At 34.3% G+C, this 72089-nt stretch overlaps 2 protein-coding genes across 4 annotated transcripts; both read left to right on the top strand.

The window, feature by feature from the left end:
• Positions 1-36159: 36159 nt before the first annotated feature.
• Positions 36160-68574, top strand: LOC143598649 (protein DETOXIFICATION 24-like). 3 transcript variants are annotated; one of them, XM_077076812.1, is made up of 9 exons: positions 61595-61689; positions 65752-65998; positions 66087-66628; positions 66693-66779; positions 66868-66924; positions 67038-67276; positions 68014-68132; positions 68218-68304; positions 68394-68574. In XM_077076812.1, exons 2-9 carry the CDS (start codon positions 65753-65755, stop codon positions 68466-68468), a joined length of 1452 nt encoding a protein of 483 aa, XP_076932927.1. In that variant the 5' UTR covers positions 61595-61689; position 65752; the 3' UTR covers positions 68469-68574. The 3 variants fall into 3 exon arrangements, with proteins under 3 accessions (XP_076932929.1, XP_076932927.1, XP_076932928.1); XM_077076813.1 differs by having other exon boundaries at positions 61600-61689; positions 65737-65998; XM_077076814.1 differs by lacking the exons at positions 61595-61689; positions 65752-65998 and adding an exon at positions 36160-36443.
• On the top strand, positions 44177-57251 carry LOC143598647 (protein DETOXIFICATION 24-like). The gene is made up of 7 exons (XM_077076811.1): positions 44177-44911; positions 45377-45463; positions 45540-45596; positions 45717-45955; positions 56771-56889; positions 56980-57066; positions 57168-57251. Exons 1-7 carry the CDS (start codon positions 44370-44372, stop codon positions 57249-57251), a joined length of 1215 nt encoding a protein of 404 aa, XP_076932926.1. The 5' UTR covers positions 44177-44369.
• Positions 68575-72089: the final 3515 nt, after the last annotated feature.

Here is a 72089-nt window from a genome sequence, read left to right as displayed (position 1 = left end):
GGGCAGAGCCCCTGGCTCGGGTCGAGCATGAAAAAATTTATTTTCATTAACAGTCCTTTACTAAAAGTTTATCGGAAAATTTTAAGCCTGGTCTATTCTAATCGAATCCTCAGTATATTCGAATGGCAGGTTCTATTCGAATGGACCTTCTAATCGAATTAAGCCTCTATTCGAATGGATCCTTCATTCGAATCAACCATCTATATGAGTCAAACTTCTATTCAAATGGACCCTCCATTCGAATCAACATTCCATTCGATTCAACTTCTATTCGAATGTATACACCATTCGAATCAACATATATTCGAATCAACCTCTATTCGAATGGACACACCATTCGAATCATCCTTCCATTCGAATCAACTTTCTTGTTGGCTTCAAACATTCTATTCGAATGGTCCCCCTCATTCGAATCAAAGGTTTCTGCCTCTATTCCTTCTTTCTTGCCTTTCTTTCTTTTCCTTCTTTCTTTTCCATTCGAATGCCATTCATTTGAACACTTGTATTCGAATGCCAGTTTTTCATTCGAATACACCCACTGTTGGGTATTTATACCTTTATTATCATTATCACTACATATTTTAACATCCATTCTCATATTTTAGTGTTCTTCTATCTTTTAAACATGCTCCTTTCTATTCTAGACCAAGATCTAGCTTACTTATCAATAAAGTTTACACCTTTATTGATTTCAAACCCGTTTAAGCTAGATCTAGGGTTTCTACATGAACCGTTCTTACTCACGAGTTCATTAAGTCCACTTTTAACATCAAGTTTATATTTTTATGGTATAAAAATACCCGATTTTCCTTAGTACCAAGTCTTAGGGCAAACCATTCAAAAATAGAACCTTTATACGTAAAGCGTACCTCTTTGACGTATGTTAAGCTATGGGTTATCTTTTCGTATAACTTATGGACTTGTTCCCGCTTGCTAAGCTAGAGATCTATTAATATCTAAGCTTGGTTCTTGGATAATAGATCTCGGCCGTAAGGTTGAGAGTGTTTGTGTGTGTTTTGAGTGTGTAAGGAGGCTTATGGATAAGAATGAGAGATTTTAGGGTTTTAGGGAGGTTAAATGAGTATTTATACTCTCTTAAGCCCATGGACCTAAGGCCCATCTTCATCCCTTATTCCATCTTTCATTAATCAATACCACACTCTATTATTTTATTTGACTTAATTAAATATTAACACGCTTTTAAACAAACACATTTCCTATTATTTATTATCAAAAGTAGGATGTTACAATATACTTATACGCCTTATATGTGTAGACGAGCTTTCTATTTCGCGTTTTAAGGTTTTTCTTCAATTCCGACACCGTCAGCCACCATTAACCACCATGGTTGCCCGACGTCTGATCGTTTATGACCCAGGTAGCTTTGGGGTTTCCAGATCTGAGCTAAGGTGGCCATTAAGCTCGTTTTTTGTTGATTAAACACTCGAATAAAGCTAGATCTAAATTTAAACGACTCATTCGGCATCCCGGGGCTACGGTGTCAGGTTCTAAAATGTTGGTCAGCTGAGATAAATAATTTCTACCAAGTTTCATACAAAACCGACTTCGTTTACCCGTCCTTTTCACGAACCGAACACTACTCGTTTTACCCGAAATGAACCAACTAACCCATTTACTATCAAGTTCATTACTTTATCAATAATCATTGCCCGTTCTATCATCTTACCAATTTTCATGCAAATCCGTACACGAAAAGTAAACCTTTTTAACAAAAACGTACATTTGAAGTTTTTGTTCGAAATCACTCAAATAGACCGAAACAATATCAAAAGAACTCGAAATTGACTGATTCAAGCGGCCACTGATTCGTCTCGCCTCTATCTACAAACCCATCAGCTCGCCTTCGCCATAAAATGTCGTTACAATCACCGAAAAAGCTGAACGATGGCCAGAAAATTCCATTTTTAGCTGTTATGGGTTTCCTGATAAAAACCGGACTTCCCTTCCTCTGATCAAGGATTTGATCGGTGGAAATCTTCATTATATTCCATGAACACGCAGTTAAAATTTGAGACCGATCCGACGGTTAGATATCCGGGAATCGTCGTGTTCTTGTGGATTATTTTCTCAAAACGGGAATTTGGTAAAGAATGTGTTTGGAGGCTAGGATGGGTATCAATGGGATAGTGGCTACATTTATAGAAAGAGTGTAGGGTTTCATGTTTAACTTTTCATCTAGTGACACTCATTTCCCTCCTACTTTAGATAATTACATTTATCTTCTATAATTTAATTAAACCTAATTCCTTTAAAATATTAAACGAAATTTGGGATGTTAAAGAAACTCACCTGAGTCATTTTCTTCTTCGAGTTAATAGTAATACCCTTCCTTAGCTATGCACGGCTAATTGTGTAATAATTATAAGTATTAATTAACTACCTATAACTATATCATTTGATTTAATCATCATTCTAATCGAATCACCACTCTAATCGAATCACAATTCTAATCGAATCACAATTCTAACGAAATCACAATTATAACTGAATGACAATTCTAATTGAATGACAGTTCTAATCGAATGACCATTCTAATCGAATGACAGATTCTAATCGAATGACAGATTCTAAAAGAATATAATTCGATTCGATTACTTTGTTCATTCGATTCAGTTACTTTACCCACTCGATTCGATTACTTTTCGTTTGAATCTTATTTTATTCCCATCATTCTTTTCGACTCAGTTTTCCCATCTTGCATAATAAATGAGCCTTGAACTTTAACCATATTGTTTCCTTCCACGAACTTGGTTCAAATGTTACCCGTTTATCCCGTTTCATTCCAAACAACTTGTTTATGTTCAAGTTTACACTTTTCTCACATAATAAGGTCCAATATACTATCCTACCAAGTTTCATGCAAAATCGATTTTGACCCGTCCTTTTCACGAACCGAACACTACTCGTTTTACCCGAAACGAACTAACTAACCCATTTACTCACAAGTTCATTACTTTATCAATAATCGTGACCCGTTCTATCATCTTACCGATTTATGCAAATTCGTACACAAAAATTAAACCTTTTAAACAAAAACGTACCTTTGAGGTTTATGTTCGAAATCACTCGAATAGACCAAAAGAATATCAAACGAACTCGGAATTGAATGATTCAAACGGCCACGGAACCGTATCGCCCCGGTCTACAAACCCATCATCTCTTCGTCACCAGAAACCACTGGTGCAGTCGCCAGAAAACCCAAACAGTTGCCGGAAAACTCCACTTTTGATGTTACGGTTTACTTGATAAAAACCAAACATCCCAACCTCTGATCATGGATCCTACCGGTGGAAATATTCATTTATATGCTCGGAACACTCTTTAAAATTTGAGACCGATTCGACGGTTGGATCTCCGAGAATCATCGAATCTTCGTGAGTTGTTCTCTAAAAAATGGGAATTTTGGTAAGGAAGGAGTTTGGAGGCTAGGATGGTTATAATGAGATGGTGGCTACATTTATAGGAAGAGGGTAGGGTTTCATGTTTAACTTTTCATCTAATGATATTTATTCCCCTCCTACTTTATATAATTAAATTTATCTTCTATAATTAATTAAACCTAATTCCTTTAAATACCGACGAAACTTGGGACGATTTTCTACCATTCCAAAGTTTCCGGTTTGCCAGTTCATCACATGTTGCTATCCTTCATCAGATAAGATAATCCTTCGTGATGCCGATGTTAGGCTAAGCCATTGTATTCACTTTAAGCTAGCGTTTTGTGTAAACTAACTTTGATCAGATTCTATGTTTTGCATGAATATGAACTTGATTGAATGTCTTTAATCTTGTTTTACATTAGCATTGATTGTTTAAACAGTTTATGATTTTGATTATCAAACTTTGTATCACTTTTCTGGTTGTGTTCATCACATGTAGGGTTAGCTCTTCTGTCAATGAACTAGTAATAATTAGTTATTGGTTACAGTTGATTTTCATACATTAAACTGGTAATTGGGTAAACCGGGGTTAAGTTGTGTCAAAAATTCGGTTAGGGTATTGTTTTCCTCACAACCCAACTATTAGGTTTTGTAATTACTGCACAATTAATCTTTATGAATCTGTGATTAGTTGGTATCGCTTTACCTGAACCCGAAGTGAATCATTCTCTCATAATTGTTTAGAGTCTACTTAAAGTAATCGTGTTTTATTAAATCGTCTTTTATAAACCGATTGACATCGTTTGTCGGCTTAATATAATAATTAATAATTATGAACTTTACTTGCATTTTCCACTGATTCCATGTGGAGACGACCTTACTAACCCGTACTAGTTATAGGTATTTAAGTGTTATAAATACTTGTTTTTTATTAGAGCACGACATCTACATCAGATATATTAAAACTTATATCTGATTTTTTTTATAAAGATATTATTATAATTAAGAAACAATTTTATGTTAAAAAAACAAACGGGTCTTGGGTCTCACCAAACCCATATAGCTTTTAAACCGGGTTATAACATCTCATTTATTTGTGAAACCTTTTATCATTAAACCATAAGTATACTATTAACTTTCATACGATAAATAAAATTAAAATTCAAAAAATATAAAATAATCCCCTTAATACGGGGATAAAAACTAGTGTATATATATACATATGGTTGAGTTCATGTGAGAAGTCATATTAGTGTGAGAAATGTGAAAACTAATTACCAATAAGATTTTTTCCTTTCCTTTTCTCATTTAATTAAATGTAGGGGCACACTTGTAAACTTTATATATTTTTTATATGGCAAGTATTAATGGTTCTTTTAAGTTTCAAGTTATTGTTTTTTATATGGTAAGTACTAATTCCTTCACTGGCCTACACAAGACTATAAACACATTATAACAAAATTGCAACGTAGTATAACCCTACAGTGACTTCCACAATACATAAGCCACAACAATAATCATATCCGTTTAAGTATAATACACAACCCACTACACATTCAACATTTCGACATAAAAAAAAGAAAAAATAAATAAAATTAATAGTTGTTAACAAGCAAAAGAAGAAAAAAAACACATAAATACATATTTAATTGCATAAGTGCATTTAAGTTTGTGACTTCACAACTAACCTACCTACAATACATACACAAAGTGTTGACACCAACACCTACAAATGCTAATTTTTTTCATAAAACTTAAATCCACATGCTACAATTACCAAATTTATTTTTACCATGTAAGTCTCCATATAGCAAAGTGTTGGTATCAAACACCAACACCTACACATTTACCTACGCTTACCTACAATCCCTAAAATTTTCCCAACACTTAGATATTCATACAACGAATATACTTCATTTAACTTATCATATTTGGTTATTTACTAATAATAGCCTACACATCATTTAAATAATAATTTCTTAAACAACGAATAGATATATCGATTAACACATCATTTAAATTATATTTTACACATTCCATTTGTGAATATTGTTCTTGATGTTGATTTCAGATCCAATAGAAGTTTGTTTTTGGGATTATTTTTTGGGAATTGAGAGGATAGAGCATAAAAAAAGAATTCAGGTTGACAAACACTTTGTTTCTTTATTTAACATGTTAGAAAAATTACCTCAAGTCCTTTGTAATTAAAAGCCACTAATATATGTTACAAATAATTACAAAACTGCCATAACAAATGTAGGACATGGATCAACACAATAAACCGTTATGATTAACTTCTCACATTTCTCACATTAATATTATTTCTCCACTGAACCATCCTATATATATATATATAGGCTTAAGTTAATATTATTTCTCCACTGAACCATCCATCCATGTATATATATATATATATATATATATATGTATATATATATATATATGCTTAAATTCAGGAGAAAAATGATATTAGTGCGAGAAATGCATGAAACAAATACGAGCCGCTAGTTTTATTTTAGGTTTTAAATGTTTAAAAATAAAGGAATAAAATGTAAATACAACAATAAATGCACATTCTTTCTCTCTCTCTCTTCAATTATTATAATTAATATAATCATTATAAATCTCTATAATTAATGTATCTAACTAATTTAACAATAATAATTAAAAAAAATAAAAAACATTAATTTAGTTTTTATAATTTATTTACAGCCTCTTCATTTTATCCAACAAAAATACAATTTATTTATATAAAATTATTTCTTTATATTAAAAAAAGTCTTTCCACTCAATTTATTAGCATATATCAACGTGTAATTTTTAACAATAAATATCAAAACATAATATATTTTTTTAATTTATATACCTAGAAAAATATTTTCATAAATAATAATAAAAAATATCATACAAATGTGTCCATTAAATATTAACAATAAATATACAACCAACACAAAATTGTATAACGTACACTTGTTTTGGGCAATAAAAATGTACATCAAACAAAAAAGCATACAATTTACATATGTAATTCGACATCAACAATTATATAAACTACATAAAGTTACACATATCATATACGTGTGTATGTTATATGTTTTTTGTGTGTAGGTTATATGGTTTCTAATTCTTAGAACAATTGTAGGTTATATGTTTCTGTGTATGTTGTATATTTCTTATTGATATGTAATGCAAACATGTGTAAGATAGTTTTTTGTATTATTTATCATAATGTAACAAGGTATTGATGGATACTGATATGTTGAGTTGGAAGAAATTGGTTTTGAATAAAAAGAAATTTTAATATTTGAATAAATTGTATTTGTGTAGAATAAAATTTTCGTGTGTATGTTGTATTTTTTTAGTGTGTAGGTTATATGTTTTTCGTGTGTAAGTTATATGTTTGCGTGTACGTGTGTATTTATTGATGATGAATTTTGTGTGTAAGTTATATGTTTTTAGTGTGTAGGTTATATGTTTTCTTATTCTTTGTATGTTATATGTTTTTGTATTGTGACATCCCACATCGGTTGGGAAGGAGAACTAAGCCTTATTTATAAGGAGGTGAATACCTTCCCATCATAACACATTTTGGGCGCTTAATGGTAGTGGATGAGAGGAGAATTCCACAGTTAAGCGTGTTCAGGTGGGTGTAGTATGAGGATGGGTGACCACCTGGCAACCAAAAGCAAATCCTTGATGCGATGGTGGTACGTCTCGGCCAAAGCGGACAATATTATGGTGCGATGGTAGCTGAGCTGCTACATGTATGAGTTGTATCTTTTTTTGTTGATATTTAATGCAAACACGTGTAAAATAGTTTTTTGTATTATTCATTACAATGTAACTACGTGTTGATGTATAATAATATATTGAGTTGGAAGAAATTAATTTTGGATAGAAAAAAATTTAATGTAAGAATAAATTATCTTGTGCAGGATAAACATCCAATTGACAATAAATAAGTTATAAAATAAATAAATTTCTAATATTTTCTAATTATAATAAGTTGATTACTTATATTAATTGAAAAGATAACTATTATGGTTTACTAGTTATATTAATTGAAGAGAGATTATGCATTTATACATTTTTTATTTATCTTTAACCATTTAAAACCAAAAATCAAACTAGTGGTCCATATTCATTTCTCATATTTTTCGCCTGAACCATCCCTGATATATATATATATATATATATATATATATATATATATATATAGGGGATGAAATTTGCGAGAAGTGATATTACAGCGAGAAGTGCGATAAGTGAATGTGTAACTTCATTAATCCCTAATTTTTCACTCCCTTGCTTATGATGTTACCTGCATGTATGTAGGTTGGTTGTATTTATGTCTTAATACACATTCAAACCTACCTGTACACATATAAATGTATCGAGTCATAGTGAAACCTACGTATCTACACACATACAAACATACATACACATATACAAACATACGTACCTACAAATGTACATATGCACCTACACACGTATATACGCACCTACACAACACGCCTACACATAAGAAATGGAGTGAAATTAAGGATTAATGGAGTTACACATGCACTTCTCGCTGTAAAAAAAACTTCTAAAATGATCCAATACCTATATATATATATATATATATATATGTATTGGATCATTTCATTAGTTTTTTTACAGCGAGAAGTGAAAGTGTAACTCCATTAATCCCTTATTTCACTCATTGTCTTATTGTGTAGGTGTGTATGTACGTGTGTAGGTATGTATTTTTGTATATGTGTATGCATGTTTGTATGTGTGTAGGTATGTAGGTTTGAATGTGGCTAGGTACGTTTGTATGTGTATAGATAGGTTTGGATGTGTGTAGGTACGCATGTATATGTGTGTAGGTAGGTTTGAATGTGTGTAGCTAAGACATAAATACAACCAACCGGTGTAACATCCCGGAATTTCCAAAAATAATATTTTATATATTATTATTATTAATTATGACGGAAAAGTTTACTTGAAGTAGCAGATAAATAATAAAATATTAAGGATATATGGAATAGGCTAATTAGATGGAATTGATTATGGACCAAAAAGGAAAGATGGGCCTATGGTCCATGGGCTTAATAGAGTATAAATACCCCTTAAACCCTAATCCTTTCCATTATTATCCATCTCTACACCATAGCCTACACCTTGAAAAACACACACAAACACCCTCTATAAATCGGCCAAGGTTCAAGACCAAGAACCAAGCTTGGATCTTGATAGATCTTGTCTATACAAGCAAGATACAATCCTATTGTTGCATACAAAAGCTAACCGTAGACTAAAAGCGTATAAAAGTATGTTCTTTACATGTAAAGATTATGTATTTAAGAACGGTTTGCCCTAAGACTTGGTCATAAGGAAAATCGAGTATTGTTAAAACATAGAAATGTAAACTTGATGTTAAAAATGGATTTAGTGGACTCGTTAGTAGGTACGGCTCCTGTAAAAACCCTAGATCTAGCCTAAACGGGTTTGAGATCGATAATGGTTCAAGCTTTATGGACACCCGGACTAGATCTTAGACTAAGGAAGATATGGTAATACTTAAAGAGTGATATGGTGCTATGATGAGAGTCTGGATGATATAAATAATGATATATTAGAATAATAATAAAAGTATGAACACAAACCCATCAGTGGGTGTATTCAAATGGGACAAGTGCCCTATTCGAATACCTGAAAGAGAAAAAGACAGAAGGAAAATACAAGGCCTATTACATGCCATTAGAATACAAATGGATGCTAACACAGATGTATTCTAATCACATGCCATTAGAATACAAATATATGCTAACACAAATTTATTCTAATCATATGCCATTAGAATACAAATGTATTCTAATCACATGCCATTAGAATACAAATGTATGCTACACAAACGTATTATAATCATATGCCATTCGAATAAAAATGTATTATAATCACATGTCATTAGAATACAAATTTATTCTAATCACATGCCATTAGAATACATATGTATGCTAACACAAATGTATTCTAATCATATGCCATTCGAATACAAATGTATTCTAATCACATGCCATAAGAATAAAAATGTATGCTAATACAAATGTATTCTAATCACATGCCATTAGAATACAAATGTATTATAATCATATGCCATTTGAATACTAATGTATGCTAACACAAATGTACTCTAATCATATGTCATTCGAATACAAATCTATTCTAATCACATGCCATTCGAATACAAGCTGTGTGCTATAATGCTAACACAAATGTATTCTAATCACATGTCATTCGAATACAAAGGTATTCTAGTATGAGTTGAATGCTAACACAAATGTATTCTAATCACATGCCGTTAGAATACAAATGTATTCTAATTACATGCCATTCGAATACAAAAGTATTCTAATACAAGTTGAATGCTAACACAAAGGTATTCAAATCACATGCCATTCAAGTATAAAGGTATTCTAATACAAGTTGAATTCTAACACAAATGTATTTTAATCACACGCCATTAGAATACAAATGCATTCTAATTACATGCCATTCGAATACAAAGGTATTCTAATACAAGTTGAATGTTAACACAAATGTATTTTAATCACATGCCATTAGAATACAAATTTATTCTAATCACATGCCATTAGAATACAAATGTATTCAAATTACATGCCATACGAATACAAAGGTATTCTAATACAAGTTGAATGCTAACACAAATGTATTCTAATATCATTCGAATACAAGTTATTCGAATACAAGGCTATTATAATAGACCAGACTAAAACATTTCCGGTGCAACCTAAAGGAAGAGTATAGGATTAGGAAATTGATACGTGTAATTTATATACAGTTAGCTATGCTCAAATGAAGAAAGGAATCACTATTAACTCAGAAAGAAACCGGATACACGTTAGTTTCTAGCCCCACTTCCTTGTTATGTTTTCGGGCTGTGTGAATACTCAATGTGAATGTTCGTACACTTAGATTAAGTGGTAAGTGTATGCTATATATGATATATGCAATAGAATGTATGAATGGACGAAGTCCTATCGGCACGTGAACGATCTTCAGATATTGCACGTATCATCCAGGAGTATGATTGTTAGATGAATGATGTGAAGAACACTTAGAGTGTTCGTATATGTGAGGTATGTGTAAGCAGGTACACGAAAGGTATGTGACATCTACGTCCAGCATAGTAATTAGGATGACAAATCCCTCTAAACTACTATTAGACCTAGACTCGATATGTGATAGCGTAAATAAGGACTGTGAACCTTATTAGCGTTCCTTATAGGGATATTATATAATTGTGTATGCGTTCCTTCTATGGAGTACCTTCTATGGACAATATATATGGTTCCTTATATGGATCAGGTATAGGGTTCCTTCTATGGAGTACCTTCTATGGACAATATAAATGGCTCCTTTTATGGGTCAGGTATAGGGCTCCTTCTATGGATAATATGTAGTGGTCCTTCTATGGAAAGTATATAGGGTCCCTTCTATGGGTGATGTTTAAGGATCCTTCTATGGATAATATCTAGGGATCCTATTATGGATAGTTTATATAGATCCTTCTATGGATGATACAAGTTGTTATTTCTATGGAATATAGTAATTTTTCTTAGATATTATGCAATGGTCCTCCTACGGATAATTATAAAGTGTTAAGAATGAAGTTCAGTATAAGTACAAATATGTATCTTTGGATATGTATACGTGAATGTATGAGAATGTATTGCATGTTGCTTGATTAACTAGAACTCACTCAACGTAGCTGACTTTTAGTATGCACGCAGGTAAATATGTTTATTGATTTAGCATGAGGATGACACATGGCATGGATTGAACGGTTGGCATTCGAAGATGTAAGAAATGATGCATAAAATAAGATGTTTATGGTATGTGTAAAAGGCAAGTTTGAATGTTTTTGTAATGAATGATTGAAGTTAACAATTCCGCAAAAAGCTTTAATTAACTCTGATTTGTAAAACTGTGTTCATGAGTAAATCCGATGTCCAATGTAGGGCATCGGGATCGAGACCTTACAAGTTGGTATCACAGCATAAGTTCAAGAGAATTAAGTATCCTACATGCTTAGACTCGAACAGAAAATGGGATATAAGTAAGAAAAGAAAGAAGATGCCAGTTCAAGAAAACCATGTGCCACTCAAGCAAGCTAAGTAAAGGTAAAGTAGATGATTAAATTCATGTGTAATGTAAGAAAGTGTAAGAAATTAGCTTAATTGATAGAGATAGGAGTAATTGATTTTGTGAAATGTTTGATTGTCTAACTACTAAAAGTAGAATCCAGCACAAATAGAATCACAAAGGGAAGTGTATAGGACACAGAGAGTAACGTGATCAGCTAATCATAGATGAACAATGTTATTACCTGTTAGCCTTACTATCCTTGTACAAATAGTTCCTTGAGTGATGATGTTTGTGTTTTCTTTATAGAATACGAATGGCGGGAGCAAGAGGGAGTGTTGGCCTTGGAGGTCGTACCAAACGTCGTGGTAGCCACGTATTAACCCGATACCGTCTGAGGAACCAGTTACTAACATGGGAGAGGAAGGGAGTGCAGCTGGACAAAATCTGAGCAACAATGAAGGATATCAACTTGACCCTGCTGTTCAAGCTGCCATTGCTCAAGATGTAGCTGCTGCAGTGAAGAACCTGCAACCTGAAAAGTCTGCTGGAAGCCATGTGAGGACCGCTGAGAGGGCAGGGGATGATGGTAACAAAGCTTATGATGAGGAAGGTCATTCAAGTGAATTCCGATCTGTGAAGGCTGATGAGAGAAAGCGAGGACATGGTGGATGTAACTATAAGTCATTCAAAGGTTGTGACCCACCGAAGTTATCTGGCTTAGAGACGTGACAGCTACTCTTCAGTGGATAACCACAATGGACAAGGTTATTCGAATTAGTGAGTGCCAACCCGATCAAACGGTGAGTTATACCACCTAGTCGTTTGGCGATGAGGCTATGTTCTGGTGGGAAACTGTGGAACAGAGAACGACTCGAGCAGAGATCAAGGCCACGAAGTGGGATGACTTGAAAGAGATGGTCATGAAACGTTTTTGTGCCGATGTTGAAGTTGAGAGGGCTGAGATGAGGTTTTTTGAATCTGAAGGCGGGAAAAATGACACATCGTGAATACACCACTGAATTCAACCGCATGTATAGACTGGTTCCCGACATGGTTAATACTGAAACGAAGAGGATCAAGTGCTACATCAGAAGACTACCACAAAGTGTCCGAACACTGGTTAGGGCTAATAAACCCGCAACATTTGATTCAGCTGTGGAATTGGCCGAAATGGTTTATGATGACCTTACCATCAGTGAAGAGGAGAAGATAGAAACGAAGAGAAAGAACCCGGCCCCAAAACCAGATGAAGTTAATGAAGAAGATTCCCTTAAGAAAAAGGCAATGAAGGATGAGTTCCTGGTCTGTGGAAAATGTGGGAAGAAACACTCGGGAGAATGCAGAATGGGTTTAGGCGTGTGTTTCAGGTGTGGAAAAGCAGGACATTCCTCTTGGGAATGTAAGGATTACCATAGGTGTCACAACTATGGAGGACGTGGACACCTAGCAAGGGACCGCAGGAAGCCGAACGAAGGACGTGAAGCAAAGAAGAATTTTTGAAGTTTAACAAGTTTCCTCCGTATGATTAGAAAAGACCGTTCAAGAAGGCTAGTTACTAGCCATAAGTTTTATTCTAATGACTTGACACGTGTTTTTTATATTAAAGTTTAGACTGGTGACTGTTCAAATTAATTATGATATGAATTGTCTTGAATGCATGTTGGTTATGATGAATTTATGTATTGTGATAAAGTGGTGTCTTAGGCGTTAACGTTAATATAATATAAAAAAAGTCCCTTGGGAAGACGAGATGAGACTTGGTACATCGAGGGCCCCATGGACAAGCTACCTTAATAGCTAAAACACATGAACACCACTCGGTAACTACAAGATCAGGAGTAAGAAGAATGACCTAGAAAGCAAAGACGATTCAATAAGGTGCGTGAATATAGGAAGTGTATCTTTTACAAGGAATAAACTAGGTTTCGGGGACGAAACCTATTTCAAGGGGGGTAGACTTGTAACATCCTGGAATTTCCAAGAATAATATTTTATATATATTATTATTATTTATGACAGATTAGTTTACTTGAAGTAGTAGAGAAATAATAAGATATTAAGGATAGGTGGAATAGGCTAATTAGATGGAATTAATTATGGGCCAAAAATGAACGATGGGCCTAAGGTTCATGGGATTAAGGGAGTATATATACCCCTTAAACCCTAATCCATTCCATTATTATCCATCTCTACACCATAGCCTACACCTTGAAAAACACACACAAACACCCTCTATCAATCGGCCAAGGTTCAAGACCAAGAACCAAGCTTGGATCTTGATAGATCTTGACTATACAAACAATATACAAGCCTATTGTTTCATACCAAGATAAACGTAGCATAAAAGCATATAAAGGAATGTTCTTTACACGTAAAGATTATGTTTTTAAGAACAATTTGCCCTAAGACTTGGTCATAAGGCAAATCGGGGTATTGTTATAACATAAAAATGTAAACTTGATGTTAAAAATGGAATTAGTGGACTCGTTGGTAGGTACAGTTCATGTAAAAACCTTAGATCTAGCCTAAACGAGTTTGGGATCGATAAAGTTTCAAACTTTATGGACACCCTGACTAGATCTTAGGCTAAGGAAGATATGGTAACGCTTAAGGAGTTATATGGTGTATAATGAGAGTCTGGATGATATAAATAATTATACAATAATAATAAAAGTATGAACACTAAACCGTCAGTGGGTGTATTCAGATGGGACAAGTGCCCTATTCGAATACCTGAAAGAGAGAAAGACAGAAGGAAAATACAAGGCCTATTACATGCCATTTGAATACAAATATATGCTAACACAAATATATTCTAATCACATGCCCTTAACATAAAATGTATGCTAAGACAAATGTATTCTAATCATATGCCATTCGAATACAAATGTATACTTATCACAAGCCATTAGAATACAAATGTTTGCTAACACAAATGTATTCTAATCATATGCCATTAGAATACAAATGTATTCTAATCACATGCCATTCGAATACAAAGGTATTCTAATACAAGTTGAATGCTAACACAAATGTATTCTAATCACATGCCATTAGAATACAAATGTATTCTAATTACATGCCATTCGAATACAAAGGTATTCTAATACAAGTTTAATGCTAACACAATCTAACCACATGTCATTAGAATACAAATGTATTCTAATCACATGCCATTAGAATACAAATATATTATAATTATATGCCATTAGAATACAAAGGTATTCTAATACAAGTTGAATGCTAACACAAATGTATTCTAATACCATTCGAATACAAGGCTATTAAAATAGACCAGACTTAACCATTTCTGGTGTAACCTAAAGGAAGAGTATAGAATTAGGAAACTGATACGTGTAATTGATATAAAGTTATCCGTGCTCAATTGAAGAAAGGAATCACTATTAACTCAGAAAGAAACCGGAGACAGGTGAGTTTCTAGCCCCACTTCCTTGTTATGTTTTCGGGGCTGTGTGCATACTCAATGTGAATGTTAGTACACTTAGCTTAAGTGGTAAGTGTATGCCATGATATATGCAATATAATGTATGAATGGACGAATGTCTGTCGATACGTGAACGATCTTCTGATATTGCATATATCGTCCAGGAGTATAATTTTTAGATGAATAAGGTGAAGAACACCTAGAGTGTTCGTATATATGAGGTATGTGTAAGCAGGTACACGAAAGGTATGTGAGATCTACGTCCAACATAGTGAGTTAGGATGGCAAATCCCTCTAAGCTACTATTTGACCTAGACTCGATATGTGATAGCGTAAATAAGGATTGTGAACCTTATTAGCGTGCCTTATACGGATATTATATAATTGAGTATGCGTTCCTTCTATGGAGTACCTTTTATGGACAATATATATGGTTCCTTATATGGATCAGGTATAGGGTTCCTTCTATGGAAAATATATATGGTTCCTTTTATGGATCATGTATAGGGATCCTTCTATGGATAATATGTAGTGGTCCTTCTATGGAAAGTATATAGGGTCCCTTCTATGGGTGATGTTTAAGGATCCTTTTATGGATAATATCTAGGAATCCTTCTATGGATAGTTTATATAGATCTTTCTATGGATGATACAAGTTGTTACTTATATGGATAATAGTAATTGTTCTTCTAATAGATATTATGTAATGGTCCTCATATGGATAATTATAAATTGTCAGGAATGAAGTTCAGTATAAGTACGAATATGTATCTTCGGATACGTATACGTGAATGTATGAGAATGTATTGTACATTGCCTGATTAACTAGAACTCACTCAATGTAGCTGACTTTTAATAAGCACGCAGGTAAATATGTTTAATGAGTTAACATGAGGATGACACATGGCATTGATTGAACGGCTGGCATCCGAAGATGGAATAAATGATGTTTAAAATATGATGTTTATGATATGTTTAAAAGGCAAGTTTGAATGTTTATGGAACGAGTGATTGAAGTTAACATTTCCGCGAAAAGTTTTAATTAACTCTGATTTGTAAAACTGTGTTTATGAGTAAATCTGACGTCCAATGTAGGGCACCGGGATCGGGGCCCTACAGTAGGTAACATCATAAGAAAGGGAGTGAAATTAGGGATTAATGAAGTTACACATTCACTTCTCTCACTTCTCATTGTAATATCACTTCTCGCAAGATCCATCCCCTATATATATATATATATATATATATATATATATATATAAGATCAGGATCATGTGAGAACTATTTAAAAATTGAGAACTATTAAAACCATTTTGGACCACAAAAAACCCAAAAATAAAAAAAAATCATAAAACAAAAGAAAAACGCAAAAATGAAAAAAGAAAAAAAACTAAAATTTTTATTGATCATTCCGGTTTCATAAAAAAACAAAAAAAAGTCTTGGTTTAGCTAAATTATACATATTGTTTTATATGTATATATATGTACATACATGTGTTTTTTATACACATATGTACAATTGAATGTAAATGATAATGTACATATGTGTACATTACGTAACTAGATATTAAATGAAATTAAACACATGTGTATAATAAGAATTTTGGTTTTTTTACTTTTTTAAAAATTTTGTTTTTTTTTTTGTTTTATAATTTTTTAAAATACTTGTTTAGAGGTTTTTTTAGTGGTCCAAAATGGTTCTTAAAGTTCTCAATTTCAAATGGTTATCTTAGGATCCTTACCCTATAAATATATATATATATATATATATATATATATATATATATATATGTATATATATATATATATATTGGGGTGGGTTATAATAAAAATAATTAGTTTCCTAGGAAGAGTAAGAATAAATCTAAGCCCTTGGATCTATGATCTAGTGGTTGAGATTGGTAGTTTTTAAACTACTAAATAGTTTCCTAAGATCTAGGATTTAGGCTACATAGTTTTCTAACTCTAAATTTTATGTCATTCCTACTCTTCCTATAAAACTATGTCTTTTTATTTTAACCCATATATATATATATATATATATATATATATATATATATATATATATATATATATGGTGGGGGTTATAATAAGAAGTGGAGCGTGTCTAAGAAGTGTAAGAAGTAATCTGGTGCGTTAGATATGTTGATCTGACAGTTGACATGGAATCGTGTTGATTGTGCGGTGTGTTTATTGTACGGTGTGGTTTATTATATCAAATGGTGAAAAGCACACTTTCTACACTTCTTAGAAAAATCTACTTCTTATTATTACCTTGCTATATATATATAAGGTGAGGATCATAAGAGAACTTTTTGAAATTGAGAAGTTTGAAACCATTTTGGGCCAGAACACAAAAATCTCTTAAAAATATTTAAAAAAAATAAATAACGAAAGTTTTAAAAAAGTAAAAAAAAACAAAATTTTTGTTTTTTATCCCGGTTTCATAAAAAAACTAATTATAAAAATATGTATATATTTTTTTAATATCGATTTACATAATGAAGACATATGCACATTATCATTTATCTTAATTATACATATGTGTATAAAGAATAACATGTATAAAATTTAAAAAAAAAATATTATACGTATATGTATAATTTTGCTAAACCGATATTTTTTCAAATTTTTTTATGAAACCGGGATGACAAATAAAATTTTTTGGTTTTTTTTACTTTTTTTTATTTTATATATTTTTTTATTTTTCTTAAAAAATGTTTTTTTGATACAAAATGGTATTTAAAGTTCTTAATTTTAAAATGGTTCTCACATAATCCCAAATATATATATATATATATATATATATGTGTGTGTGGGGGGGGGGGGGTTGTAATAAAAACGTTGAGTTGTGAAAACCCTGAAAACCCGTTATGTAATTCTAAAGCATGCTACATCTATATTTATATTATATATTATAACAACGTAAGAAGGACATTTTGGTCTTTGGAAATTATTCATGTGACAAACTTCTAGCCACACATATTGCTTTTGTATTTTTGTACTTTTTGAAGTATATTATTTTTATTATAATGCTTCTTAATAACATATACGTTTTAATTACATATGTTTTTCTTCCTAATCTACCTTAACGTTTTGTTTACATATGTATTTTTTTTTTTAAATTTTGAAGTACAAGTTTTTTTTATTATAATACTTCTTATTAGATTCTCAACATACGTTTCATTTATTTTAAGTTTTATATGTAAAAGATTAGGTAAATGAAATCGGTTTTACATGAAATTTAGTATGCTACTTGATAGGGACGGGAACTTTGCTAAAGTGTCAAACTTTATAATACTATTTAGACTAGACTAGTTCATGTTACTCGAGAATAATTCGGTTCATAAAAAGAATGGAAATACTCTTTGCAAACAGACCAAGATACTCATTTGCAAATGTGAATACTCTTTGCAAATACCAGTTGCAAATACTAGTTGCAAATTCCAGTTGAAAATACCAGTTGCAAATAGGCCTGTGCCAAAACAAAAGGTTGTAAATACGGGTCAAATGTGTTGAATTCCATTTGGCTATTAGATTAAAAATAAAATAAAATAATAGTTAGTCCGTTAGTCCAGTTAAGTTAACTAGTTTAACTAGCTTAATTAAGTTAACCCCGTTAACTCTGTTAACTTAGTTAGTAAGTTGAGCTACTGAGCTAGTTTCCTTAGCTTGCTTAATTAACACATGTATATTAAAACAGTTAGTCGGGCTCAAGTAAAGAAAAGGGTAACAATCAATTCAGAACGTGACATGGTTTAGGTGAGTTCTAGCCCAATTCTCAGTTTATATTTTTGGGGTTGCGTTTATACTCAATGTGATAGTTCAATATTATATATTGCCTTATTAGTAATACATGTTTGTATGGAGAATGTAGAACGTGTATATATTAAATTATATATGTTGTATGTAAGTCATGGTAAGTTAGGATGGTAAATCCATCTTACTTCCATCAAGCGTAGATATGGTATGTGTTAGCATGGAAAAGGATTATGGACCTTATACATGCTATGGATGTAATGTGTTAGCGTAGATAAGGATTGTGGACTTTATAAGTAATAATAGGTGATAACTGTTAGCATAGATAAAGACTGAGGACCTTATACATATTGTAGTTATATGTCAACATAGGATAGGACTATGGACCTTATATATTTTTGTAAATGTATGTGGTAGCATAGTGGATAAGTGTGGACCTCGTACGTGCTATGATGTAGGTGTCAGCTGTAAGATCCTACTTTCGATAGGAATTAATAAAATAAATTTCTTTTATTTTATAGTGTGTCGTTTATCGGTTTAAATGAATAAACTAATAGAATGTGGGCTTAGACTTTAAAAGATGGAATAAGAGATGGAATGGGCCTTAGGTCCATGGGCTTAAGGGAGTATAAATACCCCTTAAACCCTAAACCTTTCCATTTTTATCCATCTCATAGCCTACACCATAAAAAACACACACAAACACTATCCTATAACCCGAGCCTAAAAACGAAGGTGAAAACCCGAACCCGTTGGTGCTTGAACGTTGTGACGAACCAAAACAACATAAAGACTAGCTCGAGTTCGTTAACCGACTCGTTTAAGGTACATTTATAACGAGAACTTGTTCATTTAGGTTCCAATTCGTCTAGAAATCATAGATTTGTTTGGGTATGGTGAAAACGAATCTAACGAAACAAAACTTACTGAAATTGATTAACATTTGATGCGTTAATTCGTGTATGAAGGAACCGTATGTATGTATGTATGTATGTATGTATGTATGTATGTAACCATCGCACCCCTTAATTCGTTACAGAATAATCCCAGCCAGGGGCTCTGCCCCTTGGACCCCGCTAGGGGCTGCCGTTCCTAGAACCCTACTGCCAGGGGCGCTGCCCCCGGACCCCCGTTCGTTGAGAGTAATAATTAAACTAGAAACACGATATGGGTAGTGATAGTTAAATTGATACGTGTAATTGTTGTACAGTTAGTCGTGCACAGCTTAAGAAAGGAATAACCATAAACGGTGAACGTAACCGAGTTCAGGTGAGTTTCTATCCCCATTCCTTGTTATGTTTTCGGGGCTGTGTGCATACTCGATGTGATTAGTTAATACACTTACCTTAAGTGGTAAGTGTATGCCTTATATAATGCTTGACGGTGCGTGAACGATCTTCGAATATTGCATGTACCGTCGGGTGATAGTTTGAAGGTATGCATGATATGTATATAAAGTATGAATGATATATAAATGCATGTATGAAAGTTATGATTATGAATGCATAAACATGTGTGGTATGGTTGTATAGAAAAAAGGGAATCGAGCCCTAATAATTCTCGAGGAAGAAAGGGAACCGAGCCCTAATAATTCTCGTGGCAGAAAAGGAACCGAGCCCTAATAATTCTCTAGATAGAAAGGCAACCGAGCCCTAATAATCCTCTATGCAGAAAGTGAACCGTGCTCTTATAATTCTCGAGGCATAATAGAATAATGTAAAGTAGGGTTTAATATAAAGTATGAAAGAAAAGAAAGAAATTATATGATAGTGTATGTATGAAAGAAAGGTAAGCGGGTTATATAATATGTATCTTCGGATGCGTATGTATGAATATGTGAAAGTATTGTACGTTACCTGTTTAACTAGAACTCACTCAGCGTAGCTGACTTTTAGTATGCACGCAGGTGAGTAGGATGAGACAGCTCGCTTGAAGGGGACACATGACATGGAATTGAAGATACTGGCATCTCAAGGAAATTTTATGTTATTTAAAAGACTATGTTTTATGTTTTAAACGATTTGAATGCTCGTTAAGACAAGAACTGATGATTTTGTAATATATTGGTTTGAAGTTTTTATATTCCGCGTAAAGTTTTAATTAACTATGATGTTTAGAACTGTGTTTATGAGTAAATACAACGTCCAAAGTAGGGAACCAGTAACGGGACCTTTTACCTGTTGTTAATGTAGGTTGGTATTTCTTAGGATCGCGGACCTTGTACGCATCATGAATGGTGATGTAATAGCCCAGCTATCGCCGCACCATTATATTATCCCTTTGGCTGGGATGTACCACCATCGCCTCACGGATGTGCTTTTGTTTGCCCAGGTGAAGACTTCTCTGAAGGTCACACATCCTGATACTATTGTCACCTGAGCACGTTTAACTATGGAGCTCTCCTGTCATCAACAACCATTAAGCGCCCAAAACGCGTTACGATGGGGAAGGTATCCATCTCCTTATAAAGAAGGCTTACTTATTCTCCCCAAACTATGTGAGATGTCACAATCCACCCCTCTTAGGGGTCAGCGTCCTCGTAGGACCTGGCACCATCGGTCCGGACCTGGAATTGATACCATCTGTAACAGCCCAACTATCGCCGCACCATAATATTGTCCGCTTTGGCAGGGCGTACCACCATCGCCTCATGGATTTGCTTTTGGTTGCCCAGATGAAGACTTCTCAGAAGGTCACCCATCCTGATACTACTCTCACCTAAACACACTTATTTGTGGAGTCTCCTATCATCCACTACCATTAAGCGCCCAAAAAGCGTTATGATGGGGAAGGTATCCATATCCTTATAAGAAGGCTTTGTTCTCCTCCCCAACCGATGTGGGATATTATAGATGAACATAGGTAAGGATTGTAGACCTTGTACGTGCTCAGGGCCTTGAGTATAGATATAGACGGCTGACTATGAACATACTCTTGGTTGGTTAAGGTAAGTTTTGAATGTGTGTTAAGTATGCATGATTTGGATGTTAATAAGGCTTGTATGAATATATATGTATATGAGACAGGTGAAGAATGGTAGGTGTATCTTCGGATACAATATGTAAGTAACATGTTGCCGGATAAACTAGAACTCTTTCAGCTTAGCTGACTTTTAGTATGCATGTGTTAGATGTAGAGGGCATGCTTGAGGCTATTAGAAGACTGGTTGGCATTCAAAGAAGAAAATGTGTGAAACGATATGCTTAGAATGTTGCAAGACATGTATGTTTTGAATGATTATGTTGTTTGTATGAAGATTCCGCGAAAACTTTAATAAACTCTGATAAATTAAGCTTTATTCAGGTGTAAATCCAACGCCACATAGGGCACCATGATTCGGGGTGTATATGTTGTATTGTCAAATTGTTAAAATTTTGACTTAATTTTGTTAAAAATTTGAATTTTAAGGCGAATTATGCAAAGATTATTGAAAAGAATGTTTGAGTTATCATCTTCTTCAAGTAATACTCGTAAGAAAATTGATTTGGAAGACCTATCATGGGATCCTTTCATAAGAAAACCAATATTCTCGTTTCAAATTACATCGCATTTTTATTTTGTGTTTTCTAATGAGTAATAATTATATTTTTATTAACATGATATTTTTTTAGTTATGTTTATCGCCCTAACCGACATGAAAATTCTTTGACTTTGGTTCTGAAAACTCTTAATACTGAAAAATGAGACCTCATTGTCCGCTACTGTTGGAGACCAAGCTTCTTCCACGTAAAGAGGAAGAAGAAGAAGAAGAAGAGGGGGAGGAGGAGGAGGAGGAAGAAGAAGAAGAAGAAGAAGAAGGTGACCTACAACAAAAGTTATGGGACAAATCGAAAAAGATTTGGAGTGTTCTCTTGCCAACCATCATATCAAGGGTTTCTTCATTCAGAATTATCGTTGTCAACCGGTCATTTATCGGCCATGTTTATGGCATAGAACTCACTGGCTATTCACTTGTTCAAACACTTAGCATCCAAGTTTTCAACAAAATACTTATAAGTTGCGGTCTCCGGTGCAAGCCGTTAGAATACTCCCTTGGTTTAGGTGGACAAAACGTGGGGAAGGCAAGATTGAGGTTTTTGTCTGTAGAGGTGCCACCCTCACGCAAGGGCTCGATGAATATAAATCTTCGGACAGGGATGAGAGGTTTAATTAAGTTTTTTAAAACTGTATGTTTGTTTGCTTCAGTGACTTGTAGTCATACACATGTGTTCTATTGAGATGTACATCACAATATTTTTTACTTCAAACATTTTAAATTTGGTAATAATAATAAGATTTAGGTTCAAATAAAAAGTTTGATTTTCCTAAGAAGACTAAGAAAGGGGATATTTTAGTCCATTACTATAATATTGAAAACTCACTTCTTTTAATCTTGAAAACTCACTTACATTAATTTCAAAAACCCATTTACATCTTCACTCATCTCCTACAACCACCACCACTCCATCGCCCACCGCCACCACCACTTCACCCACCGCACCACCTTGCCGGAAAAGTTTCCTGAAAATTTCGTCGAAAATTTTTACCGGAAAAGTCATCGGGAAGTCTACGTTAAACAATCCCCGAGAAATATTTCCGGAAAAATCGCCAAAAAAATCATCGAAAAGTCACCGAAAAACAATCACCAGAAAAGGTAATCGGAAACCTACCACAGGAAAAAAACACAATAGAAAGCACTATGAAAATCACTATAAAAACACAATGAAAAACACAATTGTAAAACACAATGAATAACCTATTACACAATATATAAAAAAATCCACTATATTTTTTTTAACTTTTATATAACAATATGGAACTCATATTAAAGATAACAAAACATTCATTATTAAGGTGATTTTTTTAATAAAAGATGTCGTTTAAAAAAGTTATAGACGTTTTAAAACGATGAGAGAATTAATATGTGTCTTGCATGTGGAGAGAGAAAGTCAACAATTATGTGTTATTCTTTTTTTTTTTTTTTCATTTCCCTTATTTTACTTGATTTTTCTCCAATTCAATCTCAATCATTCAAATTCAAAATTAATAATCTAAATTAGTTCTTATCATTTTTATAAATAGCATACTTCTTATTATAGCTTGACCCATAATAATAATAATAATAATAATAATAATAATAGTTTTTACGAATTTGAAAAAATGTTGAAAGTTTTGATGAGAGAATGAGTGGTTTTAAATGATTTGTTAATGTGATTTGACAATAAAGCTAATATATATTTAAGTAGAGTTTGTATAGGAAATGTAATTATTATTTTCCTTCTTATTGAAGGGGAAACTGAATGTGGTGCCATCACCATATCACACACCTAAGTTTATACATAAATCCCTCAAAATTATATCGTTTTAATTAAAAACCTTATAATTAAGTCTAAAACACTTTATTGCTTCATTTTATTTGATTAACGCTTCTTCTTATTTACAATCATTCACCCAAGTCAACATTCGTGTTGCCGTCAATCTTTATTCCCCATTTCGATTACCAATCATAATTTAATTTTTATTACTTTTGGGTAATCAATTTAATATTGTTTCAGATTCATGAATTTATATGTTAAGTTAATGGCCATTTTCGTCCATTTGATTTGTTACTTTCGCCACTTCAGTTCAAAGTTTGAAATTTTGTCAATTTAGTCCTCATAGTTTTAAATATTAGCCAATTACGTCACATTCGTCTAACGACATCCATCCATGCCGTTAGTTTAAGTGCATTTTTGTCTTTCTCCTTTATATTTTGAGTTAATGGTCATTTTAGTACCTGCAGTTTGATATTTTTGTCACTTCAGTCCAAAGTTTGAAAATTTGTCAATTTAATGTTCAGTTAAATTCAGTTTTTTTTCCTATAACCCTGAAGAGCATAATTCAAGCCCAAAACCATCGAGCAACCTCCAATAACGGTATGCATTTACTCCGTTGACAATAGTAGTCATACCCCTATCGTATTTAGTTTCTAGACATTTCTTAAACTCTTCTATATGGTGGAATTCAATGGTAAAGTGGTCAAGGTAGTTCCCTAAAACTGAATTGTACAGAAAAAACTAAAAATCAATTCTTTTTGGCTCAGACAATATACATGGTCAAGAGTTTAGGAACCATCTAGAAACTAATCATTTCTTTTTTTTTCTTTCAAATTTTCAATATTTTTGGGTACTAGTCGGTGCTCAGACAATAATGGCTTGCAAAATTTTGAATTATTTGTTTTCTTTTCTCTTGAATTTTGCATTTCACTAATCATTTCATTCACTCGCAACTAAAATCTAAGATCATGTGTAGTCATAACTCTCTACCCCTGGACATTATGCGCCATGTGGCGCCCGATCAGAGTTATGGTTTTTTTTTGCAAAAATAGGGTGTAGTTATAACTCTCCACCCCTGGGCATTATGTGTCACGTGACGTCCAGTCACTTTTAAACATTTTTTTTAGTTTTATTATTATAACTTCACCCATTTTAGTAATCATATTATTATTATTTTCCGATGGATAGTTGATATAGGATATTTGTAATGGTAGGTACAGTCATCACTTTCTCCTTCTTCACAACCCCCCTTAGCGCACCCACCACCACCACCACCACCACCACCACCACCATAACAATAACATAAACATAAACCCTTTGCCTTCACAAACACCATACAATCATTATCAACCATTTCACCACACCTCAAAACAACTTCACTCACCTCCTTAACTCTCAGACCCTACCTCCAATCCACTAACCAAATCATCCACCAACGGCAGAGACTCAGCCAACTCTTAAACGGTAACAATATAACAGTCAAATTTGTTTGAAATTCATGCCATTCAAGCGTTTTGTAAAAACGCTTATCGAAAACGCCAACCAAAAACGTTGGGGGAGGGGGTTGTGCCCCCGGCGTTATGCTTCAAAACGCCAGCAAAACGCGGCCACTACGGCTGGTCTAAGGACCGAAAAAAAAAAACAATTTGATTCAGTAACATAAAACTCTAAATAATTGAAGATGAATTGTGATGATGAAAATTTTGAATATGACGACAAATAGCAAGCAAAGACAAACATATGAAATATATCTACTTTGTAAAAATAGTGTGTTTTAGTTTTAACATTAAATGTTTTTAATCATAATGACGTTGTTTTGAGGGGTTTTACACGTAAGTTTAAGTATGTGACACCACCGTATTCACTTTCCCTTATTAAAATGTATCAACAAATGAGATTATCGAGTGCAACGGAAATCCTTTGCGAACAATCCTTTAAATCACTTCTCTTAATAATTTTATTATATAATCATATCTTTGAATTAATGAAATAATACTTGAAGAGGCTATTGATTTTTGTCAACTTTAACTTGATATTAATGATTTTTTATAACTATCCTATTTTTGAACTAAGGAAATAACACTTGGAGAGGCTATACATATTGATTTTTGACAACTTAAACTATTAACAATGTATTATATCAATTTTATTTATTAATGAAATAATACTTGAAGATGCTATAGAGATTATTTCTAACAACTTACACAAGTAATGATTTTTAATATAAATGATATCTTTTGAATTAATAAATTACTATGAAGATTACCCGCGTTCCAGGGTTGATGTTATTAACGGCTATATTCGTACAGTTTATCGAATTGTGCGATGCGTCTGCGAGTCGAGGTGAATTCAATTGTTGTCGGGTTACGAAACTAAAAATAACCAACCGCACCCCCCCCCCAAAAAAAAACCCTTCCTTAATGTAAATATATAACATATTCACATTACAAAACATGTGTTGCGGTTATGAACCGATGACACTTCGGTTTGTATCTGGTTATGGCGTCGGAAAAAAGAAAAACATAAATTCGTCCACACCTAAATACAATAATTTAACATATTTAAAATATAAAAAAATGCGGCGAACAAAAAAAACACGCGCGTTGCAGTACTTTGCGAACTAAAATGAATTCGTGTAAGGCCCCTTTACCGGTGCCTCATTTTGGAAGTTTGATTTATTCATAAACACAGCTCTAAATATCAGAGTTAATTAAAACTTTCGCGGAAATGTTAACTTTAATCATTCGATACAAAACATTCTATCTTTTCTTTAAAACATAATATACAACATCATATTTAAAACATCATTTCTTCCATTTTCAGACGCCACGCCAGCCATTCAATCCATGCAATGTGCCCTCCTCATGCTAGCTCTTTAAACATATTTACTTGCGTGCATACTTAAAGTCAACTACGCTGAGTGAGTTCTAGTTAATCGGGAAACATACAATTCATTCTCATACATTCACGTATACGTATCCGTAGATACATATTCATACTTAAACCGAACTTCATTCCTGACACTTTATAATTATCCGTAAGAGGACCGTTGCATAATATCTATTAGAAGAACAATTACTATCATTCATAGAAGTAACAACTTGAATCACCCATAGAAGGGTCTATATAAACTATCCATCAAAGGATCCCTAGATATTATCCATAGAAGGATCATTAACGTTATCCATAGAAGAGACCTTATATACTTTCCATAAAAGGACCACTGTACTTTATCCATAGAAGGAAATCTATACCTGCTCCATAGAAGGTACTCCAAAGAAGGAACACATACTCCATTATATAAAATCCATATAACAAACGCTAATAAGGTTCACAGTCCTTATTTACGCTATCACATATCGAGTCTATGTCCCATAGTAGTTTAGAGGGATTTCCATCCTAACCTACTATGCCGGCCGTAGATCTCACATACCATTCATGTACCTGCTTACACATACCTCACATATACGATAATTACCTCGTTGCATACGAACACTCTAGGGGTTCCTTAGATCATTCATCTAACAACCAAACTCCCTGATGATACGTGCAATATCCGAAGATCGTTCACGCACAGACAAGCATTCATTCATAACATTCATACATACAATCACATAATTCATCATAGCATACACTTACCATTTAAGGTAAGTGTATTAACGTTCACATTGATTATGCACACAGCCCCGAAAACATAACAAGGAAGTGGGTCTAGAAACTCACCTGGGTTCTGTTACGTTCTCCGTTAATTGTTATCCCTCTCTTTAACTGTGCTCGGCTAACTGTACATTAATTACATGTATCAATACTTGTCCTATTCACATTATTCAGGTTTCACCAGAAATGGTTAAGTCTGGTCTATTCTAAAAGCATTGTATTTGAATACCTGGTATTCGAATGGTATTAGAATGCATTTGCATTCAAATGATCATATTGTATTCTAATGATCATATTATATTATAATGATCATATTGTAATTGAATGATTCATTGTAATCTAATTCATGAATTGTAAAATAATGATACATTTTAATCTAATTCATGAATTGTAATTGAATGATACATTGTAATTTAATTCATGAATTGTAATTGAATGATACATTTTAATCTAATTCATGAATTGTAATTGAATGATCATATTGTAATTGAATGATTCATTGTAATCTAATTCATGCATTGTAATTGAATGATACATTTTAATCTAATTCATGAATTGTAATTGAATGATACATTGTAATCTAGTTTGAACATTGTAATCGAGTTTGATCATTGTAATTAAATTTGATCATTGTAATCGACTTGGAACATTGTAATCGACTTGGAACATTGTAATCGAGTTTGAACATTGTAATCGATTTTGATCATTGTAATTGAGTTTGATAATTGTAATCGAGTTCGATCATTGTAATCGAGTTTGATCATTGCAATCGAGTATGAACATTGTAATCGAGTTTGAACACTGTAATTGAGTTTGATCATTGTAATCGAGTTTGATCATTGTAATCGAGTTTGAACATTGTAATTGAGTTTAATAATGTAATCGAATGAGCTGAAACAGTTTGGTCCTTTTGGGACCTTTTCACGACTTTAATACCCTATTATGGTCCTTAACCTTCCATCTTTATTATTTTATTAATTCTTTATTACTTCAAGTAAACGTTTCCATCATAAATGATAATAATATATAAAATATTATTCTTGGAAATTCCGGGATGTTACAATTCGTTGAGTCTGGAATCGAATGACAAAAAAAGTGATAAAAAAACTCGCGCGTTGCATTTGCGAACTAACGCGAGTTCGGTCGAAATCGACACTAAATCATAAACAAAAAAAATCATGTATTGTGGTGGTTCGGTCGTAATCAGATTACAACACCGAAACTAAAGCAACAAGTTAATTCGTCCACACTAAAAGTACAACAAATTACCATATTTACATAAAAAAGACAGTGGCGAAAACCAAAAATATATACGCGTCGTGGCCAGACCTAAAGCGGATTCATCCCCAATCGATGGACAAAAAAAACTCGTGGCGAAAAAAACCCTTAGATCGCAAACGTGAATTTGACCAGAATCGTTTAATGTCGTCAACGGTAAAAAAAAACCCACTTTTTACGGTGACAAACTGATGCGAATTTAAAAACAAAAAAAAAACAAATAAAAAAAGCCGACCAACCACATGGACCAATCACGTGGTTACGTCGCCAACTCTCTTAATTATTATATATAAATATAATAATTCTTTAAGAGGCTATAGAGGTTATTTTTTACTAGTATAAAAGCTCGCACGTTGCGGTGGATATCCCAACTGATTCATAAGAAGCGATGGTTATTTACCAACTAACTAATTATCATGCATTTGGTAGTGACTAAATAAAACTTTACCATTTTGTTTGAATACCAATTGGTGTTAGATTCAATTTTGTGTACTACAAGTCAACCCGTTTGTCGTCTCAAACATTTTATTCTTGTAACATCTAGGGTTTTTCTTATTTAAATTCATATTCGTTTACCCGACTCGGGATTATATTTTGAATTTTTTGTATTAATAAAAACTATTATATTTATTAGTATTTAACTTGGTTTAATTAATTTTATATTTTAATAACTTTTAAACTTGTCAAATAATGCTTAGAAACCCTTAAAATCGCTTAAAACGGCTAAAAATCGTGTTTATGGAAGTACATAGACTAATTTTGCCAAATCTTTCTTATTTTTGACTAAATTAACAAAACTTAAGCTCTAAGATACGTCAATTAATGTATTAAAACATACCAATTCGTTTTCTTGTTGTCCAAGCTGAATTTTGTTAGTAATTATAACTGATTTTCTCATTAATAGCTTAGTTCGTTTCCTAATCGAGTGGATTACTTTATAAATGCATTATAACTCTCAATATTTAATCAAAACACGTTGCGGCGGGTATCCCAACTGATTCATAAGAAGCGATGATTATTTACCAACTAAGTAGTTATTAGCATTTGGTAGTGACTAAATAAAACTTTACCATTTTGTTTGAATACCAGTTGGTGATAGATTCAATTTTGTGTATTACCGGTCAACCCGTTTGTCGTCTCAAACAATTTATTCTTGTAACATCTAGGGTTTTTCTTATTTGAATTTGTATTCGTTTACCCGACTCGGGATTATATTTCGAATCTCTCGTATTAATAAAAACTTGTATATTTATTAGTATTTAACTTGGTTTAATTATATTTATATTTTAATAACTTTTAAACTTGTCAAATAATGCTTAGAAACCCTTAAAATCGCTTAAAACGGCTAAAAATCGTGTTTATGGAAGTACATAGACTAACTTTGCCAAATCTTTTTAATTTTCGACTAAATTATCTTAACTTAAGCTCCAAGATACGTTAATTAATGTTTTAAAACATACCAATTTGATTTCTTGCTGTCTAAGCTGAATTTTGATAGTAATTATACTTGATTTTCTCATTAATAGCTTATTTCGTTTCCTAATCGAGTTGATTACTTCATATATGCATTATAACTCTCAATATTTAATCAAAACACGTTGCGGCAGGTATTCCAACTGATTCATAAAAAACGATGATTATTTACCAACTAACTAATTATCAGCATTTGGCAGTGACTAAATAAAACTTTACCATTTTGTTTGAATACCAATTGGTGTTAGATTCAATTTTGTGTATTACCAGTCAACCTGTTTCTCGTCTCAAACATTTTATTCTTGTAACATCTCAGATTTTTCTTATTTGAATTCGTATTCGTTTACCCGACTCGGGATTATATTTCAAATCTTTCGTATTAATAAAAACTTGTATATTTATTAGTATTTAACTTGGTTTAATTAATTTTGTATTTTAATAACTTTTAAACTTGTCAACTAATGATTAGAAACCCTTAAAATCGCTTAAAACGGCTAAAAATCGTGTTTATGGAAGTACATAGACTAATTTTGCCAAATCTTTCTTATTTTCGACTAAATTAACAAAACTTAAGCTCTAAGATAGGTTAATTAATGTATTAAAACATACCAATTCGTTTTCTTGTTGTCGAAGCTAAATTTTGTTAGTAATTATAATTGATTTTCTCATTAATAGCTTATTTCGTTTCCTAATCGAGTAGATTACTTCATAAATGCATTATAACTCTCAATATTTAATCAAAACATCTCCTAAACCCTAAAAACTACTAACTTTCAGCCATCCTCCCCATATCCCAAGAAATTTTCATTCCCCATCATTAAATTCTTTAAGATTTAATCGATGTCATCCTAAACTAATTGACTTTGGTGTTTAAGACTTCGTTAACCACAAATTTCTCTTGGTTCCAATCCTCGTTTAGGTAAGTTTTCTTATTAAACATTGTAGGTTTTTATCTCCTTGACAAAATACCTTAATCAATTTTTAATATTCAGCGGATTTACCATTTCAATTTGTTCTCGACCCGTTTTAGGGCATAATAGTCAAAATATTTTATTATTCGATTTCTCTATCTTCTGGTCAAAATTAGATAATTTCGTGAAGAAGACTTTTATGTTTATTTTGAGATTTTGAGTGTACTGACCAAAACCCGACTTTCAAATCGATTTTCAGATTCCGGTTAGTATTAGCTCGCTTATTTATTAAAATTATCATAACCGGAGTTCTATACACCCATTTGGATTGATTCCAACGGCTAAGTTATCGGTTATTATTCTATTTTAATTTGTATTAGTCTCAAGTTTGTTTGGATCGGAATACTTGTCGCGATAACCTTGCTCGTTTATTCTATCTCTCAGTTTACTCGCTTAATCGTCAAGGTGAGTAATCATTCCCATTTATTATTGTTTTTAAATACTTTTGGGGACTTTATGCGTATCTGTCACACCCCGACCAAAGGAGGCAAAACATTTCGGGGAACGAAGGATTGCTCAAGAACACAATGACACTATTAAGGTGACAATTTTTAATCAACTCATTCATTTCATTCAATAATCAAAAGTACACAACTTGTCCATACAAAACAACACAAGATACAAGGAAATAAATTGTTTATTCTTCTAATAACCTAAACGTTCTCAAAATAAAATAGCATCTTCAAACTTCAATCAACCAATAATTAAACCTGTAACAATGAATAAAATATATTTTGTCAACACGAAGTTTGGTGAGAAATTTCATAGTTTTGAGTATATATAATATGAGGCAAAATCCACAACTTGTATACGAAACAATAAATAAAAGCAACAATTGAGGTATATAAATCATAAATAAATGAGGCTCCTATATTATAGGTAAAAACTACCCAAATCCTCGGATAATGAGGCCCTATTCTATTAGCACGAGGCTAAAATAGTTAGGGGTGCGTATGATCATACTTAATGAGGCTCAACAACAACATAAAAAAACACTCGTGCACGTAAACCATATGAGGCATATAACACACAATTGGGCAATTATTCTAAGTATCATACACCCCTAGAGTTTGTGGTTTGAGGATCTAGTATCTTAAATCGTTATTGTTTTGATAGGTATGCATATTACCCCAAAAGTATATATAAAAGTGAAAATGGGGGATGAAATGTACTCACTTGGAATAAGTGACTTTGATGATGAACTTGTTCAAAAGATGGCTTGGGGGGAGAGCTCGACGAGTTAACGAACGAATCCTAGATTAAAAGGGCCGTAAATTAGTAGGATGTATTGTGAAAACTTAAAGTAAAATAAAAATGACAAGTAAAATAAATAAACAAAGTTTTGGGGTATAAAGTGTAATAAAACTTAAGTAATTAAAGTGACGGTTTAAAAGTAAGTTATCTCGAAACGAGTCTCGGTGTTTTTATCCATAATTTTTACTTAACCTATATTAAGTAAATGTGTGGGGATCGGTTTAATGCAATAGTGCACGACCCCTTGCTTGATAAATAGCAAAATGGGATTAACGAGTGTTCTGCTTAGTCAGTTCGGGTCTTGATAATTTGTCAAGTCCGAATATGATATTCCAAAGTGATAAATATTATGAGATAACTCATTAAAAACATAAAACATAAAACTTAACTAAGATAGAGTTCTATTAGGAAGAACTCCAAACACCAATGTTAAGCGGGTGTTCGGTTTATGTCGGTCCAAGCTTGTTATAAGATCAAGTTGGTTTCGACATACCAAGATTTTAAAGAAAATATTTATAATCAGTTTATAAAAAGGACTTAAAAGAAAATATGAGATTAGGTGGCCCGAAACACAACTAGTGTGTTTTAATCGAGTGAATACGGTTTAGTTCGGTTTGTTTGGTTCGGATGGTTCAAGACTTTTGGATCCAACAAATCCATATCATAACAACAAATAGAAAAATTAAATAAGAGAACTTAAACATTTAAATCTTACATACAACTTGTTTTAAACCAATTAAATAAAGAGTTAAACGAAAAATCAGTTTCGGTTCGGTCCATGACTCGGTATGAGACTGAGGTTAGTTATCACATACCTAAAACCATAGAACTAATATAGAATCTTAAAAACCCATATCTTAAACAAAAACAATAGGCTTAAATGAATTAAAGTGTTGAAATGGACTAAAATAGCCCTTTTCATGTAATATTGTCTTATGATGGCATAAACACCTAATTCAACCATTGTTGAAGAAGGGAAACAAAGAAATAAAATATTATAACATAAAAAAACAGAAAACATGAGTTTTAATTACCTAAATCGAATTAAAAAGTACGAAATAGCTTATGTTTGACTTTATAAGTCAAATCGTCAAGAACAAAAGGGAAATAAACCTTGCAATCTAAAAACTAGAGAAAGTATGAAGTGTGAGCAGCTGAAAATGAATGAAATACACTTGTATTTATAGGTCAATGGTATAGAGAAAGGCTTGAGAGTGTGACAATGTTCCACCAATAGAATTACATGCAAAAAATGTCCATTGGTTGCTTTTGAATTAAACTAAAATCTTTAAATTAAATAAAATTATTAAAAGAATTAAAATAAATCTGAAAAAAAAGGATATTTTATAGTTGGTAAAATATTTATGGGATTTATCTTGGTTGGTTTTTGGCAAGTTTGGTCCTTGTAGTTCACTTTAGGTCGTTTTGAGCATGTATTAAGCGTTTTAAACACCGTTAAGGGCCTTGAAAGAAAAGTAAAAGTATGAAACATGATTATAACTTAAAATACACTATTTTATTTATATCAAAGGATCCGAAAAACAAAACGGATCGGGTTTACAATACAAATTCGAATACGAATCAAACCGAAAATGACGAATGTCACAGTATCTATCCACATTTTTCATACTATATATTATCCATACTGGCAAATCGTGGTTATTGTATTGTTGATCAATTAAATGTTTATTTGTGAATTGCTTACTTGCTAATATGTTTAATTCTAGCATTTTGAGAGGTCTATCATTGATTCTAGCATGTTGTCATAGTAGCCATAGCCTGTTTGTGAGGCATGGTTAACTGACATAAGTTATTTGTTTTCATTAAATTGTTGATACTCAAGAAATTAGTTCGCATATTTTATATATAATATATTTTATTAACAAAATCTGGTGATTACTTACTCAGCATGTGTTGTTGACAGTGTGTGTGTGTGTGTGTGTGTGTATACGCATATTGCTCGTTATTTCTTGGTTTGAAGTGAAGATTGAAGATCAAATAGATTGACTTTAGGTTATATATAAAAAGACAACTAGTTTGATTTATTTGTAACAAGTTGAGACGATGTGTATTTGATTGAATTAAATAAATAAATTAGATACTGTCATATTTAAATTGTATGATAGTACATTATGAGCTGCGAATAATCAGTTCACGCCTCAACATTTCCGTCTTAGGTTAGGGTTTGACAATTTTGTCCATCAAGAAATAGCTATAATAGTTCATATGACATGTATAAGTGTATGTCTAGTATGTTAATTCCATTCGTTATTGGGCTCATACTTTAATTGTATATGATTTAGTCGGTATAAAGTTGACAGTTTGATTATATATTGCACGAATTACACATATGAAAAGAAATCCAAAATCTTTGAATGACAAAGAAAAAACAAATAATAAAAGCCAACCAACCACGTGGACCAATCACGTGATTGTATCGTCAAACTTCTTAATTATTATATATAAATATAATAATTCTTTAATTATTATATATAAATATAAAAAATTTTAAGAGGTTATTGAAATTATTTTGGATAATTTAACCTATTAATGGTTTTTATATCAGATATCTTTTGAATTAATGAAATAATATTTGAAGAGACTATACAGATTGATTTTTGTACCAGAGTAAGTGAGTGATAAAGGGCGAAAATACCCCCAATGGCACTGTGAACACCCCCCTCCCACCCCACCCGATTTGGGGGGGGGGGGGGGGGGTAGCATGTATTTGTCGCCAGTCTGGGTTTGAAAATAATAATGTCTTAACAATATGACCGCTGTCTCCAGTATAATTTGTTCGTTTGGGTATACGTTAATAATTGACGTAATTTTGTAATGTATATATTATTAAATTCAGTTTTTTATTGTTTTTATAATATGGACCTTATAACTCCACCCCAACATGCCAAAAAATCTAAAATATTTTGATATACAACCGTTCCATGAGAAAAACTCCTAAGCCCGTCTCTGGTTATCAAATTATCATTCTATTATTGATTTTTTATATATATTAGTTCAATTTTTTTTACCCATTTTTATAACTCAAAGACCTGCATGGCCCCTAAGTTCTCGGGATGGCCATTCTTTTATCTAGTTTTTCTTATTTTTATTTCTTTAATTTATTTAGAAAATGAGTTATGTCTAACCTTTTTCTAAGAATTTAATACTTTTAATAAATTATAAAATGTAAAGTATGTATAAATTAAATAATATGAATCTCAAATATAGTTAGTTATAATAAAAATGAACATGTTTTACATGATAATAAATTCAAAGAAAATAAATATTTTGGAAGTATAAATGCACCCTTACCCTCACGTACTGAATGCTCTCTTATATATGTGGGGATGGTATAAGCCACACCATCTCGTTCAGTACTGTCCTTGCTTCTTGTCAACCTCCAGATAGCTTCTGAAAGTTTGTTTCCTAAGTAGTAAGTTTCTTCACCATTTTTTACTTCAATCTAATTCTTCACTTTCTCAAAATGAGTCAGGATATATATTTTTAGGATATGGATGTTGGGATGGAGACAAAGCTTCTTCGACATAAAGATGAAGAAGAAGTTGACATAAGAAAAAGGTTATGGAACGAATCTAAAAAGATTTGGAGGGTTGCCTTGCCAACCATCATATCAAGGGTTTCTTCATTTGGAATTATCGTTGTCACCCAGTCGTTTATTGGCCATATCAGCGGCATAGATCTCGCTGGCTATTCACTTGTTCAAGCACTTAGCGTCCGATTTTTCACTGGAATAGTTGTAAGTTGATTACCCACAACCAAACATTAAATTTTTCTGGTCAGGTCGAAGAACATTATAAAATTCGATATCATAATAAAAATTAATGAAGTATTCAAATATGGGATTTAGTCATTCAATCATTGTTTGTGTTAGTTTCAGTACTTAAAAAAGCCAGCTCATACATGCTCCTGACAGTGTGAATTCACTAATTAGACCGTAAATTAGGTGTGAGTTCGCTAATTAGACCCTAAGCTAAAACCCGCGCACAGGTATTTTGTGAAAGTGAGTAAATGACACTATTTGTGTTGGGTATTCCAGGTTCTTCATATATCTGACAATTTGTGAAAGTGGTTTAAGTGATACAATTTGTGTTTGGTATTCTAGGTTCTTCATATATCTGTATCTTCTTTTAAGTTGATACGATACGGTTAATGATATAATGTTCCAACTCATTTAAGATTTTAAAACTTTGATCACTAGCTATTTTCCTTCATCTAAGAAACAGTCTGCAGCAAGCAATTACTCATGAATTACTCAACTGGACCGCACACATTGTTACTGTTCCTTGTTATTTTCATAATTGAAAATATAATAAAACAATAATGGATAAGTTGTAGGTGCTTTAGCAATACCATTAATTTGATATGAAACAATGTAGAAGGTTTTACATCTTAACACTTAACACCAAATTGCAGTTGCTTCAACAGTTGTCACCAACAGAAGCATATGAATATATAAATGTTAGCCAATGTTATCCCAAGTAATTTAGCTGGCAGTTAAAACCAAAAACTTAAAACGTTTTAGCCTATTATGCACAACCACACTAGTGGCCACAATCTACTAATTTTATTCACTACAACAGCTGGATCATTTTTTACGTTTTGGTAATTACAAATTGAAATAACAACAGGCAGCAAACAAAAATCAATGGTGCTAGTCGCCTTCTGGGTGCATCCAAAAATGACAGGAACACTTAAGGAAAAAAGGCACACTAGAAGGAAATTGAAACTGGGTTGTCACTATAGAAGGGCAGAGTCTTTACCAACGCACCACTGTTAACCATGTGTATGGTTTCACTCAGCCTTTTTATGTGAGTTCACTCCAACATTTTATATAGACATCCTATTAAAAATCTGAAACTCAGTGAGTTCCCGTAAACTCGTATCATACATACTAGATCCGCCCCTGCATGTATATTAGACCTTCTCCGGTGCAAGCCCTTAGCAGACCACATGTAAGAGCATTCACAATATCCTCCCCGTCAAGAATCTCCTATCTAAATTATAAGGAAATAGTTTAAAAAAAATGTTATTTGATTATTGCATCAGGATTACTCTTCACCCCATATCCATCTTTTAATATTTTTTTTTGAGTGTCTGGGAGTGAAAGAGATAAATAATGGAATTTAAATAAAGAAACATTATTTAAATGAAATTGTGATATATACGAGGAATAATATGTTGTAAGGTTTGAAAAAACGGAAGATAAATTTAAAAGATGGTGATTTTTTTGTTAGATTTGAAGGATGGGAATGGTAGCCTCCTCTAAATGATTCATGTTATAAAGGGGGAATGGAGTTATTCTTTATGTGGGAATGAAGAAAATGATGTTTAGTTACTCAATGGAATGAAATCATCCATTACATATGGAATCTTATTCGATCAAAACAATTCCTTCTCATCCCCTTCTTTTTTTTCATTTCATTCCTCCCTTATCTAACTTTCTCAACACCACCACCACCTAACAACAACCACCACCACTACCATCGTTACCGTCACCACCACCACCTGACTGTCACTGTTGCCACCACATCCGCCACCACCACCACCTTACTACTAACGTTACCACCGCCACCTGACCATAACCGCCACCACCAATGTCGCTGCCTGACAACCACCACCGTCGCCGCCACCCTACCATCGTCATCACTACCAATGCTACTATCTCCACCCCCACCACCACCACCATAACCACCCCGCCTAACCGCCACCACCATTTTCGTCGTCGGAGCTACCACTACCACCGTCGCCATTTCAGATTTTTTCTTTTTTGGGATTATAATTTCTATTTCATTCCTACAATTTTTTTTGGATACCAAACAACGTAAAGTAATTATTAATTTCATTCTCATAGGTTAACCAAACAAGACAAATGCATGATAATGATCCATTTATCCTCTTGTTCATTCCATTTATGCTCTCATTCCATTCCCTCTTTATTCCATTACTTGATTTCTCCAATTTGTAAATAGTAAAATATATTTATCGTAATTTTAGTTATATTTTATCACTTTAATTATACTTTAGTAATATGAAATTTAAAAAAATATTATTTTTAAAAACAATTTGAATATAGAAATAAATGCAAAAATTTTAGAGGGCTTGATATAAAAAAATATATATATATAATATTTGTCAGAATGTTTGTAGTGAAGATCGAAGATTGGTTTTTGAATAGTTGCAGTTTTAAGTGCTTTATAACATTGTGGTTGGTCTTATTAGTTTATATAATACAATTAAGAAGTTTGGTGTAGGAGAGTCTTGATTGGGCAACTTTGCGGCATCTTATTGATTCTTTTTTATTTGTTTTAGTTTGGTTCATTCCAAACGTAACGGAAACCGACCGAATGTCAATTTTGTTTTTTGTTTATTTTAATTCTGGTATCGTAACGGACGTGACGGAAACTGAGTGTGAAAGTTTTGTTTGTTTTCCGTTTTAGTTTTAGTTCCGGTACTGTAACGAACGTACATGACAGAAACCAACCGAATTTGCGTCGGCTCTCCACCTCAACGCCCAGATAGATATTAACACATGTGCAACAATATCAATTCCTGCCCCTTAGTTTAAACAAGTAGAATACTCTAGATAAAACACATAGTCAAGGTTGTTGTATTTTCCCTATAATTTTCCTTTATTGTCTCCTGAAATTGTGGATCTCTCTCCATATGTACTTCATGTATTTTGTGAATAATTAACACATGTGCAACAATATCAATTCCTGCCACTTAGTTTAAACAAGTAGAATATTCTAGATAAAACACATAGTCAAGGTTGTTGTATTTCCATATAATTTTCCTTTATTGTCTTTTGTAATTGTGGATCTCTCTCCATATGTACTCTATGTATTTGGTGAATAGAATTATGAAGAATATTTACCTTCACATGGTAATCAGAGCTTAAAACACTCCTACGAGTCATATCAATCGATCCTACCTATCTTATTCCTTTTTTTCCAATGGCTTCCTCAAACACCAATATCACCATCACTGCTTCCACCCACTTCAACATCAAACTCACTGCCCAAACTTTTTCCGTCTGGAGACGCCATTTGCAATCCACTCTCGTCGGTCTTAACCTTGACGACTTTATCACCGATGCTAATCCGGCTCCACCAAAGACTGTTACGGAGAACGAAACAGTCAAAGCCAACTCTGAGTATGCAACCTGGTTTCGTCAGAATCAGGTCATATTCAGCACAATTCTCGGATCGTGTTCTGATGAAATCCAACCGCTCATTGCATCGGCCTCCACCGCCAAAGAAGCTTGGGACATGTTAACCTCGTCATTTGCAAGCAAATCACGTTCCAGAATCATCTATTTGAAAACTAAACTTGCGAAGAACCCCAAGGGAACCAGGCCTATTGCCGCATTTCTCAACGAGATGCGTTCCATTGCCGATGAATTAGCTCTTGTTCAGAGTCCGGTTGATGAAGAGTATCTTATGGTCCATATTCTCACCCAACTTGGTGATGAGTACACTTCCATTGTTGCCGCACTTAAGGTACGGGAAACTCCGGTCTCTTATCCGGAACTCGTTGATAAGCTTGTGGACTTTGAACGCTCATTGACACTAGCAGAATCTGTTACTCCCATCATTGCTACTGCAAATGCCACCCAAAGACAACATGCTCGCACTTCGTTCCGGGACTCGCAAACTCGGAATACTCGGGCTCAGTCGTCTTCTTCATCCCAACGGCCATCTCGGTCGAACAAATCTCAACCAAGTTCCTCCGATAATCGGACAAATCAAATATGCAATTTTTGTAACATCTCGGGTCACGACACACGTGACTGCAGGAAGCTTGCTAGATTTCTAAAAGAGAATCAAGTTGTCTTCAACAATCCCTCATCAAATCCCATTGCCAATGCTGTCACTTCTGCTTCGGGCTCTCATATGTGGATGATGGACAGTGGTGCCTCGCATCACCTCTCTTCATGTCCGGCCACACTCTCATCTGTTTCAGAATATGATGGTCCCGACGAAATTGTTCTTGGTGATGGTACGGGTCTCTCTATTTCTCATATTGGTTCAACTCAATTTTCCACCAAAACCAAACCTTTATCTTTACCCGATATTTTATGTGTTCCCAACATGCGTACTAATTTAATTTCGGTTGCTAAACTATGTCGTGCTAATCATGTTTCCGTTGAATTCTTTCCATCTTAATTTTTTTGTAAAGGATCTCAAAACGGGGGCGCCTATCATGCGAGGGGGGGGGGGAGAACATCAATGATGTTTACTACCTCAATCGGTTCTCTTCACTTCCACAACTTAACGCAACAACATCCGTATCACCACTCCAGTGGCATCATCGACTTGGACATCCTTATTTTCGTACTTTTCAATTTCTTTGTAAAGACCTTGGTCTTAGTTTAAATCTTTGTCAAGTTCTACTTTGCATTGTCAATCGTGTGCTATTAATATATGTCACAAGTTGCCATTTGGACCGAATTCATTTGTTGCTAATAAACCATTACAACTTCTCTATTCGGATGTATGGGGGCCGGTTGAACAATCTATTGATGGGTTTAAATATTATGTTGTGTTTGTGGACTACTACTCTAAATATGTGTGGCTTTATCCTATCAAACGCAAATCCGATGTGTCCATCATTTTTCCCCAATTTAAACTACTTGTGGAAAAATTCTTTCAAACCAACATCATATCCCTCTTCACCGAAAATGGTGGTGAATACATTGGTCTTTTACCTTTTCTCCAATCCATGGGGATCTCTCATTACACCACTCCTCCGCATACCCCTGAACAAAACGGAATCGTTAAGCGCCGTCACCACCACATTGTGGAAACTGGCCTCGCCTTGCTACATTATGCCGGTCTACCACTTTCCTTTTGGTCTCATGCGTTCCAAACCGCGGTTTATCTCATTAATCGCCTTTCGACACCAATTCTTCAATCCAAATCGCCATATCAAATGCTTTATCGTGTGTCACCTAATTATAAAAAGCTTAAAACTTTTGGTTGCTTATGCTATCCGTGGCTCAAACCTTAAGCCACTTCCAAACTACAACCTCACTCCCAACCATGCATCTTCCTAGGTTACTCAACGTCCAAATCAGCCTACAAATGTCTAGATTCACAAGCCAATAGTCTATATACTTCTAGACATGTAGCCTTTGTAGAGGATATCTTCCCATCTCAAGTAAACTCTTCAAAACCGTACCCTCTTCCCACTACCAATGAATTTTTCTCTACATTCAATGCTCCATTACCACCTTTGCATGCTTCCCCTACAAATTCATCTAACCCCACTCAACCAGTACCTTTGCATGTAGTAACACCCTCCAATGCAGACTCCTCACTACCCACCACCTTACCATGTCATGAACCAACAACTCCACTTTCCACCTCAAATTCACCATCCCCTACTTCTGATAATTTAGCCATCACTCCTAATTCCCAATCGCCAAACCTGTCTTCTGCCTCAACTTCCACAAATTCGGATACCACCTCACCCCACTCTGCCTCATCAGTGACTACCTCTTCCATGGAAACGCAACTGTCTCCATCCTCTTTGCCGCCTAGAAATTGGAAACCCAATTCAAAATATTACAATTCTCACTTTGTTAATACCACCACTGTTCATCCTATCCCTCAATCTCTTGAACCCAATACCTACCTTCAAGCATCTAAAGACCCGCTTTGGCGTAAGGCCATGAATGATGAGTACAACGCCCTACTTCGGAATCAAACATGGGAACTTGTTGCTCCATCCTCTCGACAACCGATTAGACGTCCCGATGGTAGCGTTGACAAGTATAAGGCACGTCTCGTTGCAAAGGGTTTCTTGCAAGAATACGGTAAAGATTATTTTGACACTTTCAGTCCAGTTACCAAACCCGTTACTATACGCACCGTGCTTGCTATTGCCTTATCGTGGGGATGGTCTTTACGTCAATTAGACGTTAATAATGCGTTTTTACACGGACACTTACAAGAGGAGGTTTACATGGTACCACCTCCTGGTTATGTTCACCCACAATTACCGAATCATGTTTGCAAACTACGCCGATCCCTGTACGGTCTTAAACAGGCGCCACGTGCATGGTATATGGCTCTTACTTCCTTTTTTTGTTGATTTTGGGTTCACCAAATCTCATGCAGATGCCTCACTTTTTATCTACAATCGTAATGGTATCATGTGCTATTTTTTAGTTTATGTTGATGATATCCTTTTGACAAGCAACAACAATGGATTCATGAATGACTTTGTTCATAGTCTCGCCTCTCGGTTTTCACTAAAAGACTTGGGGTATCCTAGTCATTTTTGGGAGTGGAAATTATACCCACTACACATGGTTTGTTTCTATCTCAGTATAGGCATATACCTGATCTTTTAATCTTGCATCGCATAGATGGGGCAAAATCGGTTCAAACCCCATTATGTTCATCTCAAGTCTTGATGCTCGAAGATGGCACTCCAAAAGTAGACCTGACACCGTATCGTAAACTTGTAGGGTCTCTTCAGTATCTTGCTTTCACGCGACCGGATATTTCTTTTGCTGTTAACAAGCTAGCACAGTTCATGCATCAACCTACTCAAACGCATTGGCAAGCTCTCAAGCGCTTGCTTCGTTACCTTAAAGGAACAGTTTATCATGGCTTGTTTTGAAAAGGAAATCTCCCTTAGAGCTTACCGCCTTTTCTGACTTTGATTGGGGAGGTGTCACTACAGCCGGTTGTTCTACCACGACTTACATTCTTTATCTCGGTAGCAATATCATCTCCTGGAAATCAGCACGCCAAAAGTCAGTCTCTCGATCGTCCACTGAAGCGGAATATAAAGCACTTGCTAATGCTGCCGCCGAGCTCGCATGGGTAGAAAACCTCCTCAATGAACTTGGTCTTCCCGTGAATGTGTCACCTAGACTCTATTGTGACAACACCGGAGCGACTTACTTGTGTGATAATCCCGTGTATCACTCGCGCATGAAACATGTGGCTTTAGATTATCATTTCATTCGTGAAAAGGTTGCAGCCGGCACCCTACGAGTTCATCACATCAATTCAATAGATCAACTAGCCGATGCTCTTACCAAACCTTTGTCTAGAGCTCCTTTTTTAAAGTTGCGGTCCAAGATTGGTGTTTCCGATGGAACCTCCATCTTCCGGGGGCGTATGCAACAATATCAATTCCCGCCACTTAGTTTAAACAAGTAGAATATTCTAGATAAAACACATAGTCAAGGTTGTTATATTTTCCATATAATTTTCCTTTATTGTCTCCTGTAATTGTGGATCTCTCTCCATATGTACTCCATGTATTTGGTGAATAGAATTATGAAGAATATTTACCTTCACAATAGACAATGGCCGGGTTTTACAAACGGCCGAGTTTTATCGGCAGATGTCACCCCATTGTTGCACCTCAAATTTTATTACCCTTTGTTTTTATTTTGGTTTTAGTTCCGGTACAATAACACAAGTAACTGAAACCGACCAAAATCGCATCGGCTTACCGCCTCAACACTTGCGACCGATAACGCTTAGGTTTTACCATTGTCTGGGTTTTACCGACCTACCTCGACGCAACGCGTCGCGTAAAACGCTAGTTAACAATGAAGTTAATATTTTTCGGTTGAGTCTAAAAGGTCAACTTGTAACATATTGACCATTTTTTTCTTATCTTTCAAATGGATCAATAGATGGGAATGTCTAGTGCAACAGAAACCCTTTGCGGACAATCATTTGGAGCCGGCCAACACTACATGATGGGCATTCACTTGCAACGATCATGGATCGTTGACTTGACTACCGTTACAATTTTTCTCCCGGTCTTGATCTTTGGTAGCCAAATCTACAAACTCGTGGGTCAGGAAGAATCGATAGCAAACAGTGGTGGATACATATCTTTATGGTTCATCCCGTATGTTTATAGCTATGTTTTTAGCCTGACTATACAAATGTATCTACAAGCACAACTAAAGAACATGATTATTGCATGGATTGCGGCTTTTCAATTCGTCATTCATATACTTGTCTCACTGCTATTCGTTTATAAGTTGAATTTGGGGGTATCGGGTGCGATGCTTGCACTCGTGATATCATCGTGGGCTCTTGTTATTGGGGAGTTCATATACGTTTTTGGAGGATGGTGTCCAAATACTTGGAAAGGATTCACAATTGCTGCTTTTAAGGATCTCGTGCCTGTTGTCAAGCTCTCAATATCCTCTGGTGTGATGCTTTGGTAAGTTTGTGACTACAGCTAAGGACTAAAAATTTTTATGACTTAGCTTTGTTAGTATATTTGTGACGCTTTTAAATCTATGTGCTACCTAATAAATCAAAGTCAAACTTGAATTTTCCAATTCTAAATTGATATGAAAACATTCTTCCCAAAAGCACTTCAAATCATTTAATTGCAACGAATTTACAAGAGTCTAATGTGGCTATCAGTAGTTTACAATAAATAAATAAATAAAGAAAAAAACAACTTATTGTATACATGTGAAAAATCTGAATATCTGTTTAATAGCCTTTGAATCTAAGAACTAGATATAAAGATAAAGTAATAACAAGAAATAACATATATCTAGTTAACTAGATGATAAATCCTTGTGTTAACACACATTTTTCGTATCAACGACTATGAGGAACCATTCTTTTGGTTTCGAATGTAGAACGTAGTCTACTTAACCATCATTATGTGTAGCCTGGAGATGTGGTACTATTGTATTCTGGTTTTACTTGCTGGATACATGGAAAATGCTGAGGTCGCAATATCTGCCTTCTCCATTAGGTATCAACAATGCTCTTATATCTCCTTTACGGGTCATTTTAGAATGAACAAACTCATATTTGTGACTCTTTTACAGCCTAAACATTTACGCGTGGGAGTTCACGATATGCCTTGGTTTCTTAGGTGCTGGATGGTATGTTATCAGAACTTTCTTTGAAAAAATTATGCCAGTTGATAAGAAAAAACATAGCCAAACCAATAGTGTGCTACTGATGTTTTCCATATATATATTGAAACTTGAAAATGTATAAAGTGTCCGGGTGGCGAACGAGTTAGGACGAGGAAAAGCGGAAGCAGTAAAGTTTTCTATAAAAACGGTGGTGGGGACTTCGGCCATGATAGGCGTGTTCTTCTTTGTTCTCTGTTTGGTGTTCCAGAAACGTATTGCATACTTGTTTACAAATGATGAAAGAGTTGCAGATGCAGCATCGGATCTTTCGTTGCTTCTATCTTTTTCAGTCCTGTTGAATGGCATTTATCCTGTACTCTCAGGTAACTCCTTGCCATGTTTCTATGATTCATCGATAACTACCGTTAAGTCATTAAAAACCTAAAGAATCTAGATAGCTACGATTAGTAGTATATTATCTACGAGTAACATTTTGTTAGTATTATATGTTTTTATTTGATTAAGAAAAAGCAGATTCAAAGATTTGACTGATCGAGGTTTGTTTAAACTTTAAACTAAACCAAGCAAATTGTGATGAAATTAAGAAGGAAGTAACACACAAAAACACGAGAGAGCTTAAAGGTTATATAGATGAAAACAAGTACTCCGTAATCACTTCCTGTATCGGCTTTGTTTACCTATTTGTAATACTTAACCGTTATAACAATGTTTAATTGGCTACAAAGAATAGTTTATCTTGATCCTACCGCTAACCCAAAACACAATCCATGTACTTGTACTTATACACCAATTGTTGATCCTCGTAAGTAAACTAACTAGCGGGTGGCATGTTGTTAAATCGAATCAACATGCACAAGAATTAATCACACCAAAACGAATACAAATTACATGAATATGATTGCCATCATCCAACTAGATGCTTAAACCAAGTTATCATTCAAATAAGTATAATTACAACTTATTAACTCAATGTGCAATATAAGTATTTTGATACGTAATCTATATTGATTAATCACCAACTTAGGGTATAGGTTTTGTAAATTCCCAAAACTATCCTTATTTTTAAAAATTGTATAATGTAGATTGACTTAGTAAAATAATGTCAAAAAACAAACGAACCCAATTGTAGAGCACAAATATTGTGCGTTAAACTTAAACACAAATACCGACCCTAATTAACCCCGGTCTTGATCACAAAAACGAACTACTCAACCATAAATTAAAAAAAAAAAAAAAAAAAAACTCATCTTTGTCACTAGCATAATACTTCGATTTAAGTCTTCGGAGAGAGATACCCTTCTCGCTTATAGCTAACAACTTTGTGACCTCCATCGATTTGCATGCGCACCACACGATATGGGAACTGCCAACTCATAAGGGCACCCATAGTGGTTTATGAAAATGCCCGCAACGTTGACATAGGATTTTCTTTTTCAATTTTATGGTTAGTGGTTTGAAGCCCATGGTTAAAAAATGATGTTATTGGCTCTCTTGTATAAATACAAAGATTAAAAATGTGAAAAATGTGGGAAATGCCTTCACCCCATGCACAAGTTGGGCAACGCCCCATTTACACAAAAGCCATGGTAGTGGTCCTAGTGGATTTCTCAAACCCCGATTTAAGGCATTTTAAATTCCCTCTTTACCATAAGGTGGCCCAGCCTACTTTAACCAATTACTTCAACTCCCTAGCCCAAGTCCATATATCGAATACTACATATTACTAATTATTTCATGTTCTTCTATTTGTTGTTTCACTTCACAAATTCAGGACTTAATAAGTTTTATATATATCATTAAGAAGTAGTGTTTATAGATATATAAAAGAAAAATGGGTGACAAGATGCATCACTAGCCCTTTGTCGATAGCAAAATTAAGTTATTTAAAACAACATATATAGAACTTAGGGTCATAACATTACTATTAATAATCCATTGGACACGACTAAATAGCTCTACAGCATCAAGTTCTAGAAAATAAAAAGTATCAAATCGAACCCGTGTTGGTTATCAAGATATATTTTCTCATGTTTAGACATTTTCCATGAAGCAGTTTTAATGTAATCTGATCCACCGTTGAAAACACTACTACGTCCCAAGCCTGCAAGAGGAGACTACACATGTGTGTTTCCCTTATCCATCCAAATATCAAAATGTTAGCTGGTCTAAGAATCGACCTTCCATCTAGCGGGTCGGTCAAAAATTCACAGTTGCTTCTTCTTTAAAAGACACCCGACGTGCCTGAATATGTTCAAGAGCACATCCCTAACCAAAATGTGTTGGTACTTTAACCCTGGGACCCTCTACAATATTGTGTACTCCTCAAAGGAGTCCAAAAATGGCTTACAACAAACAAGACATATCTTATCAATTGGAAATAGAGGAATCATGAGGCAATAATTAAGATTCGTACGACAGAAGTGTCAGATTGGTCTAACCCATCTATGGGGATAGCAAGAAGAAAATCATGGGCGTGTGGAGATCATAGACACTCAAAAATGGCTTTTTGTCTACATATCATGTCAAAGTATGTTTCTAATATGTCTGGACAAGTTTACTAAAAAGAGCACTCGCCAATGCATGTTGTGCTCTAGGAGGGGCAGTCCCCTTGTTAGTAAAACCATTAGTCAAAGTTTAAAATCATATCACGAAGACAAGCCAAAGGACAAAAATAATCAAAATCCATACCACATGATATGCCACTGTATCGAAAGATATGGTCCTGAAATACCCATGATTGGGCCCTCAAGGCCACAAAGGCATACGACGAAGTCTCTACTGCCGAATATAACCCTAAACCTCATTCTTAATAGGTAAAAAACAAGTGGCCATTATAGGTCTCCAAAGAAAGGACCTCCACAAACTACAATATAGTCAATCGCACCGCACAATCCTTTGTCAAAGAACAAAACTACCTCTATCATGTGTACAAGTTGGCATGCCCTCAAGCCAAATAAATGTTTGCCAAAAATCCTTCATGATTGAAGAAAGAGTAGCGCACTCTTTGGGTCACCAAGTTTTGGGAAAAGACGCATCGATCAAATCATCCGAATCAGTAGCTCTTTTCTTTTCTAGCTAATTAATAAACATGGTGTCTTTGCTAACAATCCTCCAAAAAGCTTCACCCCATTAATTGTCTCCCAATGCCAACATGGAGTAAACTTTCACGAGACTTCCCCAAAAGGCTTCACCCCAATAATTGTCGCTTGTATAAGAATTTTACCCACAAGGAAATAAAAGGGCACCTCATCCTAACCTCACGAAGTGTCACACCCAACTCATGGTCCTAAGCGTGTGACTAACATTGATACTTGTTTTGTAAATATATCAAAGTTTTGGTTGCAAAACAGAAGTCTTTTCATTAAAATATTATTATATTCAAAATGTTGGGAGTTAAATACTCGATAGACTTTTACAAAATGTTATCTTATAAAACCATAATTCACATCTTTAACATAAACCAAGAAATATGAGCCATCACATCATCTAATTGTCAACATCGTTATACCTTTAAAACAATTTACAAAATACGCTAGCAACACATGCTCGTGAGCACGTTGATGCTAAAACATTTTTATGTAAACCTTTAGTTCATACTCCAAACAATCAGTGGCCCTGTAGACCGGAGTACTAATTATATGCACATAGTTTAGCCCACACAGCCCTATATACAGGCTCAACGAGACGGGGAAATGATGCTAAGCGTGGTGGGGTATGCCTACCCTCTGCCCACATACGTATGGATCCAGACACACATATAAATAGCTTGGATGCCAGCCGATAAAGTTTTAAGGATCTGTAATCCTATACAAACTTTTTTATAAATGACTTGTTTAAAGAGTTTACTTGTAAAGAGATTAGACATATTCACCTGTGTTTCTGTTGCTTAGCGCAATATTTGTTTATGCTTGTGCGTTAGCTTAAACCAATAGTATGAGAATACTTTTGTAAATAACTACATCGATGATCTAGCTTCAGAATTTAGTCCTTATTGCATAACGTTAACCTTGATAAATTATTTGCTTTGATTTAATATTTAGACCCGTAGTTTTTCTGCTTATTTATCAATTATCTACTACATTTCTTCTTTATAAAGAAACGTCCATTGTATGTTTCTTCTTCAAGAAGAAACGTCAATTTAAATATACCCATTGTATTGTATGTAAAACTTATGTTTCTTTGTCACACCCTCAAAATCCACTAACGGAGTTTTACCGTCAGAGGGTGTGAACTAACAGGATCGGAATCATTAGTTATAATCAAACCATAAAAACGTTTAAATGAAATTAAGTGCGGAAGCGTAAAAACCAAGAGATAAAATTTGCGTCACGCAGGACGACTCAAAACCCCATAATAACAGTTTAAAATCAGGTTGCATAAACAAAAGCGTTTCAAACAATGCATGATCCTATACCGCGCGCCCGCCTCGGCTACCTGAGAATAACATACTAAAAGTGTCAACACGGGGTTGGTGAGTTCACAAGTTTATATAAAATAAAGCGTTTAGCGTTTGCGTTAAGCGTTTTGCGTTAAGCGTTTTGCGTTCAGCGTTTTGCGTTACCAGATAGTGTTAAATCAATTATATATCTTTAGGTAGCTAGCCTATAAAAACAAGTATTACTAAGTGTTCGACACCGAAGCTGACTGTTTATCATTTGCCTTGCCACCAGGTCTATCCCGACCATGGTATGTGTTTTGCCAAGATTACACCCACTCGACCTCCAGTCGAGTTTAGCGTTGGGTGGGGTTTGTCAAACCCGGTAGTACTACTCAACAATGACTCGCTATTATCCAATATTAAACGGTTCGATGTGAATGAAGGACTTTAGTTATTGTGTTTGCCACTTAGTCTTTACAAGTGATATATAATCTATATTAACAAAATCTTAAATGCGTTTTCGGAGTATGTTATCTCCCCCAAGTGAAAAGCGTTTGAAAACAGTTTAAAAGGGGTAAGTGAACTCACTGTTTGCGAAGTATTCCCAAAATAATTCACCAAGATGCGCGTCACAGAAAAACTCTCTCTAGCGTTCTAAAACAACAAGGAGATTTTCTAAGTGTCGGAACTATTATCGAGTCTCTAGACTCGACACATAATACCTATGCACACAACATGTTTCGTGTTTCGTTTGTGAATCGTGTGTGACTTTAACAAGTGTATTTGTGATACGTTACATGTGTGAGCAATTATTTACGTGTCATGTATTCATAATGTACATCACTAGCAATTACTCCCCGTAAGGGCAATTTGGTCACACATAACAATTAACTAGAAATTATTCCCCGCAAGGGCAATTTGGTCAAAACGCGACAACTATTTAGCAAGTATTCCCCACAGGGGCAATTTGGTCAAATCATAACAATTAACTAGCAATTATCATGTTTCATGTATTTTCACAAAATTCAGCAGCTAGTTTCACCGAGACAGAAATTCTACTTGAAAGATTGTACTATTCCACCAATCATAGCATCTCAATTAATTTACCAAAAATCATCACAAAAGCATGCATGTGTTAGGTTTCCAGAAAATATTTTATTTTATGTTTATTCCACATAGATTTCTCATAATGATCAAAACATTACAGCAAGCTCATAACAGTCAAATTCATGCGCAACAGAATGTTATTTGAAATTACCGTTAAACGAAAAATCCAATAATTGCAAGACCACTTGGGTTAGGTTCCTAACTCAACAAGTCAACTTTCAGAAGTGGAACCAACCCAATTGGTCTCGTAGTTCATGAGATATAACATTTACAAAACAACCTAACAGCAGGTCTAACAACTCAGATTTGCACAACGTTTTTGTAAAATCATAAAGGTTAACTTTTACACGTCCAAAAATTGCAAATTTACATTCTTTAGAAACTAGACTCAACCTAGTTTACTGTAGTATCAATTATCTCAAACCAATTTTCACATTTACACCCCGTTACAGTCAATTGAACATCAACAACACAATCTGTCCAGAAACTGTTTGCATCCAAACTCAACATATTAACTATCTATGGACCACAAATCATTCATATAACATTCTAGACACTATAACCACTATCCATGCATATCAATTACACCATACACACATGGTTAGGGTTTTATTTGATCTCAAACTCAAAGACACAACAATTAACATGCAATAGCACCAATACTAGCTATCAATTCAACAATCAATACATCTTTCAATCAAAACAAGACACATGAACACCATCACATATAAAAATCAGACCTAGGGTTTATAACTAACCCATTAAAATCGAAATTTTAGCAAGAAGAATGTATTGGATAGTTGTTTATACCTTCCTAGCACCTTAATCTTCGTTCAAACTTGAAAGATCTTGTGTATATGTGTGTGTGTGAGGCTGCCGATCGCGAGAGAGGGGAGGGGGAGGGCTGCCGTCGGGTAGAGTGAAAGGGAGAAGAGAGAGTTAGGGTTTATTGTTATTAATAATAATAACATGTTACACTTTAGTCCCTCAACTTCCAAATGTTACTTTTCTAGCTTAATTAACTAGTTCTAGCACATTGAGTTAACGTTTATAACAATGTTATCACATAACACATAAGTCTAACACATAATTATCACATAATTATTGTTTTGACGTTTTTCGTTTATTCACCAATCGTTTGCGTCAACTCGTTTGCGTTTCGGTGCAATTCCCGAAAGACTACACATGTAGTAAGTGTTAAGTGTCATTTAAACCCTAGTTTAAATGTAATGAGGTGCGTTATAGATTCAGTGATCTTTAAGTTTGAATTGACGGAGTTGAGTTAACGGAGTTAACCTGAAATTGACGATTGTCACATTCTTAGTCATAAAGAAACATTATTTTAACTATAATCTTTGTATATGAAAAGCTATGTTATACTTACATTTGATCAAGATTTAGGCTATACCCACGACTAGGGTCCAAGCCATATAATAAAATTACTTAAGCAGAACTCCTACCTTATCAAGAGTGATTGGAGTCTAATGCCTAAGGTTGATTTGGCAACACTTCTGCTCTACGTTGCGTACTGGGGATTAAACTGTTTGAACTTCGGGACTTCAGAACTCGGGCACGTTTCTTGATTTAAAGTGTGTGTTTAAAAGTGTGATTGGGATTGTGAAGTTGCAAATGCCTGGCTCCCCTTTTTATAGGCAAATTATGAGATTCCTCACGAATCACGACAGGCTGAACATCGGGCCATTGTGTAGCACGACGCCTCTGTATATTAGAGAGTTACAACGTGTTGCCACGCGGCCTGTATCATTATGCTACGTGTTGACATATGGTTCGACACGTGTCTCTGATTGCTTGTCGCGGACGTCGCTTATTGCGATGGTTCAATGGATAGGGTCACCGCGTTGTGCGACACTGCGCATTTCTCAGTTTACTTCCAAGTGTTTCCCGTAGCGTAACGCGATGGGTTCAGAAATCAAATTTTTATATGTTTATCCATCATCTTTCGTGGATTGACAAAATTGGCCCAAAAGTTTCGGGATGTTACACGAAGTAAAGTTGATCTATGACCACCATATTAAGCATATTAGAAAAACCCATTGCCAAGTCCCGGATCGATAATCAAACACACAAACTAAACGACTAACTCTTGTTTATATTAATCAGAAAATATAACTCTAAAAACTTATTACAACTCTCAAACCCTAACTCGGTTTGACTCTTGATGAACCCTAACTCGGTTACATCTTGTTCACCCTGTCTAATGTCTAACCATAACTCGGTTTATATAGACTAACCTAACTTGTTAGCCAAGACATTACCAAATATAATAAAACCTAATTCTTGGGTTGGGCCTTACACTTGGGCCAAACAACAATTGGCCCAACAATCACCCACACAATTGTTGTACCCGAGTCACCCGACTCACCTCCTAATTTCCTACTCGAAATTGGCGGGTCTTCAACTTCAAGTTTGTCAACATTCTCTTGATTCTCCCGAGGCTTTTCATGATCTCTTGCAATGTTCTTTCGGCTCCACTTGGCTAGAATACACACTTGCTTCGTTTGATCATTACACGCCTTCCTTGGGTTTGAATCTCTTTCTTGACCGCGCTTTTAACTTCCAAAACACTCTTCTTTGGACTTTGAATTTTGGAACTTGGATCTTTGATTGGAATCTGACTCGTAACCGGCTCGTCTTCTTTCAGTCCAATACTTTGAAGATCCCTACCTGCAAAATTCTTCATTCCACTGATAGCTCGTTTACAGGTACTTGTTATCTTGAGACTAATCTTGTATAATCGATTCTTGGTCCTTGTCACCTTCATTAAAAGCTTACCTATATCATCTTTAATTGTTAGCAAATCATGTTTCATGTGAATCTCGCATCCACCTTTTGTTGCTTGACCAAGACTTATGATATTGCACTGTAGGCTCGGGATGTAGTAGACATCGTTTAACAAATGTGCTCCCCCGTTTTTCCTTCAATTAAGACAGACCCTTTTCCCCGAATATCAATACAAGATTCATCTCCATACTTCACCGTTCTCGTGACTTTTTCATTCAACTCATAAAAATACTCTTTATTACCCGTCATGTGATTCGATGCTCCATTTTCGAGATACCAAACAACTTTCTCCATCGGTTCAGTTTCGAAACGCTTTGGAATCACACCATCTTCATTCAGAAAAACCGATTTCTAATCACCTTTAATCATAAATAAACTTGGATCAAAATCATCAATTTTGTTCAAATTAGATTCTTCATTTTTCTTCATACGTTCCGGACACGTAGACGCAAAGTGACCAAACTCATCACAATGGTAACACTGAACCTGTGACATATCTTTCCTTCTCCATTGACGATCCTTCGTTCTTCTTTGACCCGTATACCTTGACCCACGATGTTGACCATCTCGGTTCTCACAACCATCTTGATCGCCATCCTCTCGGTCTTGACCTCCGGTTTCCTGGCCTCTTCCACGCCCCTGTGAACTCGGCCAACCCTTACCTCGGCTACCGGACTGATCATACGACTTCCCTTTGTGAATACTTTCCAACCGATTGAAAAGTAACTGACGTTGTGAATTTGAAGCGCGTTCTCTGCCCCGTAGACGTTCCTCAAACGCCTTAAGTCTTCCAACAGCATCTTCAAACATCAAACTATCAAGATTAACACTTTGCTCGATTGAGGCTACAAGTTGAAAGTACTTATCTGGAACCGCATCCAGTAACTTCTTCACCAAGACATCTTGCTCGAACACATGACCTAGACTTGTTGCCTTTGAAACCATACCTGTTAATTTTCCTGCAAACTCCTCAACAGTCTCGTTTTCCGCCATCTTGAGTTTCTCAAATTCACTTTTCAACGTTAGTAGTCGAGCCTTTTGAACTCGCTCGGTCCCAATATACCGTGCTTTCAAAGCCGTCCATATATCCCGGGCATTCTTGTATTGAGAAATTTGAAGAAGAATATCACCTTCTATTACTTGAAACAAAAACGCACTTGCCGTTTTATTCTTCTTCGCATTAATAACCGCACCCTCATTCGGTTGAACAACTTCCCATAACTCTTGATCATCTAAGATCGCTTCCACCACAATCGCCCATGTGATGTAATTAGTTCCATTCAGCTTTGGAACCTGCAACGATATCCCCCCACTCGCTTTGGGTTGGATTATCGGATCTTCTTTGTCACCTGCCATTGACGGTGTCGAACACCCTTGCTCCACTTTGTCGGAACAAATACAAACAACTCAGTCCTGAACAAATTTTTAGAACCAAACCGCTTGCTCGTAAAATAAATCAAACCTTGGTTAAAACCTTACTAGTTTAACCCGTGTAAAAAATAACTCCTTGAGTTGAGCCCACTTATTCAACCCGATTAAAATCTTCTCAATAATAAGCCCAAACTTGGTAACCAATGAAATAAAAAAGACTAATAAATAAACCAACATGTGTTAAGTTTTCTTTACCTCCTCGTTAGAACCAAAACAAGCTTCTGTTGACTTTGGATAGAACCAAAAAACAATTTAAAGAAACCCCTTCAATTCCGATTCAAAGCCGGCGGCTATTTTCAACGTCTTTTTTTTAATCCAACAATTGTTAATGTTAATTTTGAACACCAACTTTTCGCAAGTTGCTGAGAATTCCGATCAACCCCGTACTCGACCGGCTCTTATTTCCTTCGCTCCTTCGATCAAATAATTTTACAGTTTTGATCCAACTTGATCAAACCTCCCACGTCGATAACAACTTTAATCAATAAACTCCAAGAGCGTAACCTGGCTTTGATACCAATTCAAGTCCCGTATCGATAATCAAACACACAAACTAAACGACTAACTCTCGTTTATATTAATCAGAAAATATAAATCTAAAAACTTATTACAACTCTCAAACCCTAACTCGGTTTAACTCTTGATGAACCCTAACTCGGTTACATCTTGTTCACCCTGTCTAATGTCTAACCATAACTCGGTTTATATAGACTAACATAACTTGTTAGCCAAGACATTACCAAATATAATAAAACCTAATTCTTGGGTTGGGCCTTACACTTAGGTCAAACAACAATTGACCCAACACATTGTACTACATACCCTGTTGGCGCTGTGTAATATGGCCTCTGCGTAACATGACACACCAACTCCAAACCAGAAATTATTAAGGTATTTGGTTGTTTCTTTACAAAAACCTTTCATAGCAACCATGAAAACCAAATACCTCCATGTACTACCCACTTCAATAGGTTGAATCTAGTTGTCAGGCTTTAAAGCGTGGATTGAGTTTTTAATTGTTAGCATTTCTTTATCTCATGCTTAACTTAATTGCATACTTTTAAGTTCTTTTCCTTCACAGTCTACAATATATAAAAAAAACAAATAAACATAGAATGTCACTTGCCACTTGACTAAGCGAGCAACCCATTTTAAGTTCACCTTGTTGATATAAACAATACTACTACAATTCGTCAACTATAAGTCAAAAATCCACCAATAAAAGTCAAAATCCACGGTAGTGACCTTTAAACTAGCAATCATACAAACCTTAAAGCCAAAATAGTCCACATTTATCAATAAAATAACCCAAGTTGTTTTCATAATGTTAGCATGTAAAAGCTATCAGTTTAATGTTCTCATGACTACATCAGCTTTGAACATGTAGCTTGTTGTTTTTTTATTTTTAGAGGTTTAAGTGTTATTAATCACCATTTGGTAAAACATATTTTTTCACCAGGGATAGCAATTGGAGCAGGCATGCAGACAGTTGTTGCAATCATTAACCTCGTTAGCTTTTACTTGATCGGCATTCCATTGGGAGTTATGCTCGGATATTTAACATCTCTTCAAGTTAAGGTACATATATGACAAGTTAACATTTGGAAACCATTTTAATTTAAGTGAAAGATTATCTATGGACCATGACACATTTGATTTACTTGATAGGGTATATGGATTGGAATGATAGTCGGTGTTCTAGCTCAAAGTCTCACGCTCATATATATGATGTGGAGAACAAATTGGGATGATGAGGTAAATTCTCAATCAATTCTATTTCTGAACTAATTTAGATTTCCTTTTATGATTTTCTGATATTTGCATACAAACTGGCATTCTGGCTTTGCCAACCACAGGTTAACAAGGCTTCAGAACGTCTCTTGCGATTTTACGTGAAGTCAAATGAAAATTCTGAGCAATATTCAATTTGTCCTAACTAGGAAAGACGATCAAGAATTTGTTTCGTAGAATGATTCTTCATGTGTTATCAATTGCACAAGTCCTAAATTAAAAGAATAAGGATGTGTTTCAGTCTGTTGTGTGTTTGACATTGAAGATGACACCATAATGTTTTTTCCCGGTGACAGTCTCGTTCCTTGAAGGTGTTAGCAATTTCTCCTTGAGGTTTTCCTACTAATTAAAGAGACTTATCAGAATGAGCCCGCTATTTTATCCTTTTATCACCAATATTATCATGTTAGTCACTTAAAATATTAATGTCTATCAGTTGGATATCTTAATTCTTAAGCATAAGGACCAACACATATAATTCATATAAAAGTCAAATTATCAAAAGGAGAATTGAAAAGCCAGTTATAAATGTTATGGTTAATTCACTTGATATTAAAATTTACATTAATCTCCATGAAGTATTTAAGCTGTTAAAATCCTTTGTAGTAAGTTGTCCAGAGCACTGTGAATATTGTCGTATACAGATTAAGATATGAATACGTTATGTTTGTTGCATATATATGTTAATGAGTTGAAAATTAATACTAGACCTCCTCGTAAAAATAGTTTGAAACAATGCTAATGACTTTTACAATTGATGTGTTAAATGATACAATTTATGTGACAACTCTTTAAGAGATAAGCGTATACATAATTGATCAAGATGAAAATAAGTTTACGACATTGTAAATGTATGAAGAATCATATTAAAGCATCAAGAAGTATATTATATAAAGTTCACTCCTATAAATGGGTTGAAATAGTCAGATTGAGAGTGGTAATCGATTTAATGATTCTCTCATATTAAATGCACAAATGTGATGTAACCTGCCAATACATGTTCTATTAAAAGAGCTGTATTAGATTTGACAATTATAACGATCATGATTGCAAAAATCTAGGCATTGACTACTCAACGAGTAATCCCCGCCTAGACCAGGTATTTTCAACTCCCTAGTTGACCTACTTGGCACTAGCAACTTTTGCAACCATAATCTTACAATACTAATAAAAGAAAATATTGAATCTTAGGTGTCAACCCTACATTTCTTCTAATTTCTAATCTCTCATCTCATTCATTCTAGATATCCATGGGTCATGGGTCAAAATCATTTTGTCAATGGGTTATAACATAGTGTGGATTTTATTCATCATTGAGTTAAGTGTCTTTTCATACCCGGGGTTTGACCAACTATGCAACTTTAGTACCCCTATTAAATTTCATGCAAATAAACACATAACGTTTCCGAAATCATGATATTTTATTACTTTTTGTTAACATTTTTGTCTTTTCCATTAGGGATAAAATAGTTGTTTCTCTCATTTACTTAACCATTTTGTCAAAAACAACTGAGCCAAACTACTTTAATAAAAACACAAACCGAATCACTTTTTTTAACAAAAAGAAACGAACCGAACCACTTTTAACAAACAAAAAAAACTTACTGAACTACTTTTGTAACAAAAATAAACGAATTGAACTACTTGAAAATGCAAACAAACCGAACCACTTTTTTTTTGACAAAAATAAATGAACTGAGCCAATTTTTTAGCAAAAATAAACGAACCAATTCACTTTTGCTAACAAAAAAAATAAACAAACAATGACACTTAACTCTTCATTGTTTAAAACATTTGTAACTTTCACATTTATAATCACCTTTAAAAACAATTGATGCTAAATACAATCAATTATTGGGTTGGTGGTTGTTTTTCAGCACTGTAGAAAATATATATTTAGGTTTGCATTTATATTGTTTAATGACATTATGATCTAGATTATTGTTTATACACATTAATTATTATCTTTTAAATATTGTTACACGAGATATTACATTAAGTTCAAATTTTCGATCATGTAGTACACATGGTGAAATATGGAAAAGTACATTTCACAAATCGTGAACTGAAAAAATAATAATTCATAATTTACTTCGTACTTTAAATTAATTCATAAATATTTTGAGAATCACAATTGAAATAACGACTTTATGATTTTTATCATTTGACAAATTCCGTGTAATACACGGGTTCAAAAGCTAGTTATAATATATATATGTGTTGATGTTATCATTGTATCTTCAAATACACCAAATATTTCTATAATTATACGCATTCACTTAATCAAACTGTATCAAGAAGAAGTTGAACGTTTAATATGGATCAACTTCATCTCCCATGTGTATAAAACATTGTCCGTTCATTTTCTCTTATCATCTTCTGCCAAAGAATAGAAATTCTTAGTTCATAAGTATCATAGTTAAGCGCACAATAATGTTTTTATATAGTTATATACGACTGATATATCATTTATTTAAACTTATCGGTAAGATATATATTATTTCTAGCGTGAAGATTTAAATGGGCTAAAACAAAATTTTCAATACCTTAAGGCACTAATGATATAGGTTTATATTATACCAATGAAACCCAACTCCCGACTGAATTGATTAAAGAATGAAGAAGGCCAAATGGAAGCATAAAAATTAAAAGAAAAATAAAAATTGCCGATTGTGGAATGTTGAATATACTAATAAAACTCCTAATTGAATAAAGCAAAGGGAGGCAACCGATTAAATAATTAACATTTAACACAAACCAAATTACATCGGTCGATTAATCCTCCATTCTTTTTCTTCGTCGTAATTCCAGTTCCTGCTCCATAATTCCAGCTACAGTTCAAATTTTTGTATTCTAGAGCTCTGTGTACTTATTGACTTGATATTGCAGGCCCAAGACCAAAATATGAGCATGATAAGCCCAAATATATATAAAGTTTTTTCAAAAGTATGGAGACCATTTAGTTTGGGAGGCCCGAGGCCTCAAACTAGAGGTGAGGTGAACATTCCAGATAACCGATAATCAGTTAATAATTTGGCGAGAAATAACTGGTTTGACTGGATAATCAAGTCAGGTATTAACCGGTTTTGATGAAATAAAATAAAAAATCAGTTAACCAGTGCGGTTACTAACAGGATAAAAACCGGCTTTTAATAAAATAAAATAAAAAACCGATTAACCGGTTAATAACCGGTTTCGAAATCAATAATATAAACCGGTTACTAACCAGTGGTTATTTTCAGTTAGTGAAACAGTTAGAAACCGGTTAACCAGTTAGACTGTGCACCTCTCCCTCAAACCCATTAAAACTACTGGGCCACCCAACAATCAAGCAACAAAATCAAACATTTTAACATATCAATGTAACACACCATTTTGGGATGTTCGAATAAGGATAAAAACACACCTCCCAACATCCTTTTTTTCTGTTTTGTTTTTTTCCCCTAAAACCGCTTTGTTGTTTTCGGATGAATAGGGATGTATTATTCATACACCCTTTATAGGGTGTACATAAAAGATAAGATGTGTGTTAAAATGGTGTATGAATATCAAAAAAGGTTGTGTGAATAACCATTGCCGATGAATATCTTCCAACTTTTTTATGAACCTTTATCTCCCAATTAAAAGTTAAAACATAATGTGCATTATACACTTCAGTGGGTTAACTAAAGTTTCACATGTTTAGAGAGTGACTATTATCTTGTTCAATGTTCACGTCCAAAAAAGAAATTAGTAAATGCAAATATCTTCCGGCCGGCCACTATTGAAAAAAAAATCATATTTATTTATATAATTGCAAATGCTTTGATCTATAAATTCAAAACGAGTAAAGTGAGGTTTTCAATCTGTGCTTTGTTCAAATTAACGGTTTTAATTCAATAGTTTCAAATTTGCAATATATGTCAATGTGGTTTCATTTAACTTGCAATTAAACCCGACTTCACTAACCCGTTAAGTATGGTCGTTAAATTCATCAGCACGCCATTCACGTGAGGGGTGGTTTTGTCCCCCCCCCCCCCAATACGCCTCATCCCCTCATGTGAAAGGGCTTGCGAATCAGGATTGAGGTTCATTTGGGAAGAAAAATGGACAAAACTACACCTCACGTGAGAGCATACTGATGAGTTTAACGATCAGACTTAACGGAGTTAGTGAGTCGGGTTTAATTGCAAGTGAAATGAAGCACAAAGAACGAAAATTACAAATTTAAAACTATTAGACTAAAACCACGTATTTAAATAAACACATGATAAAAACCATATTTTACTCGTTCGAAACTAACAAACTTTTGAAAAGGAAAGCGGTTAATTTACTCTTACGAAAACTAATAAAATATTCTGCCGTCTAAAATACTTCCGAAACTTATTTTCCTTGACCCCACCAATAATTCGTGGTCAACTGGTGTCCGTAAGATTCACCAAACACTATACTAAGTAGATGCATCGTACAGACCTACTAACTTCTCTTTTGGTACTTATTATTTATTAAGAAAACCACAATAGGTTCCAAATAGAGTGCACAGGCCACACCAACTCCTACACTATCTGTGCTTCTGCTCCATTTGTGGCTTCATTTTCAGAATTTGTTGTAAGTTCTTCACCATTTTTTTTATAACTTTAATCCAAGTTATCATATTTGAAAATGAGAATTATTATGTTTTTTAGAACGACTAATGTTATATGTAAAATCCAATGACTAAATGACGTTGAAAATGATATGTTTTTGAACTTTGAATTTCCTGCTTACGATTTTACGGTCACTGAGTGAGTTCCGATTTTTTAGTCTTTGTTGTAACATTTATTTGTAGCAATTGTTTGTAACATGTGTTAAGTGGATGGTGATGCGTGGTTGTTGGGTTGAGATTAAGTTTAAAAAATGCTTATTAACTTATTGGTGTTTTAAAAAAGAATGTGTTTGTCAAATGTCAAATCAAAAAAATATTCTTTTTTGAAATGGTTAAAAAACAATTTTTTAAAAACTTCAAATCTGGCTTCTTAAAATAGATTTTTTGAAAAAGCCAATAAACATTTTTCAAACTAAATTCCAAATATGCTCTGAATCTGCGAGTCCGTAGCGGGGCTGCCATGAAGCCCCTTTTTTGTTCAAAGCGCCCAAACACTAAGCAAGTGCGTTTTCGGTAAGTTAGAGGCTGCATGTTTTTGTAATGACAACATTTGAAGAACACGGCTTGGTCAAAGGACCAATTACAACTCTTCCTAGTTTTTTTTGGTTTATTTAATTTAAATAATATTTATTATTTCAATGAACTTTAATCACAAATGTATAAAAACTAGAAAATGCCTTTGTTTCAATGTACATAGACATGTCATGAAAAAAAAAGGTGTGTTTTTAACTTTTTAACCCATCCACTATAGATGGGCCTTTTGATCTGCATAAACGTTGGTCACTAAAGTCCATTAGGCCATATGTAATGGGCAGGGGCGGACCTATTGGTACCTTAAGGGGGGACCGCCCACCTTAAATTTTCACTAATTAGTGCTATATATGTGCGGAAATCTCGAACGTCCCTTCAAATATTCCGGTCGTCCCTTATAAGTTGAACTTTCAAAACTAGAAGATGACCTCCTTTTCAATAATCTTTTGAAAATCCGAGTTGTTTTTCCGACCTGGTGCGAGGAACGGATATTTGGAACTATTTTGGAGAAGATGATATATCATTTAAACTTTTAAATGAAGGGTGTTTTTGTAAAATGTGATCCAAAGCAAAAGTTTTAAGTGACACATGCTTTTTTTGTGTCAAATGATTAAAACATTTTTTTAAGGCAAAACTTCAACTTACTAAATGTAAATTATTTATTTAATAATAATAAAAAAAGAAGGTTTTCTGTTGATTTGAATTTCTTATTTTTAAGTTTATTTTCTTTGTGATTTTGATTTTCGTATTTTGTGATATTGTCAAAAAAATATTTAATGTACTAAAGTAAATTTAATATATGTATCGCTTAACTCGTCTATATTTATATTAGAGAAGTTGGTTTCTCTCATCGATTAATGGTAACTTGCAAACATGTGATAACATGATTTTAATGAGCAACATGTTAAATTAGTAAGATTTGAATGATTAAATTTGATTTAAAGTAGGAATTATGAGTAACATAATGGAAAACTCCCGAATAATAATACGTTGCTCCGACTCGACCTAAACCGGACGAAAAGCAATTATTATGCAACGATGGCCAAACAACCCCTAAAAGTTTTTGCCCCCCATGAAAAAGTTTTCTAGGTCCGCCACTGGTAATGGGGCTACAATTTCGGCGATTTTGGGAGCGAAGGGGCGCGAACACCGCCCCCCCGGCGATTTTTGGGCGAAAAGGGGCGGGGGCGAGTTCTTCTCGTCGCCTGGAAGAAGGGGCGAATTTCAGGTGGTGGGGCCGGCATGTATGGATATGTGAGTGTTATATATATATATATATATTATATATTATTATTTTATATATATATTATTATATTACTATTTGTAGCCCCTACACCATTACACCCCAAAAACAAATTCTCACCCCTTGCTGACTGGGCGCCACACGGCGCAAAACGTCCCAATTTGTAGTCCCTCCACTACGCATAGCCTTAGGGGAGCAATGAATGACGGGTCGGGGCAAGACCTAGTTTGATGTGGGAGTGTGGGACCCGCAGGAAAACTAATTTTAGTAAATTATTATTACTACTACCGGGTCATAGGTGCGTCCACAGAAGAGGATATCGCAATGCATCTTGCTCAGCAGGTGTAGCTTGGAGTGAGAGTGTAGTGGGGTAAGGTAAGGAGGCCGGCAGAGAGGAAGGCAAATCGGCCTATTAAGCGCAACTAAGCTAATATACGCCGGAGAAAGCCAGGTTTCGTTGGTAAGCTTTATTCAGCCCGGAGCATTGATTCCCCATAACGAATAGGCTAGCTCTATCTCTCAATTACCTATCATGTGCTCGAGAGGGCCCTCAGTTCCTCGGCAGCAATATTATTATTGCCATAGGGTCAAGTTATTCTACAAAGAAAAGCAAAAATGAGAATGATTTTTAGCCACATAAAAAACCCCTAAAAAATTTAAAAAAAAATAAATAAATCATAACTCAAAATTTAATAAAAAACGAAAAAAGTATAAACAAAAAAAGGTTTCCACCGTCTTTCTCCTTCTCATTAAAAAAAAACACAATGGTAAGTGAAAAAAGTCGTTGTGTCTTTTTGTTTATCATTATATTTTGTGTTTATTTTCGTCATTGATTGTGCCTTTTTTTCTTGACATTGTGTCTTTTTTTCTTTATATTGTGTTATATTACTCAACGTTGTGTTATATTTTGTTCGCCATTGTGTTATATTTTGCGATATATTTTGTCTTTTTTAGTTATAATTGTGTCTTTTGTTCATTTTCGGCATTGTGTCTTTCATCTCGGCATTGTGTCTTTTCGTCTATTTTTTTTATTTTTTTCGTAATTTTTTTTTCAAACGGGAATGATGGCGGAAACATTTTAATTTTTTAATTTTTTTCTTTTTTTATTATATTTTGAATTATGATTTTTTTATTATTTTTTTGAATTTATTTTTGAGGAGATTTTTGTGTGGTCACAAATCATTCTCACGCTTCTCATTTTTGTCTCCCTTTGTATTTTAACTTTACCATATTGCCATAATAATTATGGTATTATTATTATTATTATTATTATCATTATTATTATTATTAATGGGAATCTAGGTTTGGGTTGAAACCGGTTTAAAACTAAAACCGGTTTGGGTTGAAACTGGTTCGGTTTGGTCAACAAAAGTCAAAATCGTTTTGTAATCGGTTTCGATTTGGGTTGATACCGGTTTCATTCAAGAACGAATTGATAACGAAAACACAAACGAGCCACAATATTTAGGGTAAACTCACATATTATTATAATCAAGAAACTAGCACAAAACTTGAATACAATATTCCCTCTCACTCATACAATAACCCTAACATGACTATGTATTTATAGGGAGACCCTAACTTGACCAATAAGTAATTACCAAAGATAAAGCTCAATTGTAACCCCATAAACTCATTACATCATCAGTGAATTCTATAGGCCCAATAGGTATAACAGGTCCAACCCGGTCACCACACGTGACAGGTCTAATAAGATGGAAATTACCAACATTCATGACCAGCTTTCCATCGGCTTCGGTTCGGTTAACCGGTTTGGAACTAGTTTTGGTGGAGAAAATTACAAAGAGGTTTCGAACCTACGCTTTCAATCGGTTTCTACATAATTGGTATTTAAACATATTCATTTTCGGTTCGGTTTAGTTAACCGGTTTATTTTCTCATCTAGATGGGATATTCCTAGTTGGGTAACTATCATAAAATCATGGAACGCCTTTTGTGTCCTAAAAGTTGGTTGGGTTACACTTTGGAACTGCACGCACAATTCATGCTTCCAAAATTAGACATATAACGTGCAATTGTATTGTATTTCACAAAACGATTTTGAGTATAAAAAAAGGGTGCATTGATATGTCCTGTTCCATAAAACAATCTTCCAGCCTAGATGACTAGTTGCATTTTTTAAGTTTTTATTTAGTCTTGCACACATAATTTATATTTTAAAAAATTGTTATTCTTCAGTTTATTTTGACTTATTTTAGTAAAACACTTAAAATAGTTTCCGAATTTTCAGGATGGATAATGGGGTGGAGACAAAGCTTCTTCGACACGAAGAAGAACAAGAGGGTGCCTTACAACAAAGGGTATGGGACGAATCGAAAAAGATTTGGAGGGTCGCATTGCCAGGCATCATAGCAAGAGTTTCCTCATTCGGAACTATTGTTATCACCCAATCATTTATTGGCCATGTCAGCAGCGCAGATCTCGCGGGCTACGCACTTGTTCAAACACTTACTGTCCGTTTTATCAACGGAACACTTGTAAGTTGACCATAGACTTTCATGTTAAAAGAGTCAACTTATATGGTTATATATTGACCACTTTCTTATTATTTGAATGTATTAACAGTTGGGAATGTCAAGTGCAACCGAAACCCTTTGCGGGCAATCATTTGGAGCCGGCCAACACCACATGATGGGCATTCACTTGCAACGGTCATGGATCGTTGACTTGGTTACCGTGACCATTTTGCTCCCGCTATTAATCTTTGGTACCCAAATCTTTAAACTCTTTGGTGAGGAAGCATCGATAGCGGAAAGTGGTGGATTCATATCTTTATGGTTCATCCCTTATGTCTATAACTATGTTTTTAGCCTCACTATACAAATGTACCTACAAGCACAGTTAAAGAACTTCATTGTTGCATGGCTTTCGGCTATTCAGTTAGTCTTCCATATACTTTTGTCACTACTTTTCGTGTATAAGTTCAATTGGGGGGTATCGGGTGCAATGCTTGCACTCGGGATATCATCGTGGGCTGTTGTTTTTGGAGAATTCATATACGTTTTAGGAGGGTGGTGTCCAGATAGTTGGAAAGGATTCACAGTTGCTGCGTTTAAGGATCTGTTGCCTGTTGTCAAGCTCTCAATATCTTCTGGTGTCATGCTTTGGTAAGTTTTTGTGAGAAACTTACTATTCATACCGCCGTTCTTTTGACTTATTATCGATGTGTAGCTTGGAGCTATGGTACTATGCTATTCTAGTTTTACTTGCTGGATACATGCCAAATGCCGAGGTGGCAATATCTGCCTTCTCCATTAGGTACCAACGCGTACTCGGTCTTATTTCTCCATTATAGGTCATCTTGGGATTAAGACACTTAAACTTATTTTTCGAAACTCATTTACAGCTTGAACATTAACTCGTGGGAGTTCATGATAAGCCTTGGTTTCTTAAGTGCTGCATGGTAAGTAATCAACATTTATTTGTGATGCATAAGCATACATAGAAAAATGTTTATGAATTATTTTTGTATATTCGACTGATACGTGTTAAACTGCAACTTTAACATGTATAAAGTGTCCGGGTGGCAAATGAGGTAGGGCGAGGAAACTCAAAAGCTGTGAAGTTTTCTATCAAAGTGGTGATGGGAATTTCGGCCACAATAGGCGTGTTCTTCTTTGTTCTCTGTTTGGTATTCCGGGAATTTATTGCATACTTGTTTACGGATGATGACAGAGTTGCATATGCAGTATCAGATCTTTCTTTGCTTCTCTCTTTTTCGGTTCTGTTAAATGGCATTTATCCTGTACTCTCTGGTAACTCCTTCCATACATAATATATACTTAGTTCACCCATGTGCAGATGTGTAAACGAGTCAATGTGCTCGTAAGCTACTCGAGATCCGCTCGGTAAAAGCTCGAAACAAGCTAAGCTTAAACGAATTTGAGCCTAAAAATAAGCTTGTTTGATAAATGAGCCTTTTGAATATAATATTAATATTTATATAAGAATGTTTATTATATACAAACCATAAAAATACAGCTCTAAATGAGCTGAACTCAACCTCGAGCACTTGTAAGTTAAATGAGACTAGCTCGAGCATAGTCAAGCTTGGGCTCACCTTGACTCATTTACGCCCCTACCCACACGTACTAGTAGCATACAAATTTTGGAAAGTTTTCATAATATGTTCATCATGTTTATGATATTTACCCCTTGACAACAACCCACCATGTTTAAGGTAAGTGTCTTTACATAACCAATAAGGCAATAACTACAACCATTGGTCAATAACTGATCAATAACCAACCAATAAAAGTCAAGTGAATTGTAGAATACACATGTAGTCAACTTCAACACAAGAATCACATAAACCTAAGTTAATACAGTAAACAGATATTTATCAATAATATTGTCCAAATTTATGATCATATTGTTTGTAATTTGTTAAATAGAAAAGCTATGAGTAAAATAGTTCAGATCTTATTTCTTTCATTTGGAAAGTTTATTTACTGCTAATAACCAACTGAGAAAAACAATATATTGTGACAAGGGGTGGCAATTGGAGCTGGTATGCAGACAACTGTAGCAATTGTTAACCTCGTTTGCTTTTACTTGATTGGTATTCCATTGGGAGTTTTGCTCGGATATTTAACGCCACTTCAAGTTAAGGTACATATTAAAACTTAACGTTTAAAACCCAAAATGCTTCTTTCTTGTGCATGATCATCTATGATAATTTCGATTTACTCTATAGGGTATATGGATTGGAATGATAGGCGGTGTTGTAGCTCAAACTATTACCCTCACATATATGATTTGGAGAACAAACTGGGATGATGAGGTAAATTTACAATACATTTCCATATGTGTCATGATTTTTTGATATTTCGTATAAAGTATAAACCGTCATTCCTGTTTTACCAACCATAGGTGAAGAAGGCTTCAGAACGTCTCATGAGGTTTTATGTGAAAACCGATGAAAACGCTGAGCAAATTTCTAGTTAGTCATAACTTAGAAACGCTTGGAGTTTGAGATCATTTATTTTGAAGTAATGTTATGAATACCGGATTAGGTACTTCGATTATTCAGGATGTATTGATTTTAGACTATCAACTGTTTTGCTTTTTAAATATCATGGATTTTGTTTTAATTCGATATCTATAATAGTGACACATCATCCTTAACAGATTGCAGTGAAATAATCGGTGATTACCAACGGACATTGACTGCCACCGTATGTCCAACGGTGATACTCCTTTTTTTGTTGTCGTGTGTAGCGCTCCACGTTTTTGTGTATGAACCTTACCTTGCATTTATTGCCCAAGTTATTATGTATAGTGTTTTCCTTATATAATGTGATTTATCATTTATGTAGTGTTTTCGGTTCCAAATGTAAGAAATAAACGGTAAGAAATGATTTTCCGTGTAATGACTTGAACGAAGAGAAGAAAAATTGGTAGTTTTTCAATTCGAAATAAAAAACCCCTTAATGTTAACCCCAGTTTTTTAAATGTTACTGTAAAGTTACTCGTTTTTGGCAATAATATTGTTAAATGCAACATATATGAAATTTTTCTGCAAATTAAATATGAAAAAATTTAGACGGAAAACACACCAAATTTCCACTATAATGTGATTATACAAACTTCACATACACACAAAAACACATGACGTACGTACACATTATAAAAGTTTGAAGAGAACCGGTTTAGTTCTCGATTACATATCATTAACAGTGTTATATGTTTAATAAGATAAAATTAAGTTGCATAAAAATATGGATAGCCTCAAATGAGTGGTGATAGATGGTTTTAGTTGAGTGATTTGGGTAGAGGAGTAAAGCCATGTTTAAGACTTGCTTGCCAAATTTTGTCAACATTGAACATCTCATTCCCACATTCATTCACATTCCATCCTTCTAAGCCATGCAATATTCCAGCTATTCTCCATGCACTCATTACCCTTCTTGGCAACCAATTCTGTACCACAATCACACTTATAAATTCAGATAATGAGATGTAGCAATACATACACATGTAGCATATTATATTATCATAATGTGATTTTTATAAATACATAAGAGAAATTTTAATAAAATTAAGTGTATATAAAAATATGTTTCATAAATCCGGATTTATCTTAAATTTAACTGCATGGTGCATATATAATGCACATGAATGTTTTGTTGGACATAAATGCATAAAGTTTTTAATGGGAAACCTACGAGTGTGGCCCAGATTGTTGTGGACATCAAATCCCTGGGATTTCTTTGGTATATGAGTAGACATAAAGAGGGATCGGTTGATTGACGAAATTGGTGTAATTTTAATTTTTCTGTGATGTAATTTTTTCTCTTGTTTTTGGGCGGTTCTTCTCTCTCTTGGAGAAGTTCGTCTTGACTGTTTTTCTGAAGGTCACCTTTCAAAAAAAAATTATGATTTGCTTTTGAGTTTCATGTATGTAATAGTTTCCTATAAAAAGTAAATATATAAATGAACCTGGCTTAAAGCAGGTTTATGTGCTGATTCAAGGTCGTCAAAGTGATGGTATTTTGTGGGTCGTGGAAAATGATTGGGGGTACAAGGAGGAAGAAGAAAACCCCGGGCAGGTGGTTAGTGTTTTAAAATTTACTACTCATTTAAGTTAATAGACCGGTAAAACGGTTTTCCATTAAACATTAAAATTAAAGATTTCTTTATGGTTTTCTAATATATATCTAACTAGTGGTTAACCAGCCATGTTTCGCGGCAACAATTATAAGGAGCCAAAAGTTTATTCACATCGTAAGAATATTTTTATTTACGAATCAAAAGTACTCGGTCAATTCGGTTCTGCTCATTAAGGTATCGATGCGGTACCGACACTCGGTATAGATTACGAAGAAAAGGCTACTATGTTGCGAATACAAATGCATTTTTAACAAAACTTATGAGGTCAAATCTTAGATAAAGCACGCTAGTCGAGATACTCGATTCATCCAGGATCCACCAAAATGTATCAGGATCTGAAGAGAGACTACTGGTGGCCGGGTATAAAAAATGATGCAGTAGATTATGTCATTAAGTGCTTAACTTGCTTACAAGTCAAAGCAGAGCACCAGAAACCTTATGACAAGATGCAGCCTTTAGAAATACCGGAATGAAAATGGGAACACATCACCATGGATTTCATAACTAAGTTACCACGTACAACTAAACATCATGATACCATTTGGGTGATAGTAGAGCGTTCGATGAAAATTGCTCACTTTCTGCATATACGAGAGGCCATCTTGTCAAAAACGTTGGCAAATGTGTTCATAAAAGAGGTTATGGCTAAGCATGGAATACTGCTGTCAATCGTTTTTGATAGAGATACTTGTGACATCCGTGGCAAAACCGAGTACACCTTAGTACTTACAAACTCGAATAAGCGTTTAACCGCTTATTGCGTAACGAACAAACAAATAACCAAACGGGTCTGGTTATGGTCCGGATATCCCAGGGTGCCATCTATAAGTGATATATGATCTATGCAAGCTAAAATATTAGTAATATGGCCTTAGTTCGATAGCAAACAAAACGAGGTACACTATATTCATTACGTAACAAGTAAACGATAAATTGGTTAATTCGTAGTGCTTAAACGAGTAACCGACCGATACTAATTATGACCCGTATACATACTGAGGGGTCATATACGAGTTATATATATGTTATAGAGGCTAACATATTGATATTTAGGCCCCAGTACGTTTAAAACTCTTTAAACGAAAAAGGTTTCGTTTATCGATACGCTATAAGCTTAAACGCAATCGTTAATATCAAAACAAGCATTGTAGCATCCGTTAAGCCGAAAAAGACTTATAAAACACTTATATGACATGTTCTAAGCAATCCGTGAAAATATTTTGGAATTTTACAACGAGTCAGTACGTTTTTCTTATTTTACAAAAATAAGCTGAAAAACACTCGTTTTTACGCTGTTTCTCACACCCGAATTAATTTTCTTGCGAAAAACCGAACCCGAACTAAATTTGAAGTGGGCTTTTCATGTTTGGGCTTGTATAAATAGAGTAATGGGCCAAAACAGCCCATTATGGGCCTTTGCATAGTTCCGATCGGAACAGCCTACCAAACATCACATTTGTTTTTTTTATATAACTTAATCCTTAAGTCGTTTTATTCATTTTAACTCTCAAACATTTGAAGTCCAAAGCAGCTCCCAACTTCTGCTCTATCAACTCTCTTTCAAAACTTTAGGTATCTTGATCATTTCATCATTTTTAACTTGATTTCATTAAGTATAATTAACATATAAACATGTTTTAGTTAGTTTTAAACATGTTTAACCATCCAAAAACCCTAAAAATCAAGTAAAACCATGTTTTGATGTTAAACATGTCTACAAACCAGGAACATATACTTTTTTGGTCAAAAACGCGGATTAGAACATGAATACAACGTTTTTACGGTTAGAAAGTTCGGTTTGAACCCAAAACCGAAACCCTAATTATCAAGGCTGTTACATGGATGATTTATGCTTGGTTTGATGTTATATGACATGTAGATATACTGAGTTTGCAACCCGAGACCCGGAAAGTCGTTTAAGCTAGCAAAATTCATCGAAAACCGACAAGGTAAACT

The sequence above is a fragment of the Bidens hawaiensis genome, unplaced genomic scaffold (assembly GCF_021521415.1).
Source record: "Bidens hawaiensis isolate Kalapana, Puna unplaced genomic scaffold, B.hawaiensis_p1.1 tig00050624_1, whole genome shotgun sequence".
Lineage (NCBI taxonomy): Eukaryota > Viridiplantae > Streptophyta > Magnoliopsida > Asterales > Asteraceae > Bidens > Bidens hawaiensis.
Note: the sequence above shows the minus strand (reverse complement) of the source record. Positions and strands in the feature narration are given on the sequence as shown.

Bases quoted from the DNA above. Each gene is read 5' to 3' on its own strand.
- LOC143598647 (XM_077076811.1), top strand. From the start codon at position 44,370: ATGGGAATGTCTAGTGCAACAGAAACCCTTTGCGGACAATCATTTGGA. The intron at 44,912-45,376 runs GTAAGTTTGTGA...CATTATGTGTAG, and splicing joins TCCTCTGGTGTGATGCTTTG to CCTGGAGATGTGGTACTATT. The intron at 45,597-45,716 runs GTATGTTATCAG...AAATGTATAAAG, and splicing joins GGTTTCTTAGGTGCTGGATG to TGTCCGGGTGGCGAACGAGT.
- LOC143598649 (XM_077076814.1), top strand. From the start codon at position 36,198: ATGGATGTTGGGATGGAGACAAAGCTTCTTCGACATAAAGATGAAGAA. The intron at 36,444-66,086 runs GTAAGTTGATTA...ATGTATTAACAG, and splicing joins GATTTTTCACTGGAATAGTT to TTGGGAATGTCAAGTGCAAC. The intron at 66,629-66,692 runs GTAAGTTTTTGT...ATCGATGTGTAG, and splicing joins TCTTCTGGTGTCATGCTTTG to CTTGGAGCTATGGTACTATG.